General features: G+C 53.6%; 4 protein-coding genes and 1 non-coding gene across 10 annotated transcripts; 2 read left to right on the top strand and 3 right to left on the bottom strand.

The window, feature by feature from the left end:
- Window positions 1–2,747: 2,747 nt before the first annotated feature.
- On the bottom strand, window positions 2,748–28,083 carry NCAN (neurocan). The gene is made up of 15 exons (XM_067032557.1): window positions 27,937–28,083; window positions 23,622–23,701; window positions 22,333–22,740; window positions 19,670–19,844; window positions 19,432–19,559; window positions 18,577–18,870; window positions 17,065–17,664; window positions 15,407–16,867; window positions 11,226–11,342; window positions 10,122–10,235; window positions 8,472–8,630; window positions 7,251–7,333; window positions 6,380–6,524; window positions 5,435–5,617; window positions 2,748–5,182 (listed from the first exon to the last, which is right to left on the bottom strand). The coding sequence occupies exons 2-15, from the start codon at window positions 23,692–23,694 to the stop codon at window positions 5,037–5,039; spliced, it is 4,086 nt and encodes a 1,361-aa protein (XP_066888658.1). The 5' UTR covers window positions 23,695–23,701; window positions 27,937–28,083; the 3' UTR covers window positions 2,748–5,036.
- Window positions 22,174–22,246, bottom strand: TRNAK-UUU (transfer RNA lysine (anticodon UUU)). The gene has a single exon. It is a non-coding gene; the product is annotated as a tRNA-Lys (tRNA).
- Window positions 28,084–33,730: 5,647 nt separating the features above from the next.
- Window positions 33,731–35,831, top strand: NR2C2AP (nuclear receptor 2C2 associated protein). The gene is made up of 5 exons (XM_067032556.1): window positions 33,731–34,149; window positions 34,343–34,433; window positions 34,656–34,761; window positions 34,834–34,901; window positions 35,156–35,831. The coding sequence occupies exons 1-5, from the start codon at window positions 34,112–34,114 to the stop codon at window positions 35,273–35,275; spliced, it is 423 nt and encodes a 140-aa protein (XP_066888657.1). The 5' UTR covers window positions 33,731–34,111; the 3' UTR covers window positions 35,276–35,831.
- RFXANK (regulatory factor X associated ankyrin containing protein) lies at window positions 35,337–40,857 on the bottom strand. Of its 5 annotated transcripts, none has more exons than XM_059060792.2 (10): window positions 40,781–40,857; window positions 40,042–40,181; window positions 39,332–39,525; window positions 38,023–38,106; window positions 37,817–37,882; window positions 37,454–37,554; window positions 37,153–37,278; window positions 36,683–36,749; window positions 36,191–36,271; window positions 35,337–35,555 (listed from the first exon to the last, which is right to left on the bottom strand). In XM_059060792.2, the coding sequence occupies exons 3-10, from the start codon at window positions 39,516–39,518 to the stop codon at window positions 35,485–35,487; spliced, it is 783 nt and encodes a 260-aa protein (XP_058916775.1). In that variant the 5' UTR covers window positions 39,519–39,525; window positions 40,042–40,181; window positions 40,781–40,857; the 3' UTR covers window positions 35,337–35,484. The 5 variants fall into 5 exon arrangements, with proteins under 5 accessions (XP_058916775.1, XP_058916773.1, XP_066888656.1 ...); XM_059060790.2 differs by having other exon boundaries at window positions 38,023–38,103; XM_067032555.1 differs by lacking the exon at window positions 40,781–40,857 and having other exon boundaries at window positions 40,042–40,233.
- On the top strand, window positions 40,376–65,903 carry BORCS8 (BLOC-1 related complex subunit 8). Of its 2 annotated transcripts, none has more exons than XM_059060787.2 (6): window positions 40,376–41,009; window positions 44,297–44,409; window positions 44,887–44,951; window positions 47,506–47,616; window positions 49,077–49,152; window positions 51,060–52,086. In XM_059060787.2, exons 1-5 carry the CDS (start codon window positions 40,973–40,975, stop codon window positions 49,108–49,110), a joined length of 360 nt encoding a protein of 119 aa, XP_058916770.1. In that variant the 5' UTR covers window positions 40,376–40,972; the 3' UTR covers window positions 49,111–49,152; window positions 51,060–52,086. The 2 variants fall into 2 exon arrangements, with proteins under 2 accessions (XP_058916770.1, XP_058916772.1); XM_059060789.2 differs by lacking the exon at window positions 51,060–52,086 and adding an exon at window positions 65,834–65,903 and having other exon boundaries at window positions 40,892–41,009.
- Window positions 65,904–66,198: the final 295 nt, after the last annotated feature.

Raw genomic sequence — 66,198 nt, 5'->3', positions numbered from 1 at the left:
TTCAATGTCAGATGGGACAGAACTCCTAGAGATTCCAACCACTCATCTGAAGCCAGGGTCCAGTGCCTTGGTTAGACTGCTTTGGGCTCCAGCTGTGTCTTATCTTCCTTGACTAGAGGAATAAATGGTAGGGGCATTTTTCTGGAGATGAGTGCATGAGATTTCTTTCATCCCGCCTTTTTCCTGCTGACATCCTTTCTCCCTTCCATGGGTTCCAGCATCCTGATTTTGCCACGGGTATGTTAAGTTTCCCTCCTCTCATTCTGTGAGTCAGAGGGGCTGATTCCACTGGACCATGAGTGCTGTGGCTCATCTTCCTGGGCAACCCTAATTGGTCCAGGGGTGGACATGGACCCAGGCAGACCAATGAGACTGCCTGGGATTTTGACGGACCAGTAGGACCAAGGGAACCCTCTTTCTGCTGGGTCTCTGCACTGTTGGAGTGGAGGTCTTTGAGGGGCCACCTGGAGGAGACCTAAGGATGGCAACCAGGGTAGAGCCACTCCTGAAGCTAGTTATTCAGAAAAATGTCTCACTCCTGTCTTCCAGCAGCCAGTGCACTTCTCAGAGACATCTAAAATTTCTTACATGTCCTTCGAAAGATGTTTTATATTCATTCAATCAAACATGCATGTATTGTTTTCCCCCCACTTCTACACAAATGAAAATATGCAACATATATATTTTACGTTGTAAAACTTCACATAATATGAAATTCACCATTGTAAACATTTTAAAGTCTTCAATTTAGTGGCATTTAGTACATTCCCAGTATTGTTCAACCACCCCTATCATTTTCATCACCCCAAAGAAAATCCCATACTCATTAAGCAATCACTCTCCATTCCTCCCTCCGCACTCCATGCCCTTCCCATCTCTGTGGATTTGCCTAGTCTTGACATTTTGTATAAGTGGAATCCTACAGTATGTGCCCTTTTGTGTCTAGCTTCTTTCACTCAGTATAATATTTATGGCTGAATAATGTTCATATATATGTATATATAATCACATTTTGTTTATTCTTTTATCAGTTAATGGATATTTGGGTTGTTTCCACCTTTTGGCTATTGTGAATAAGGCTGCTATGAACATTTGTGTGCCATATATACTTTATTTTATAAATTTATTTATTTTTGGCTGCATTGGGTCTTCGTTGCTGCGCTCAGGCTTTTCTCTAGTTGTGGTGAGCGGGGGCTACTCTTGTTGCGGTGTGCGGGCTTCTCATGGCGGTGGCTTCTCGTTGTGGAGCGTGGGCTCCAGGTGCACGGGCTTCAGTAGTTGTGGCTTGCGGTCTCTAGAGCGCAGGCTCAGTAGTTGTGGCGCACAGGCTTAGGTGCTCCGTGGCATGCGAGATCTTCCCGGACCAGGGCTCGAACCCGTGTCTCCTGCATGGGCAGGTGGATTCTTAACCACTGCGCCACCAGGGAAGCCCTCATATACACTTTTAAAGCAACTCTTATTTAACAATATATTTGGGGACTGGTTTCCTTCAGCATGTAAAAATCCGCCCCCTTCCCCCACCAGCATTCTTTTGAAGGTTGGCAAAGTAGTCACTGTTTGGATGCACCATAATCTTTATAATCAGTCTCCTAATGGTGGACATTTACATTGTTTCCCATATTTTGCTTTTCCCACATTTTTAGTAATAAGTACCATGGTCATCACATAAGTGCAAGTATAACTGGAGGATGATAGCTAGAATTGTTTGATCAAGGGGTCAAAACTTGCCGTTTTGTTGGTGATCTCCAACTCTTCTTAGAGGTGAGGCCAATTTATAGCCCATCAGTAACAGATGTACTTGCCTATTTCCATACATCCTCAGTAGCATCATGTGTTATCACTTGTTACCTTAGCCAACCTGATAGGTGAAAAATAATATCTCATTGTGGTTGTCACTTGCAATTCACCTGTTATATGAAGCTGACTATCCTCTGCTTTGACTTTAGATGCAGGCACTTGAGTAAATCATAAATCATTCTCAGTTCAGATACATTGTTATCATTGAAATATGCAAGGCCCCTCTCTTGTGAGATTTGTTTATTCCCTTTTATTTATATGTCCTTATTTGTGTATCTTGGTGATCTGAAAATTGTGTATTATTTTGTTGAGCATATGTTGTAGTTTAAGAGCCATCTGTATTTCCTTTTCTTTGAGCTTTTTGTTCATAACCTGTGCCCATTTGGCTATTGGATTATTGGAGGTTTTTTCATATTGATTTGTAGGAGCTCTTTATATATTAAGGCAAAATTCCTTTATCTCTGATTTGAAGAATTGTTTACAAGCTTGGCATTTGCCTTTTGACCTTGCTTATGTTGTTTGTTGCCACTATTGCTTTAGAATAAAGCCCAAACTTCTCATTACAGCCCATATTGCCCTGAGTGATCCATCCTCTGCCTCTCTGACCTCATCTCCCTCTACTGTCTACCTCTGTCACTCCGCTCCAGCCACTATGGACTCTTTGCTGTTTCTCAAATGAACCATGTTCCCTTCTGCAAGAAGATTTTCACTTTTACTCTTCCCTTTGCCTGAAACTCTCTTCCTTTCTTCCCTTCTTTGTCTAGTTAATGCTATTCATCCTTTAGATTCCATTCACCTCCTCTAGGAAGCTTCCCCTGACCACCTCCCAGGGGTCACATCTGTTCTGTCCACCACTATCTCCCCAGCACCCAGCACAGTACACGGCATATAATAGCTGCCCAGTAAGTCCTTGCTGAGTGAATGAATGAAGAAAGGTGTCAGGAGGCAGGTTGAACTGTTAAAAAATTTTATTAAAATGTCCAAGGAATACATTAATGTCCATAGTGTCAGATACCACAGACCCACGGAACACTGCAGCTGACAGCATAACCAACAGAATCCAAAGCTGTTCACGCACACACACACTCACACGCATGCCACACGCGCAGCACACGCAAACACACACGCACATCTCAAAGGGAAAGACCAAAAGACAAACCACCCACCTTAGAAAATATCAGAGCCCCCTCCCACCATGGAGCTGGGGTGGGGGCAGGGCAAGGGGCTGAGGTGGTCAAGGGTAAGGAGCATAAACCAAGACACCCCCAAAAAAGTTGCATCCCCAGAGCCCCCCACTCCAAACAAAGGAAAATTCTTTTGTGACATGGATGACTGAAGATGTGTTATTGTTTTTATATTTCTTAAACCAAGAGGAATTATCAAACCTAGAAGGCAAACCTATATCCCTGGGTTTTCTCAACAATAACCATAACATGGAACAGTGGATAATGTCTATAGCAGGGAACACTAAAGACCGTGGTCAAGGATGCAGGTCTAGTTTACACTTCTCAATCTTTTCCTAAATCTTCCTGCGAGTTAGAGAATGATTATGTTTCAATTCCTTCCCCCCAAAATAGAGAGCAGGGTTTGGAGTCAGCCAGAGGCAGGACCGAATCCTTATTCCTGTCTTGCAAGCCAGTGCCTTTCTCTTATCTGAGCCTCAGTTTTGTCTTGTGTAAAATAGGAAAATAATGGTTCCTAAGTCACTGGGCTGTTGAGAAGATTCATGGAGGCAGTGTGTGTAAGTCCTTAGCATGGTACCTACTCCATAGTTGTCAACTATGATTAGTACTTCCCAGGAGGGATATAGGCTCAGCCAACACATTTCTTTCTCTACTGAACCCTTAGATGGACTGTACATTTGCTTATTTTTCTTTCCTGCAGAGGGCCATTCTCCACTGTGGTTTTTAACACTAATCCACAGATGTTACCCAGACTAGAGATGTTGAGTGGACAAAGGACATGGAGGAAAAGCTGTGGATCTTTCCTGCCAGGGATCAGGAAGCTGAATCCCGACTTCTGGCTCGGGGAAAGTTTTTACAGGTTTCAGATTCTGGGGAGGAAGGCAAGGTGAGTTCTTTACCACTTAAAAAATTAAAAAACTAAGAGAAAAATGCGTGTGTGCGTGTTTCAGTTTTAACACTGCACATCTCTCTACATGACCGCAGGTAGATGTCACTACTTCAAGTTTTAAGCATTTCTAGTCCACCAGGTGATGAATGGAGGAGACAGGAATAGAGTAGGGGTAGGGGTGGGACCCATGGCAGGGGCACTACCAATGTCTGCTTGAGGGATGGATATGGGCACCGAGCTGGAAAACTTGGCACCTCCTTGGCCAGGAAGGAGGTTCTTTGTCTCCCTGAGAGATGGAGGGGGAAGAAATCTGGGTTTGTTGAGCCCTAAACACCCTCTCATCTGTGTGTGTGTGTGTGTGTGTGTGTGTGTGCGTGTGTGCGCGTGTGTGTGTGTGTGTGTGTGTGTATAATTCACCACATGCAGAACCACCAAATCTCAGCACTGGACTAGACCTAGGAGGGCAAGCAATACAGCTTCCCTTCATTGCCCACGAATTTCTCTGACTATTCTGACCCCTAACTCTGAGGGCACGGAGGGATGTTGTTCTAAAAACATTCCTAAAATTCAGTACATAGGAATTCCACACTCAGTTCATCCACCAAGACTAAGGACTGACTTAGGTTGAAGTCCAAGGTGAAGGAAGAGCAGTCATCAAGTTCAAGCAGTGTGTGTCCATGTAATTTTCTACTCCCAAAGCCAGTGACCTTCACTATAGGCTTCAGCCTGCACTTAGGACATCTGACAGTTTACTAAATCTGAATCTCTTGTGGTAAAAGCAATTCCTTAGTGCGAATCCAAACACACATTCTTGCACCCTTATCAAAGCCTTATTTCCCAAACTGGCAGTCAGCCTTGCCAACAAAAGACTAAACCAGTGCAAAGAATGATCTTTGCCAATTGTGCTTCCCTCCACTGAGAGATGCTCCCAGAGTTCAGCCTGACTAGAACTGACTTTTCAGACACATGGCTACACCTGCCAAGAGGACCTTGTATATGTAAGAAAAAGGAGAGAGGAGCTTTTTACAAATGGTTATGTATGGGGGGATGTGGTTTGGGACTCAGGGGCTTCCGGACCCTCTTGTTTCTCTCTGGGCTCTGCCTCCCCAGGTGAAGGCTCCAGGGGAGGTGTGGGAAGGGGATTGTGCTTTCTTTTGCCTGGTTCTTCAGCAGAAATTCCCTTCTTCCTTCTCCCAGTCCTCTGCTGGGTGCTTCTTGTGTTTTCTGCGCTCCTTGCGCGATTTGTGGTGGTGATGCTGGTGGTGGTGTTGGTGGTGGTGATGGTGTCGCCGCATCCGATGGGATCGTCTGGCTGCAGGGAAGTGAGGGACGACAGGGACGTGGCAGAATCTGATGAGTGGTGGGTGGCCTGATGGAACAGGCTTCCTCGGGGGAGGGGGAAATGGAGGGAACACCAGGCAAGCTAGTAACTTCTCACTTATCTGCAAGGCCGTATTATCAGGCAGACATTCAACCAGATCAATGTGTGTAGTCATGAGATGCTTAATTGGAGACTACAAGTAGCTGGAAACTTTTGTTGGGGTGTCTGGGGGAAGCCACTTACGTTTGGTGCAGACAATTTGGGGCCGGTCCCATTTGCCATTGCTCCGGCATCGGATGATGGCCACGTGGTGCTGGGCAAATCCTTCGTCGCACTGGTAGCGTACAGCGGCGTGGACATTATACTTGGCCTTGCGGGCACCGATGGGCAAAGCGTTCTCCACTGCTGGAGGGGGACCACACAGCACTGGGGACAGAGGAACCTCCAGTTAAAGAAGTGGATGGGACTGGGGCTGGACTGGTTTCATCTCTTGTTGAGATGAACCCTCAACAGGTCCCACCTTTTGCCCAGCTGTGACCTCAAAGGGCTAGAAATGAATGTCTTCTGGTTTGGGTGGAGCCCAAACCAGGAGCTGCTGAGGGGCAGGAACCTCCTGGACACATCCCACCCCCTAATTCTTGTGCATGATGGGAAAGAAGGAGATGGGAGGCAAGAATAATCTGAGCAAATGAATGGAAAAAAGGATATGAAAATTGTCAAAGAAACAGAAGCAAGAATGAAGAAAAGTATAAGAGAAAGGTGGACTTGAGGATATACATATACATATATATGTTTCCTTAATATGTAAAGAGCTTTTACAAATCAATAAGACCAATGAACCGATAGAAAATTAGGCAAAGGAAATGAACTGGTAGGTCACAGGAAATCAAATACATATAAACAGCTTATCAACATATGAAGAGCTGGTTATTCTCATCCTCAAAGACATGCAAACTATGATAACAATGAGATACTGTTTTTCAGGACTTAGATGAACAAAGAACAAAAAGTTTGATAACACAGAGTTGGCGAGGGTAGGGGGAAAATGGGTACCCTCACATAGTGCTGAAGAGTGAAAACTGGGCTGGACTGACTCCTACATTTACAAACTTAAATAAAACAACGAACCAGTGATAGGCAGGAGGGAAGGTCGGGGGAGAAGGGGTGGGAGGGAGAGTAGCAGCCTACCTGTGCCCTTCTTACAGACATAGGGGAGGTTGTAGTTGCAGGGAACATCATTCCAGTGCCCGCTCTCATGTGCCACCATCACCACACAGTCCTCCCCACCCGCGAAGAAATTGTCGGGCTGGTTCTCTCTCCAGTTCTCATATTGCTGTAAGAATGAGGAGCAGGGGTTGCTCAGGGGACATGCAGCCTGTCCCAGGCTCTGGCACTGGCACTGTGGGATTCCCTTGGCCAGACCACTCAAACTCTTAGGGACTCAGTGTTTCCATCTCTACAATGAGCACTGTTCTGCCTGCCCTGAGGGTGGCTGCCACTACAGTCCAAGTCAACCCTCTTCTAGCTACGAGGCTGTGGTGCCCTCCTCCCTGGTCCTCCTGTCCCGGCTCACTCCCTGACAGTCTGTTTTCCACATGGGTCACTCATTGTTAGATAAATAGTTGAACAAAAGTTGACCTCAGACTGGAAGTCCAGGAGAGCTTCCCTGAGGAGGCAACAGGAGAGCTGAAGGAAGACTCAAGGATAAGAACAACACAGGCAGGGAACAGAGTTCTAAGCAGAGGGAATAGCTAATGCAAAGGCCCTGAGGCAGGACTGAGCTTGTCCTATCTGAGGAACAGAACAGAGGCCAGGAGGGCTGGGGCTGCTTGATCCAGTTCGAGTGTAGTCAGAGAGTAGGCTGGGGCCAGTTCTCATGGCAGAGGAGAGGAGGTAGATTTCTTTTCTAATTGTGGTGAAAAAGATATAACATAAAATTTACTAAAGTGAAGCCAGAGGGCCAGGTCATTGCAGCTTACCCAGAACTCTCCATTCTACGCAGGGCCCAAGTGAACAGTCTGACTGCAGGGACCCAGGCCCCCAGGCTGCCACCACTCACCAGTCCCGTGTTGTCCGTCCACTGGAAATCCCTCTCCACGATCCTGTCGTTTAGGCCGATCCACGTGTTTTCACGCCCAAAACCTGTGGGGTGTGGGGTGTCGTGAGGGCTGGGTACTTGCACCTCCCCCAGCCTAGGTTGCTGGCTGGAGGCCAGGTGGGAGGTGTGGGAGGGGAGATTCAGCCCCCTCCCCAGCCTGAAGGTGGGCTGGAAGGGGAAGTGGATGAAGATGAGAATGGAGGGGGTGGGTACCCAGAGCCCCTCCCCCAGTTTTGGGTTTGAGCTGGAGGGGAGGACCCCAGCCCCTCTGCCAGCCTGGGGGGCATGGGCTGGAAGCCACATCCCCCCATTCCCTAGCAGGCTGAGGCTCTGGCTGCCCTCATACTTGGGGAGTGGGGTTGGGGCATGGAAAGGGCTGGAATTAGGCTCCTGGCCTTGTCACAATTTGTGGCTTAAACAAAAGGCCAGAGGAAACAATAAAGACAAGTCAGATCTTTGCAGAAATGAGAGAGTAGGGGCTAAGAGAGCCAGCGAGCAAGGCTGGACAGGGCAGGCAGGTGAATCTAAATGAGCCAATCAGTCACTGAGGAGGAAGGAAGCAGCTGGATGCATGTGTGTTTGATTACATAGAGGAAAAAAGCCACTGAACCAGGGAATGAACAAATTAAAGAATTAACAGGGGATGGGATGGGGAAAATGTGAATAAATAAATGGATGAAAAAGAGCAGAAGGAATAATGAGTAAATCAATAAATGTTGGATTTAATTTATGGGACACCCCTCTTTCTCTTAATCTCTGCTCCTCCCTCATTTCATCCCCCGCACCACAGATGCTTCTCCATCACCCTCTGTCCCCTGGCCCTGTTTTAACTGTCATCAGTGCTCTGAGAACCAGCTAAATTTTAGGATAGACTTATTTAATTAGATATTTACTTGTTTGACTATATCCTCTTCAAGAACGTCACTTCCTAAGGACAGGACAATGTGTGTCTCTGTGCCTGGAACAGTGCCTGGCACGTAGCAGGTGCTCAGTAAATAGTAGGAGAATGAGTGAAGTGAATGAATGAACTGACAAGTGAATAAATAGACACTCGAATTAATAAGTGGTCAGGGCTTGCATTAATGAACATAGCTTCAGAAAGGTAGCGTCTTCAGGACCCTGGGGGGAATCCCCTGACAAAGGGACTGGAAAGGCCACCCCTGCCCACCACAGAGTCCCTACTGTTAATGAAGCCGTGTTCTTCGGGTGAGTGGATGCTGGTCAGATGGCCGGCTCGACGGCGGCAATCCCTCTCGGCATCCTCCCATGCCCGCCGATGGGCGAAGTAGCGGTAGCAGTGGCCCTGAAACTTGTGCCAGCCATGGTCACAGCCCTCTGTGTCTGGGAGGTGGAAAGGGAGCATGAAGGGTGCTGGCCTCAAGCCGAGGCCTGCTTGCCAGCCGTGAGCACACCAGCCCACCAGAGAGAGGGCCCAATCCAAGGTCACTGTGGGGTTAAATCAACCCTCTCCCTGGGCCCATCCCCCAGTCCCCACTCTGTCCCCCCACCTTTTCACCTCCCTCCTCCCATATTCACTTCTTTTCTCTGTTGCAGGAAGAGATTCAACTGGAAGATCATTACACCCATCCCCTCTTATCCCAACTCTAATGTCTCATTCTCTGATCTGGCCACATCCTGGGACCTCAGGAAATGGTCTCAGGAAGGCCTAAAATTTCCCTCCTGGGAAAAAACTCAAATAGACATTTCTCCCAAAAAGATATACAAATGGCCAACAAGCACATGAAAAGATGCTCAACAACGTGAATCATTAGGAAAAACAAATCAGAATCACAATGGGATACCACCTCATACCCACTAGGATGGCTATAATTTTTTTTTTTAAAGGAAAACAATAAGTGCTGGCAAGGATATGGAGAAATTGGAACCCTTGTGCATTCCTGGTAGGAATGTAAAATGGTGTAGCCCCTGTGGAAAACAGTCTGGCAGCTCCTCAAAAAGTTAAACATAGGGCTTCCCTGGTGGCGTACTGGTTGAGAATCCGCCTGCCGATGCAGGGGACACGGGTTCGTGCCCCGGTCCGGGAAGATCCCACATGCCGCGGAGCGGCTGGACCCATGAGCCATGGCTGCTGAGCCTGCGCGTCTGGAGCCTGTGCTCCGCAACGGGAGAGGCCACAATAGTGGCCACAACGGAGGCCCGCGTACCACAAAAAAAAAAAAAAAAAAAAGAATGGAAAACAGGTATTGAAACAAAAACGTGTACATGAACATTCATAGCAGCACTATTCACATTAGCCACAAGGGGGAAACAACCCAAAGGTCCATCAAGTGATGAATGGATAAACAAAATGTGGCCCATCCAATGGAATACCATTCAGCCATAAAAAGGAATGAAGCACCGACATGTGCTACAATGTGGATGAACCCTAAAAAACATCATGCTGAGTGAAAGAAGCCAGATACAAAAAGACACAGAGCGTATGACTACATTTATATGAAACATATAAAATAGGCAAATCCATAGAGACAGAAAGTAGATTAGTGGTTGCCAGGGGCTGGAGGGGAGGAATGGGGAGTGATGGCTAATGGGGACAGGATTTCCTTTGGGGCTGATGAGAATGTCTTGGAACTAGCTAGAGGTGGTGGTTGCACAACATTGTGAATGTACTGAATGCCACTGAACTGTACACTCTAAAAAGGTTAATTCTATGTTATGTGAATTTTATCTCAAGAAAATTATTCGCCTCCTGCCTGTCTGACTCACAGCCATGGAACCAGAGGCAGAGACCTGGAGCTCCATGTGTGGGAAGCTTGTGGTCCAGCACCCAACCCTGCTCCTGGTACTGTTTCTGGGGTCTCGGCAGAGACTCACCTTTCTCACAGAGGCTGCCCCCGTAGCTGGGGAGGCAAAGGCAGACGAAGGCATTCACCTCGTCGATGCAGGTGCCTCCATTCTCACAGGGGCTGGAGATGCAGTCATCTATATCTGGAGGGGAAGGTGGGGCTGAGTCAGAGGTCAGCCTCCCCGTGGCTCCCAGTCCCCACGGAGAACCAGGCAGAAGATGCGGTCATGACCCTACCATCTATCCCAGACCTGAGTACAATAGCGGTGGTCTGCACTGATGGCCCAATGACTCTGGAGGTCAAGGGGGTGGAACCTCACACAAGTGATGTGAATTAGAATCAATGAGAGGAGATGCCACTGGGCTGGCTGAAAGCCAGAGTGTGCAGGACGTTCCCCCTGACTCCAGAACAGTGAAGGTGGGTCTGGCAAACAGACCCATAGAATGTCGAAGCTGAAGGGTCTTCAGAGTGTGGAGTACTTACAAGGATTTGTACAGAATCATGAAGTTGTTTGTAGGTACAGGGAGCAATCAGTTGAGCACCTCTTCTCCCAATCCCTGTGTAGATAGTCCCTGAGGCATGTACAATGCCAGGCAAGTCACTTGCCCTCTCTGAGACTCAGTTTCTTTTTTTTTGCAAAGTGGTGATAATAATAGCACCTCCACAGTGGTGGTTGTGAGTAGTCAATGGAAGAGCTCAAGAAATTATATCATTTATGTTATTGTTATAATTTCATAATTTGTCATATTTCTTGTGTTGGGCTTTGGGGCTAGCTTCCAACAGTTCTGGTGGTGGTGCCTATACCCCTGCCCACCCAGGAGAGGGTAGGCGATCCCCTGGGGCCCTTTGCTGGTGGGAGTCTGAGCCTTACCATCCTTTTATCTTCCCCTTCCCCACCCCTGCCTGGTAGTAATGGGAGGCAGCACACCAGAGCCTCAGCCCTGAGGATGAAACCTCAGATGGTTGTTGCTGAGGCTGATTTACTGGAGTCAAGGAGTGAGGGAGGGGAAGGGAGCATCTGAAGCCACCAGCATTTTGTGATCCCTGATCCTCATGGGGATGGCTGCTGGGATAGACCCCAGGGCTCTGAATCAAAAAGTCTGTGTTCAGATCCTGAGTCTGGGATACTCACCGATCTCACAGTTCTCTCCAGCAAAGCCCTGGTCACAGCTACAGCCATACATGGTGCCATTGGCTTTACAGGTGCCCCCATGCAGGCAAGGGTTGTTCTCACAGGGATCCAAGGGGACTGCAGGATGGACAGGAGTACGGGAAGGAGTCAGACCACCAAGTCTGCCTCCCAGGGAATCCAGACCTCAGACCCCTAAAGGCCCTCTTGTTCCACCCCTCTCTGTGGAGTCCCCTCTATAACTTCCCAATAACTAATTGCCAGCTTCCTCTCACATGCCCCTGTGATGAGCTTACTCTTTCCAGGAATTGGTCAAAGCATCTGTGGGGTGCCCTAGCTATGGCAAAGTCCTTCCTTGGACCGAACTAGAATGGGATTCCTGCAGCTTCTCTTAGGAAGTCTTCTCATAGAATATGGTTTAAGTGCCCTCCTTGACTTATCCCCATTTTTCTAGAAATATCCAACTGGTCATTGTACTTCTCATACTTTGGAGCAAAGAAGTGGACATAGGTTCTAGATGGGGTATGAACGGCACTGGGACCAGTGGGAACCATCACTTCCTTCATCCGTGTGGCTCAACCTCTTCTGATGCAACCTCAGTGGTTACAGTGTGGAGAAGTGGTGGATTATAGCAGTAATAACCATAGGCTGTGCAGTCAGAGAGGCTGGTTCAATTCCTGCCTCTGCCACTTACTAGGGAACCCTGGGCAAATTACTTCTGTGAATTTCAGTTGCCTAATGTATAAAATGAAAATACAAATAACTCATCCTGCTCTCCCAGTGCTGACCGTAATGCCATGACTGGCTCTCTGTACATCAGCCTGGGGCCTCATGAGGGGTCTCAACATTGCTTAACACGGACAGGGCATCCATGGGGAGTTGAATGTGAGGCCCTGTCCACCTCTCTCATTCCTCAGCTGGGCTTCCCTGGAGGCAGGAGGGTCACCCCTCCCCATCTCAGGGGCTCAGAGGCCTTGGTGGGTGGTCTCTGGACCACCCTGGAGTCTTGGAGGGGCAGAGCAAGAGCCCCCATGTACCCCAGATGACCCCTATCCCTTGTCAGACAGTGTCAACCCTTCCACTGCAAGATACCAGAAATGAGACCCGGAGGAGGGCAGGGCCTAGCTCAAAGCCACTCAACAGGACAGTACAAGAGCCAAGACTAAGGCCCTCTCTTCAGGCCCTATAACCTAGAATTTGTTTCTGTTTTGTCCTGGTCTGGAGGCCCACAAGAAACTGAGACGATGACAAGCAGTCACGTCCTCCCTGATCTTCTGGACTCCGCCTTCACCCTTAAGAGGTTGTTCTCCCCACAGCAGCCAGGGGGAGCCCATGTAAACCTGAGTCAGGTCATGTTCCTCCTCTGCCTAGACTCCTCCATGGCTCCCCATTGCCCTCACAGGAAAAGCCAAAATCCTTACTTCAGCCCACAGGGCCCGGTGCAATCTTCCCCAATATCTCCCTGCCTGATCCTCCTCTCCCTCCTTCACTTACTCCGCTCCAGCCACACTGACCCTGCTGTTCCTCCTACACACCAAACATGGTCCTGCCTCAGGGCCTTTGTACAAGCTATTCCATCTGCCTGAACTGCTTTCCCCCCAGATCTCTGCATGGCTCCTCTCTCACGTCCTTCAGTCTTGCTCAACTTCATCCTAACCCCGCTTCCAAAACCAAAACCCACCCACTGGCATCCCTCATCCCTTGCTTTACTTTTCTCTTTTGTCTTTATTACTTTCTAACCTCCAATATAATTTATTAGGACCATCATTTCTTATCCATGCCTCCCCCCAGAGCGGTGATGTTCCACATGGCAGCCACACACAGCTCTTTAAGTTTAAATTAATTAAAATGGAATAAAAGTTAAAACGCAGTTCCTTAGTCACACCAGCCACATTTCAAGTGCTCAGTAGCCACCAATGGCTCGTTGCTATTGTATTAGACTGCGTAGCTCGAGAACATTTCCATCACTGGGAAAGTTCTAGAGCATTGTTCTAGAATGTCACCTTCCAGAGGACAAGAGACTTGGTCTCAACATGGTGCCTGGAATAGAGCAAGCACTCAATAGTTGCTTGCTAACTGCATAAAGGTAGCTGCTGGCCTGCCCGCAGTGACTGAAGCCGGTCCCTGGGGCAGTGGCGTGTACCACCACGGATGGCCAGAGAGGCCTGTGGCTATTTCTGTGCCTGGTGCCACCCTGGCACGTGCGGGCACATGCGTGGGGCTGCCAGGCGCCAGGACGTGTAAGCCCCACCAGGTGCCCCGAGCTGCTGACACCTGCCCACAGACTGGCGGTGACTCAGTCGCTTGCTGGTGCTGCATTTATTTTTGGCTTCATTAGCATTTCTGCTGCAAGCAGTAGGTGAGTAGGCGCCCAGGTCTCCCCCAGCACTGGCTGCCTCTCTCCACCCCGGCTGCCCATGGCTTGAGTCTGGAGCCGAAAAACCAACAAAGTCCAAGACAGATCCAGTCGTGGCCCTGGGGGGCTCCTCTCAACACACTTTCCTTAGTACACTTCTTTGTGGTTTCCCTCCCACCTGACCACTCCTTCTCTAGTTCCTTTGGCCTTGGGCAAGCTTAACCCCTCCCCAAGACCTCAGGGCTTTTTGTTTTGTTTGATGTCAATGAAATAAGCATCTTAGAGCCCAGTGATTGAGACAGAGACTGTTGTCAGACAGCCTGGAATCAAACGTTATCCTTGACACTCCCCAGTTGCATGACTCTGCACAAGTCACTTGGCTTCCCTGTGCCTCAGTATCCCCATCTGTAAAGTTAGGATCATACTAGAACTTGTTCCTTAAGGACATTAAAAAGATTAACCAAGATGATTCCAGTAAAGTGCTCAGACCAACCCAAGCACAAAGGCAGTCGCCAATAAGCATAAGCCTTCATTGATGCAAGTGCCCCTGCCCAGGGTCCACCTGCCTCCTGGGCATCTAAGAAAAGAAGACGCAGCCCCAGACACAACCCAGAGATGACAGGGTGGGTGATGAAACCCTGCATTGGCTGTTTCCATCACCACGACGCTCTGCCTTCAAAAAAAGGAGCAAGGGCTTCCCTGGTGGTGCAGTGGTTGAGGGTCCGCCTGCCGATGCAGGGGACGCGGGTTCGTGCCCCGGTCCGGGAAGATCCCACGTGCCGCGGAGCGGCTGGGCCCGTGAGCCATGGCCGCTGAGCCTGTGCATCCGGAGCCTGTGCTCCGCAACAGGAGAGGCCACAACAGTGAGAGGCCCGCGTACCGCAAAAAAAAAAAAGGAGCAAGTGTTACTGATTGATTGTAAAACCAATCGTGTTAATAAGAGTGTTTTGCAACTCTGAAAAAGTGTGCCTTTTAATTAGCTGCTGCTTCTTCGTTTTTTGTTTTTTTTTTTTTTTAACGCTCACTTGACCGAAAGAATAGCTCAATATGGCAGGACCTAAAAAATAAAGGGCTGGAATTTGCAGGCTGAGTTATAGGCAGACCTGGCCCCAGGAGAACAGGGTGATGGCTTTCTCTGGACTCTGCTGGGCATAGAGCAACCAAGGCACATGTGGATTTGGGTGCCAATTGAGGTTTGACCACTGACTAGCTGGTAGTGACATACCTCCCTGAGCCTCAGTTTGCTGTCTACAAAATGGGGGTGATGCCCACCACTCCCACCCCTTCCCAGCACCCACTTTAGCTGTGGCTTGAGGCCCCCCCACGTTTTGCACCACTGAATTCCGGCTGCAATTCAACACTTGTCCAGGAAGGTCCCCCTGCCATGCCTCCTCCCTCCAGCCCCACCCCAGGGGGGTTGCCTGTAACCAGCTCTGTCTTCCCCAGACTGAGGCATCGCTGAAGGCAGGACCCCAGCATCACACAACACTGTCAGCTGAGAGTGGCCATGAACATGATTTGCTGACTGTACTCATCCCCCAAACCAAACTCCGCCCAACACCTCATCATTGCCTCATTACTCGCTGTTCATAAAACACATCAAACACAGCTTCACCTCCTGGCCTTTGCCCAGGCTAGTGCCTCTGCCAGGAATACACTTTCTGTAATTCAACTCGGCCTAATGAGCTCCCGCCTTCAACATCATCCCCTGCTAGAAACCTTCCCAGGCTCCCAAGAACAGTCCTTCCTCCCAGCTCTGGCCTACCCCAGCCCCTGGTTCCTGAGCACAGACACAGTGACCTGATGAGACGACGAGCTTCCAACTCACCCTCCTCTGCACTCCCATTCGCAGGGGTTCCTGGCAGGGCTGGCTCCTCTCCACTTGCTGCCTCCTCCCAGAAGCTCTCCACACCTGGGCTCCCCGCCAGGACCTCCAGCTCAAACTCCTCTGGACCCAGGGAGGCAGGCAGCAGAGTGCTGGGGGAGTCCCACGGCACTATAGGCTCTCCCGAGGAAACCGAAATGGGCTTGTCCTTGCTGGCTGCTGTCGGTGTCCAAGGAGGAAGAGCGGGCTCCCCTGAGGGGCTGCCCTCATGTGGAGGCTCCAAGCCTCTCAGGGTGCCCTGGGTCACCATCTGGCCCTCCGGCTCTGGACGGGGTTGGGAGCTTGAGGAGGCCATTGTGGGCATGGCCAGGACCCCAACCTTGTCCCCCAGATCCAGGGACATGAGGGACATCACCACACTTGTATCCACAGCCGTTTGAGGGCTCAAGGTGGGGCTTTCAGCTCCCTCAACCACGTAGGATCCAGGTTTCCAATTCCCACCAGCACCGCTGGTGTCTAGTGCGGCCATGGAATCCATGGGACCCACTGTGGCTTCTCCATCTGTAGCAGCCGAAGGCTCCAAACGCGGGGTGACCTTGGGCATCAAGGAGACCCCAGGGACCCCCAAGGGTGCAGATGGGGAATGGGGGTCTAGCCCTTCACTGTGCAGTGACGGCCACATGCCCTGTGCCTCGTCCAAGTTGGCCTGCAAGCTGGAAGTGGGGGTCTCTGCTGTGTTGAAGACCCCAGACTCAGACCCCAAGATGCCTCTGGCTCCCATGGGCTCAGTGGCAGTCTCAGTGGGAGTGACGGCCGCCACCACATTCCCATCCACAGAAGCCTGTGGGTTGGATCTGGGGTGCTCAGCTTTGCTGAGCCCAGTAGGTCTGGTCCCCCCAGTTTTTCCGAAGTCTGCTCTGAAGGAGTTAGGACCAGCTCCAGCTTGTGTGTCTGTGGCTGCCTGAAAAGCAGCTGTAGGACTTCCTTCTCCATGGCTGCTGAGTGTCAGGGACGTGGCCTCTCCACCTTGTCCCGTCAGGCCCAAGGAGGAGGGCAGGGAATACACTTCTGGATGGATGGGATCCTGGGGGCTGGCCTCGATCTCTGAGGCAGGGGAGGGTGGGGCAGCAGCCATGGCTTCACTATACCCCTTTACCTCACTGGCATCAGTGGGGAGGGGCGTAGGGTGTGACAGGAGCCACAGTTTGGGGGCACGAAGCATGGCTATGACAGGGAGGTCTGGAGAAATGACTGTGGGAGAAGCCTCCCAGCGGGCAGTGCTGGGGCCCTTCAAGGGGTTGGGAGCCAAGGCAGTGGCCTCCGAGGAGGACCAGGGCAGGTCGGGGGTGGCTGGCCTCACACTGGGGCCCTTGGCTTCCTCTAGTTCCAGGCCAAGGGTGATGGGTGGGACCATGGTTGGGGGCCACAGCCAGGGCTCTGGGGGGCTCCTGCCACCAGGGGAACCTGAAACAATATCAACAGTAATTATAATTATCTCTCAGCAGCTCCTTCGGCTGATTGTCTCCTTGGCTCCAGGCCTGAGGAAGAGGGGTCTTCTGAGGCTTGGTGAGGCCAGGGGACCCAACTGTGACTCGGAGTCTCCTCCCCTGTCCCCCTTACATCCCCAGGCAGGTCCCATCTCCCCCTTGGACCCCACTCACCAGCTCCAGGCACATCCACCTCATTGGTCAGCACAGCCCAGGGGCTTTGGCTCCGGCCACTCCCCAAGGCGTCAGTGGCTCCTGTGGCCAGGGGAGGCTCCACGTAATTCCCAGCAACCTCTGGGGTGGGGGGCTGGACGCTGGCCTGGAGCACCCCCTTCAGCCCTCGCTGGGGTTCCTGTTGCTGGAAGTGGCGCCCATTCAACCCTTTAAAGCGCCCCCTCCTCCTGGGCGTGGGGCTGGCTGGGGTTGCCTCTGTGTGCATGCCCACCGCAGTGCCTGCCTCCACGTTGCTGGGGGCGGGGGACACCGTGCTCAGCCACACCTCCTCAGCCTCCAGAGCAGGCCTTGAGGCTAGTGTGAGGCCCCCAGTGGCAGGACTGGGGGTCTCTAGAGACTCCTGCTTCTCTGCCAAGATCAGAGGCTCTTCTTCCCCACTGGACACCAGAGGCTCCTGGAAGTCTGGGGTGACTACCTCCTCCTCCTCCTCCAGGCTGGTCTCCAGTTCTTGGGCGGGGGGCCCTTCTGCTGACAGAATCTCCCCCTCATCCCCAGACGACGGGGTCTCTGGGTTTCCACGTTGTGATGTAGGGTGATGAGCTGTGGAAGAAAGCAGAAGAGGTTGTGTTAGGCCCAGGGGCTGGCTTGGAAGTTCTGCCTGAAGTCTACCCACATTCCAGCATGCTACAGCAGAGATCGTCTATGTATCTCTGTCTCTCTGCGCCCCTCTGTCTCTCTGAGTTGTTTCTGGGATCCCCCCTGACTGAGAGACGGAGACGCAAAGTTATCATCCTCGCTGTTCAGGCTGGGGTCCACTGTCAAGGTCAGAGTCAACCGGTCACAGTAAAGGGTCAAGAGACAGCTTGGCTGGTGGGTGAAGCTCAGGCAGTGGCCAGCTCTCAGGGGGGCAGGTCAGACCTGGACCATGGCTCCTCCCACGGAAGAGAAAGCGCCTAATGGACATGGCCTTCCTACGAAGAGATCCCAACACCCCCCCACCCCCGCTTACACATACATAAGACTCAGTTCCTTGGACTTGACTTGAGGTTTGCAGCTTCTGAGGGTGTGGCCCCACCCCAAGGGTGAGGGTCATCCCGGGTCCCATCCCTGGGGGTGTGGCCTTGCTCAGGGATCATGGCTAGTTGGCATCACTTCCTCCCCAGCGGGTGCTCATGGGCAAGGCTCCAGGTGAGAACTGTTCCATCCAGGGGTGTGTCTCTCAGAGATCTCAGGAGACATAGCCCACCCACTAAACAGGGCTTCCCCCCAGAGTTTGGTCTTTTCTGGGGCTCGTCCTCCTCTAAGGCGGGGATCCTACGGAAAGCTTGTCTCAGGGGTATGACCTTTCCCTGGGGGCGTGGCTCACGCAAGTTTTCTTGCGTCTCTCCCCTGCCTGACCTCCACCTCTACTAGAAAGCCAAGCTCCCGGGGGCGCGGCCGTTATCAAGGTGCACGCCCTTGGGGCGTGGCCACAGGGGGACGCACACTCAAGGGGCGTGGCCTCACGCGCACCTCGGAAGCAGTAGGCGTCGTAGCGCTCTCCCGGCGCCGGGAAGCGGGTGCGGTTGGCGAAGCTATAGACGGTGCGCACGCCAGGGACTGGGCCCCCACAGCGCCGGCGCGGCGTCTGGATCGGGTAGCGCACGCTGCCGTCGGCCAGCCAGCCCGGGTCGCACTGGTCCAGGCCCTCATGCCAGGCCAGGTGAAGCTGTCCAACCGAGGCCAGCACGGCGCCCTGGCGGCGGCACTGGGCACGCGCGCCGGACAGTGTCAGGCGGCGGGCCAGGCCTACGTAGAAGACCTCGCCTGCGGGAAGGCGCGGGAGAAGGTCAGAGGGGCCCCAAGAACCCTCCCACGGAGCCCGGCAAGGGGGTCCCACCCCAAATAGCCCTGATCTGGCTGGATCTGGGTTGCGGCAGCCGCAGCTGCGTGCCCCCATCGCCAGAACATCACTGTCGTTACCTCTCATGCAGTGCTAAGAGGGGGCTTCACTTTCTTTTTCAAGTGAGGTAACTCAGGCCTCAGGTAACTTAAGGAGTTGAGCTTCAGAGAGAGGGAGGGCCTTGGTGAGGGGGGTTCAGTGAGGAGGGAAGTAGGAAGAGGGAGGGGGGGCAGGAAGTGGGAGAGACTCAGAGAAGGGGACAAGGCCTCAGAGAGGGAAGAGGCTCAGAGAGAGGGAAGGGGCACAGAGAAGGAGAGGGGCTCAAGGAGAGGAGGAAGGCTCAGGAAACCGGTGGGCTCAGATCTTGGCTGCAGGTTTAGAGAGGGATGAAACTTAGGAGAGCTAGGAAGGACTTAGAGAAGGATGGGGGTTAGGGAGGGTAATGGGGCTCAGGGAAGGGGGTGTTCTGCCAGCCCCAGACTTACCCCCCAGCTCACGGGCAAAGCAATACACATCGTAGAGTTCCCGTGGGTCTCGCCTCCCATAGTTCCTCACCCCTGGAAGGCTGCTACGGTCACCATAGCAACCAGGACGGGACTGGGTGATAGGATACCTGACAAGACAAGGTGGGGGTCCCTCTCAGATGTGTGCTCCTGGGGCCCCCAAGGACCATCTTTCTCCAGGGGCTAGCTCTCCATCTCCCTACCCTGTGTACCCCCTCACCGAACAGTGCGGTCAGAGAGCCACCCGGCATCACAGTTGTCAAAGCCATCCTCGAAGGCAGCCTGCAGGTGCCGCGGGGCTGCAATGGTGGCCGAGTTGAGACGGCAGGCCTCCTGGGCCTCAGCGAAGGTCAGCGAGTAGCGATCCTGGGCTGCTCGGTAGTGGAACACAACACCTATGGGGAAACATCCAGGATGATTTATGCTGTAATCTTCAAGAACAGACCTTGCTCTTGCAGAATGCCTCCCCACCACCCAGTCTGATAATAACAGACCTGCTGCCCTACACTGCCCTGTACCAAGTCTGTTCACTCAGCAACAGGCATAGTGCTAGGGTGATGATGGGGAGTGAGACTGATATGCCTCCATTTTACAGATGAGGAAATGATAGCAATGGCCATAAAGGGCTAGAATTTGTTAAATATTTGCTATGTAAAAAGCATTTATAAGCATTATCTCATTGAAATCTTACAGCAACCCTATGATTATCCCTATTTCCAGAGGAGCAAACTAAGGCTCAGAAAGGTTGAGGGACAGGTCTAAGGCCACATAACCTGTATAAGGGAGAGCCAGAAGTTATATCCAGAAAGATCTGACTCCAAAGATAGCACTCTTCATGCCTAGGGTTAGGCTCTGGAGGTGACAGGAGGCATGGAGAAGAGTGAGAGAGAGATTCTGCCTTTTAGGAATTAAGTACATGCATACATAGGGGAAGCAAAGGCAGCAGTGGGTGATCAAATGTGGTGGTTTTTAAAAATTTTTTATTTATTTTGGCTGCATTGGGTCTTCGTTGCTGCGCACGGGCTTTCTCTAGTCGTGGCGAGTGGGGGCTACTCTTCGTTGCGGTGCGTGGGCTTCTCATTGCAGTGGCTTCTGTTGTTGTGGAGCATGGGCTCTAGGTGCACAGGCTTCAGTAGTTATGGCACGTGGGGTCTAGAGCACAGGCTCAGTAGTTGTAGCACACAGGCTTAGTTGCTCCGCGGCATGTGGGATCTTCCCAGACCAGGGCTCAAACCCGTGTCCCCTGCATTGGCAGGCAGATTCTTAACCACTGCGCCACCAGGGAAGCCCCCAAATGTGGCTCTTGCCCAGCTTAGAAATGGAGTCACGGAAGGCTTCCTGGAGGAGGTGATATGTAAGCCAGGACATGAAGCATCAATAAGCTCACTGTGACTCAAATTCTGATTTAGGGATGAGAGAAATGGCTGAGCAAAACAAAGGTGTTAAACATTTTGCTCCATTTTATCAAACTGAGAGCTCCCAGAAGGCAGCAGCTGTGTCTCACTCATGGCTATGTCTCCAGCACCAGGCTGGCGTGTGGTAGCTGCTCAATAAATGTTTGGCTGAATGAACGAACTAACCAAACCCAGAGATGGAATTCTCTTCTTTCACCACTTATCAGTTTTCTTTGAGGTTTATCAGTTTTGAGAACAAGGCCTTGGAAAGGGGATGATTGGTTGACCCCATAAAATATGCAGTGAGACACTGTTGGCTGGGGAAAGACTGTGCTCCAGAACAGAGGGTGCAGGGACTTTGCTCCTGGCCAGCATAGGTTAAGGGAAATTGACTTCCCAGTAAGAGTCCACAGGATATTCTCCACACAACAATCCATTCATTGGGCTTCCCTGGTGGCACAGTGGTTAAGAATCCACTTGCCAATGCAGGGGACACGGGTTCAAGCCCTGGTGCAGGAAGATCCCACATGCCTTGGAGCAACTAAGCCCATGCGCCACAACTACTGAGCCTGTGTTCTGGAGCCTGCGAGCCACAACTACTGAGCCCACAGGCACAACTACTGGAGCCCATGATCTGCAACAAGAGAGGCCACCGCAATGAGAAGCCTGCACACCAAACTAAGAGTAGCCCGCACTCGCTGCAACTAGAGAGAGCCCACGCGCAGCAATGAAGACCCAAAACGCAGCCAAAAAACCCCACAAATCCATTCATTGATTCATTCGTCAAATATCAATTGATCATCTTCTGTGTGTCATGCCCTGTCCTAGGACTTTGATTTAATAATTAAAAAAAAAAATTTTTTTGCCTTGTTCATCTTGATTGGTTAGGAAAACAGAAACTACACTATTTCAACAGAAACAATTTAATATAGGAATTGGTTACATTGGTGACTTATTTACTTAATCTATATTTTCGATCCACTTTTTAAAAAGAACTTCACTTTTTAAAAACATTTATTTTAAAAGGAAATTTGTATTCCGATTTTAAATAGAAAGCCAATATCCTTTGCCTTATGCGAAAGTAGGTAACCGTGAAATGGACTTAAAACAAGGTTATGAAATCCTATGAAATGCTGTGGTCTATAAGAGACTGAGCCAGAGGCTGCTCTCTCTTAGCTAAAAGAGAAAGAAAGAGATGTTAAAGAGAGAGGCGTACCCATGGAGACTTTCTTCCTCACTTTATCAGAAGAACTGAAAGCAAATCACTGTTCAGGGAGTGATTTCTTTTCTTTCCTTTTTTTTTTTTTTTTTTTTGCTTGTGGGATCTTAGCTCCTTGACCAGGGATCAAACCTGGGCCCTCGGCAGTAAAAGTGCAGAGTCCTAACCACTGGACAACCAGGGAATTCCCCAGGGAGTAATTTCTAAGGTGACATTCAGTGGATGGGCTTCCCCATCCCAGCCTTGGCCCCTCCCCTTCCCCCAACTGACCCGTCACTTCCAGGGGCACCAGGTCCTGCTCATCCTCGATGCCCCTCACCACCTGGCAGCGGTACAGCCCGGAGTCGCTGGCCCTCAGTGGCCCCAGTAGCAACGTGGCGTTGACCCGGTGCCGCGGGTAGGCAGGTAGTGACACGCGTCCCTGCCAGCCCTTGGCCACTCGAACCACGTTGTCCTTGGCCACTAGGATGGGCAAGTCCTGCCGTTGGCCTGATGCAGTCCGCACCTTGGTCCACTTGATCCGAGGGGCTTCTCTGGCTGCACCTGGCCGTGGCCTCAAGGTGAAGAGACAGGGCAGGGCCACCAGCTCTGCCAGCGCAGCCCGCACCGACCCAGACCCCACCTTCTGCATGTGGAGCCCCTTCTCAGCAGTGGCAGCAGCAGTGGCGTCCTGTGTGCCTGGGGTGGAGGAGGTGGAGAGAGGGCCTGACTGAGAGGCAAGGACCCTCTGACTGAGGCCAGAGAGGTTAGGTTGCCTACACAACATCACAATGCCGTACACAGATCTGTGATCTGCAACCCATCTGTGAGCAGAAGAGGGGTAATAGGGTCGAATCCCTTCATAGTTCTGCTTCCCCTCAAAGTCCAGACCCTGGAGGCCAGGGATTTAACTCTCAGTGTCACTGACTCACTATATGTCCATGGGCAAGTCACTATTCTGCTCTGAGCCATGGTTTCCCCAAAAGTTAAGCGAGAGACAGCCATTGGAAGAGAAACGGTGTTTGTGGAATACCTTCTATATAACAGGCACTTTATAAATAGCAATCAGCTCATTTGATTTTCATAACCATCTGCAGAGGTAGCCATGTCTCATCCTCTTTTGGGGGAGTTGAGGAAATTGAGGCTCAGAGACATCATTATAATTGCGTAAGGCCACAGAGCAAATCAGGAGGCGTTTCTAAAGTCTGGGCTTTTGACCGCTACTGGGGAGATGCCAGGGAGAGGCACACAGACCTTTATTTCTATTGTCCCACCTATGGCAGGCATCACTAATCAATCTTCATACTATTCTCTCTCCCTCGTTTTTTTCTCTCTCTCTTCAGCTCATCTCAGCAAAACAGTGAGAGGCGGGAACCTCTAGCCTCCGCTGGCAATGACTAAAAATAACCTCTCAGGTGTCTTGTTCGCTTTTGACTGTTCAAAGACTTTTTTCATCTATTCTCATTTTATTCTCCAGACCAAGCCAGAGAACCAGCAGGAGAAGGCTCTCAAGTTAAAAAGCTGCCCCATCTTGTCAATTCTCCAGACCCCAACCTCTCCCACCGCACAAGCCAACTCACCCTGTTCCCCAGCCACAAAGAGCAGCATCTGGAGAATCAGGAGGCCTGAGACCCAGACAGACATGGCCCCCATTCTGGACCTGAAACAAGATGGAGAGGAAGGAAGGGGTGAGTACAACCGTCCTAGACAGTCGGCAAGAAAGGACCAATTCCTCCCACTCTACAGATCTGGAAACTGGGGCTCAGAGAGGCCAGTGTGTCACTCAAGGTCACACAGTCAGCAAGCCAGGGCTGTGCCAGAATCCGAACCCAGGACCAACTGACGTCAGAATCCGAGCAGTGAAGTCCTATGGTCAGAGCATGGGTGCTGGAGGGAATCAAACCTGGGGTTGTCTTTTGCCTGTTCCTTGCTGGGTGACCTTGAGCAAGTAGCTTAGCTTCTCTGTGCTTCAATTTCTTTGCAGGTCAGATGGGGATAACATGAGGTAGTTGGAAGGGATAGGTGAGTCAATATAGTCAATACATATAAAATGCTTAGAACTGCCTGGAATGAAGGAGTAAATTTCAGCTGCTATTATTGACTTTAACATAGCCAAGATCAAAGTCCCATTTTTCAAGTCAGCCTCCCAAATCAAATTGGGGGCTCCTAGAGAGCAGCAGCCAGTCCTAGTCTGCCTGGGGTCCCCAGTTCTGGCAGCAGACTGGACTCCAAGCCAGCCTGTAATCTGGGTTTGCTGACTGACACGATTCTCAGCTTCAATTCCAGGATTTGGTTGTCGCCAAGATTCTATTCCTGGTTTCTGGGATTTTTGAAGAGCTGCCAAGTCCCAGCTGGAGGAAGGGACCTCGCCCTCGCCCACCCCATCCTCCTCCTGAATTCATACTGACTGGAAAAGATGCCTTCTAGGTCCACAGAGAAACTCCAGTTGTGGGTCTAGACTCCTATAGGGGTTGTGGCACATGAGCATAAAGTGGACAAATATTGAGCACTACTTGTAAGCAAGGCCCATTCCAAACACTGGGATACAGCAGTGCCCTCCCAAACCTCACATTCTTCCAGACTAGAAACCCTGGGGTGGTGGTGCGTCCTACCCCTCTGGAACCCCCTTCCCCTTCCCCCGCTGGGGGGGCTCAGAAGGTGGGGGCAGATGGGAAGTTAGAACATCACCTACAAACCCAGCCCTTGCACCCTCCTCCTGATAAAAGAATAGCCAGTGTGGATGGAGTCCAGAATAGGGTCCTGAGGGGGACAGCTGGCCCCACCATAGGGAGGCAGGCCAGGGACCTGTCCGTGGTGCTGAACTCTTCGGCAGCACTACCCACCCCCTTGGTCTCCTTCTTGCCTTCTTAGGGCAGCATCTCGGGGTCCAGAGAGGGTGAGCGGTTTGCCTGGGGCTGCACAGCAGGGCAGAGGCCAGCTTCTGGGACGGTGCCCCTAACTACCGACCTGTAAACCTCAGCAACCTCTGCCTCCATCCCGGGCTGTCCTCATTTCTCCCCCTTGGAACCCTGAGCAGGGCGGGGTCCCCTGTTGGCTGTCCAAGGCCTGGATGGGTATTAGAGGCTGGGGCAGGACTCTGGGCTGCACCTACCCCAAGAGAGTTTTAGGAGGGGGCGAGTTCAGAGAATTCTCATGCACGTGCACACACACACATACTCTGTATGGTTAAGAGCTCAGACTATATCCACATGGCTTGGCTTCAAACCCTGCCTCTCTACTCCCTACATGTTGCAGGATCCTAGACAGCTGCTTCATCACTCCGTGCCTCAGTTTTCCCACCTGTAAAATAGGGATCAACCAGCACATACTTCAGAGTGTTATTGTGAGAATGAAATGAGCTAAGACGTGTGAAGTCCAAGAAATGTTCACTTAAACAACAGCTGCTTATACACAAAGCCTTGTGTACACACTCAAATATGCAATGGTGGTCCAACAAGGTGACACACAAAGGCTCAGTTGCACTACCCCCCAGGCCCTCCCCCACACACCCCATCCCCTCCAGTTGCACCTCACACACCCACACCCCTTCTCTTAAAATACCTCTTCCCCAGGGCCACTAGAGGTGAGCATTTACACAGCTGTCTGGGGCTTGTCCCCTCATTAATAATGCATGAGCCTCATACATATGCAAATAGGGGCCTGTGGGGCTTTGTGGGAGGGGTGGCCCAGGAGGGGGGAGAGAGAGAGAGAGAAAGAGAGAGAGTGTGTGTGTGAGAGAGAGAGTGTGTGTGTGTGTGTGTGTGTGCGCGCGTGTGTCTCTCCCTCCCTCACATCCACCTCCTGTCTCAGAAGCCACTGAGTGAGGGTGAGTTTGCCAGTAGGCATTTTTGTGTGTTTGTGCCTGCGTGTGCATCCAGGCAAGGATATCCATGAGGTTGCTCCCTGTGGTGTGTGAACATGTACGAGGGTCCACAGCAGCAATATGCACTGGGTGGGGCGTAGGGAACCCAGTGTGGTCTCTGGATGTGTGGGTTCAAGTACCCCTCAGCAGGGGCTATGAGCACACGTGTGTATGTGTTACTGGCCTTGGAGTCAGAGCATATTTGTGTGCATGGGCTCGAGCATGGAACTCCTTGGAGAAGAAAGGAAACCGGGCTCAGTAAATCATCTCAGGTTGTCCCTTGGAGACCTGAACCCCTGTCAATGTCTCTCCCATAAGCTCCCCAACTCTGTACACAGACCAGATCTCACACTCACCCACTCAGGGTCCACACTGCCAATCACATGGGGAGGACCCTTGCTGCCCACACGGGACACATACACAGCCACACACTCTAGGCTCAGAGCCTAGGAGACACACACACTCAAAGATTCACAGTGACATTAACAAAGAGAGACAATATGGGCACTTACAAGCCAGGCAGCACGTCTTCTGCACAAAGACACACACCCACAGTCTCAGGCTCCCCACATAAACCCCTCGATGAGGCCACTCTGTCAGACACAGTTCCTCACACACACTCACTCACGTAGCTGCCAGCCCCTGGCACAGACCAGGCTGGATAAATTGTGGCTTTGGTGACTGGTGGGCACACATCATTTTGCAACCTGGTGAAGTGGCCCCCAGCACAAGTTTCCTGACAAAGACACAACCTTGGTCACATTAGAGTCACAGAGGGCCCCGGGTTCCCCCATAAGCACACACCTTCTCCCAGTATGGGGTACACACACACACACACACACACACACACACACACACACACACACACAAAGTCCCTACCTCCTGGGGGACGCCTTCCGTTTGGAAATGTCCACAAGCCAACGAGGCTGCTGGGGTCTGGGGTCCCATGGTCTGCCCAGCCCTCCCTCCTGGCCCTTGCCCCACATCCCCCGCTAGGGCCCAGCGCCAACCCTCTCCTCAGCCTGGCTGTCTCCCATTAATGCTGCTGAGAGGAACAAAGAGGAACAGGAATGGGGACTGCTCCTGCCCAGGCTGGGCCTGGGGTCCCAGCCCCCTCCTTCCCAGCGCCTGTGCCCCCAAGCCAAGCCAGGACTTCCACATGCATCCATGTGGCCAGATGGAACGGAAGGGGTGAGGCAAGGATCTGTGTCTAGCTGTGAGGATGTGGCCAGATGTGGAAGTACTGGGGTGGCTCCCCTCTAGAGACTGGGTGCTCTTTACGGGTCCTTGGGATCCATAACTGGGGGCTTTAAGAGGCTCTCAACTAGCATTCACCTCGGAGACACAATGTGCTCCCTGGGAGAAGGGACAGCTCCCCAACTCCAAGTTCCGGGGAACAACAGGGACCACCTTGGGATGGAGCCCCCAGAGCCTCCTCCCCGAGTCAAGATGTGGTGACAAGACTTGAGCCAAAAAGACAGGGAGACTGCAGGGCACCCCTTCCCTATCGGGATTCACTCTCAGTGCAGACCCCGTCCATTGGGCTCAGGCTGGTCTGGGAGCCCCCTCCCCACTGCAGTCCACCCTGGAATCCTGCATTCATCTGCAAATTGGGAATCCCCACTTAAAATCTTGGGGTGTCTCAGCTCAGACACGGGGTGCCCTGTTCCAGAGTCCCCCACACAACGTGTGGATGTCCCCCTCTTCTCTCTGAACTCGGGTGCCCCTTCCCTAGCCTTGGTTCCCAGTGCCTCCCCAATTCTAAGACCCACCCCCAGCCCGGCCCCTTCCCCATCGCGGGGTCGTCTCCGAATTCCCCAGACAACCTTGCCCCCAAATCCGAATCCCCTTAACATTCCCAAGCCCTCTCCCAGTGTGGGTTCCCTCCCCAACCCCGGGGCTTCCCTCCCCCTCTAAACCCCCTCACCATTCTGGGGGCTTCTCTCTGATCCCCCCTCCCCAATCTCGGGCTCTGTTTCTATTTTCAAGGACTTCTCCCTCAACGCGGCCCCCTCCCCACGACGGACCCCCACCTGGCTCCTAGCTCGGACGCATCCCGCGGCGGTCAACCGGCACAAAGGACGCTCTGGCTGCTCTCAATCCGCGCCGGGTCCACCCTTGAGCCCTGTGCTCCGCTCGCCCCAGCGCCGCCTCAGCGCTTATAAAGGGGCTGCGGGGCTGCTCTGCGCATGCGCTCCTGGCAGCCAGCCGCCTCCAACTGCGCGAGGGAGGGCGCTCCCTCTGCCTAAAAGCCCCTCCCTAGTCCTACGACCACTCACCCCACCCTGGGGAAGACTGTTCCTGACTTCCTCCCATTCACTTCGCCCCAGGTGCCACGTTAAGTGTCCCCAGACGCCCCGCAGTGGGGCCTGCTCCATCTTACAGATGGGGAAACTGAGACCCCAGGGAGACGAAGTCTCTCCCAAGGTCACGCAGAGGGGAAGCACTGAGCTGGGATTCCAACCCTGGTCTGCCTGACTCGGCAGGTTCACACTTGAAGCAGTTTTGTCTACAGTTACTGTTTTACGCCATGTATAGAGAGGAAGCTGAGGCTCAGAGAGGACAGAAAGCTCCCTGGTTGGTTCACACAGCTGGTAAGAGACTTGCAGAGTCAGAGCCCAGGTGTGTCACACCCAGAGCTGTTTCTGCCAGCGCCAGCTAGAACTATCATTCATTCATTCATTCATTCCCTTACCTAGTCAACTTTTATGGAGCACCTGCCGTGGACCGGGTACTGTTGTTACAGAAATACTTTGGCCTTGAGCAGGCGGCATGTGCGTGTCTTTGCAGGGAGACCCCTGATCTTAAAAGGTCTACAGTGGACTATTATTCAGCCATAAAAAGGAATGAAGTACTAATATATGTTACAACATAGATGAATTTTTATTTTTATTATTATTATTTTTTTCCTTTTTGTGATATGCGGGCCTCTCACTGTTGTGGCCTCTCCCATTGCGGAGCACAGGCTCCGGACGCTCAGGCTCAGCGGCCATGGCTCACGGGCCCAGCCGCTCCGCGGCATGTGGGATCTTCCCGGACCGGAGCACAAACCCGTGTCCCCTGCATCGGCAGGCGGACTCTCAACCACTGCGCCACCAGGGAAGCCCATAGATGAATTTTTAAAACATTATGCTGAGTGAAAGAAGCCAGACACAAAAAATCACAGTATGAGTCCATTTATATGAAGTGTTCAGAACAGACAAATACAGAGGCAGAGAGTAGATAAGTGATCACCAGGGCCTTGAGGGAGGGGGAATGGGGAGCGATTGCAAATGGGTACAGGGTTTCCTTTTAGGGTGATGGAAATGTTCTAGAACTAGATAGTGGTGATGGCTGCACAATAATGTGAGTGTAGTTAATATTGTACACTTTCAAATGGTAAATTTTATGTTCCGTGTATTTTACCACAGTGAAAAATGGAAATGAAGGAGAACAAAAACTTAAAGAAATCAGCCCTCTACCCAGCTGGACTTCCTTCCCAGGGTCTTAGTTTCTCAGCACTGAGAATGGGCTGTGCTGGTCGGAGGGTCTGTGCACTCCACCAGTGTCCTGCATCTGTGTGTATGTGTGTGTGTTTGCATCTCTGAGGGTGGGTTTCAGTCTGGTGGGGGGACAGACAAACAGGGAACTAGATGATTTCGGCAAGATTACCAAAAAGGGGGTGAGAATGAGTGAAGAATGAGGACCCCAGGGGAGCAAGGTTGCCCTGGAAGGTCTGTAAGTGTCAGACTGCTGTTCCAAGGGGTGGGCTAGTGGTGGCCCTAGGGGCCAAAGTGACACAATGGGGAACTATGCTCAGTGTCCAACTTCTCATCACAGATGAGGGATGGAGGTCGGGGATCACACTGATATAAGTGTCTGCAGGTGACAGGCGGTGGGGACAGGGGTCTGGGTGACATGGGTGGGAGCTGCAGCTTGGCCTCACAAGTCCACACTTCAAAACCCCTCTCTGGGGAGTTCCCTGGGCGTCTAGTGATTAGGATTCGGCACTTTCACTGCTGTGGCCAGGATTCAATCCCTGGTTGGGGAACTGAGATCCTGCAAGCCATGCGGCATGGAAAAAACAAACAAACAAAAACCCCCAAAAAACCAAAACCCTCTCTGCAGCTCCTAACAGTGGTGTAACTCTGGGCCAGCCATTTCGTCTTTCTGTGCCTCAGTTTCCCTGTCGAAAACAGGGATAATTAAGAGTAACCACCTTACAGGGTTGCTGGGAGAATGAAATGGGAAGCAAACACACAAGCTGGGGGCTGCTATTGTGCTGCTGCCCATTTTCCAGCTGGGAAAACTGAGGCTCAGGGAGACAGAACATGTGCTTGAGGTTGCAGAGTATGGGTAGGGGCCAAGTGGGAGCCCAGGTCCGTGGCTTCAGAACCAAGTTGATGCCCATCCTGACTCCCCCAGCCCTTTCACTCCCCCACCCCCTGGCTCCCCTGGCTGGTGCCAGGGCTGAGCTTAGAGGGGCTGGCCTGGGGCCCGGGAGCAGGCTGTTGCTGGGGGCTTGAATGAGGCAACCTTGCCTGGGAATCTGCTGGGCTCAAAGAGCTATTTATAGGCCTGCACTGGGAATGGGCCAACCACCCCCCTTCCTCCAGCCCTGAGTGCTCTGTCTGTCTACACTGGGGCCTGGGCCAGGGGCTGCTGCGAGTGGGGGGAGGGAGCAGGGGAGGGTGCTTGTGAGCCAGAACAGGAGCAAGGAGGCAAGACCCTCCAGGACATCTGGGCATCAGGGGTGGACAGTGTCCCCCGGAGTGCTTTTCACACACCCAAGGTGACATACTGACAGGGCACATGCAACCATATTCACTCCTGTCACATACAATGTTACCAATAACCACTGATACAGAGTCACATGCCAGAGACACAGTGACAGCATAGGCAGCTCGTATACCACCGTACCCAGCCAGGCCACATATAAGTCACACTGGCCATACACAAGTCATGTCTGCTGCACAGCCAAACTCACAGATGTGAGCCCAGCTGCACCTAGTCCCTTCACACTCAAACACACCCATTGCTGTGCACACCCACTGAAACTTAGCCTTCCTGGCAGCCACAAACAGCCCACATTTGCCCCATGTTGTTTACACACTACTCTGTTTACAGCCGTGGCATTACCTACAGACAGCCAGCACCCAACCATGATCACCTGACACCAAGTCACCAACATGGAGACAGTCCCCCGGGGCCATGCTCACAGCACAGCCACTCGGCCAGTTGTGGCCCTAGGTGTTCTCAAGTGAACTCAGCTCAATCCCTTCATGCTTGGCCGACCCCTCTCATGCCTATTGTCATCTCCACTTCCCCAGGCTTCCAGGTTCTCAGGCTTGCCCCCTGCGAGGACCAACAAGTCCAGTTGGAAACAAGTGAGCATCCGTTTACTCTGAGCTGGGCCCTGTGGTACTCATGCAGGCCCCGGTGGATAAATCAGACCCGGACCTGCCCCATAGAGGGGCTGCCAGCCCAGGGGACTCCATCACCCCCACCCCCACAGACCCTCCAGGCTGGGGTCTTGGGGGCAACCATTACACTAATTCCCCAGGGGGAACTGAGGCCTGAAGCAATCTGAGGGCTTTTCCCCGCCCTACTCCGGGATGAGAAACTCATGGGAAGTGGGACCTGTTTTCTGCCATGAGTGTGGCTGCCTCCCCAGGGAGAGTCCCTGCTGACCCATACTTGCTGTGTGACTTCAGCAAATCCCTGACCCTCTCTGAGCCTCCAAGTCCTCTCCTGAAAAATGCAGAACTCAGCTCAGTGGATAGAGTGAGCTCTGGAGAGAGCTCCAGAGTCAGACTGGGGTTTGTATCCCGGTTCCCCTTGGTGACCTTAGCCAAATGGCTTCTTTGCTTCAGTTTCCCTCAGCCAACCAGAGTTACAGCTCCTGGCTCTTCTAGACCTCCCTCTGCCCCATCCCCCGGGGTGAGGGAGGAGGGAGTGCCTAGTGTCTTCTCACTAAGGCAAATGAATGGACCACTTTTGGCTGCCCTGCTGGGAGCTTAGAGTTGCTAATTCCCTGGAGAAACAGGAGTCTCTTTCATGACCAGGCACCGGTGGGGTGAGGAGGCGGGAAGAGGGTACGAAGCTGGCTTTATCCCACTGGGCAAGATGGCTCCATGCCAAGACCAGGAGTGGCAAGGGGGGCCCTGGGGCCATGCATATCCTCCCTGGGGAACCTTGGCTGCCAAGTGGCTGAGTGGCCGTATCTCAGCTGTAAAATGGGAGTGACAGAGACCAGCACAGCAGATTTAATGATCCTGTGGATGGAGACAAACGTGGCTTCAAGTTAAACACGGGGTAGGCTTTCAATAAATGTCAGCCACTGTTGTTATGTGTCAGCCTGAAGAGCCCACTGAATTCTCCAGCAGTCCTATAGATTTCCTTCCATTTCACAGATGAGGAAACTGAGGCTCAGAGAGGTCAACATATTTGTCCAAGATCACACAGCCAATGAGTGAGTGGCCCAACCAGGATTTGAACAGGATCTGGGCCCTCCAGGGTCCATGCTCTTCCTAAATTCCTCTAGGGGTAGGGAGGTGTTTTTTGACACCCCAGCCCTGGCCCTGAGACCAGCAGAGCCAGGTCTGGATGGCACCAGGCCATGACTGAATGCAGAAAGTCCTGGCAGGCAGGAGCTGACAGGGCGGCCCTTCCGCTGGTGTCCCAGTTTCCCAGCCAGCCTCCACTCCTGGTGTGGACTTGGGCAGACACTAGTAGGACGCCAGGAGGACCATTCCCCTAGCCCTTGAAGAAAGGGACTGGATCCCAGACCATTCAGTTAAAGCCAGGAACTGCAGCCTCCTGCCAGTGGCTGCTCTGTCTCAGAACCCTCCATTCATGCAGATTGGATGGGTGTGCTGCCCCTTCTCAAACACCTTCTGTGACTGCTGTAGGCCCAGCAGGATCTGGCTCCACATATTTTATTCAAATTCATGGTCTTTCATCCAACTAGGCCTTTGCTTATGCTGTTCACCCTGTCTGCCCCCACCGCCCCCCAATTTTTCTCACCCTGGTGAATTCCTGCCCATCCATTAAAGTGCAGGACAATATCCCCTCTCCCAGGAAGCCCTCCCTCCAGGCAGACCCCCTGCTTCCCTAGCCCTATCTCTCCCCCTGGCTCAGCCCTGGCCCCATGGGGCTGGGAGTGTTTGTGTCTATTTCTGTCTTCCCCAGATTGGGAGATCTTCAGATATGGGGCTGGAACTGAGGCCTCTCACAGTCCTCAGAATCACTCAGCACAGGGTTGGGCAGTAGGGAGTGGCAGTTTAGTGAATCAGAGAACCAAACCTTTAGCCGTGTGTCTGAGGCCTTGTATAATCCAGTTTGGCAAACTCTTCTTCATTCTTCAAAACCCACCTCACATTACCCCTCCTCCAAGAAGCCTGTCCCAGGCAGCATTTACTAAGAAGACAGATTTGGAAACCGGGCCTCCTGTGCCCCAGTGGGGACACGCGAGGCTGATAAAGACTCCCAGTACAGTACTCGCACTATCGTAGCCTCTTCCTCAACTCTTCCTTTGGCCTCTGGGAGTCAGTGAGGGGGAACCCGCCTGGGGTTCCCAGGCGGCAACTGCAATCAGGGAATGAATTCGGCCGACTTCAGACTTCATTCTGCAGGTAGGAAGACATCAATATAAGAAGGCTCTCGGACATCAAAACTAGAGCTCTATAACCCCGGGCACCAAAGGACAGCTCCCCGCACACAGTAGGCACACCATTATCCAGCTCCGAGGGATAGGCAATCACTGGACAAGGGCCTTTTAAGAGGCAGGCGCTGAGGGGGCGGGGCTCAAACTAAACCGCGCCCCGGGAGCGGGGGCTGGGCGCGCCTGAGGCACTCTGCGCCTGCGCGGCGTTCACGCGGTTCCGGGTACTAATGTTGGTTTCCCAAGCTGTTTGCAGAGAAACTGAGGCACCGAGAGGGAGCGACTGCTCCCGAAACCCACAGGAAACCCGTTTTCCTTCCTTGGACCCACTGTGAAAGGCTTGGCCTCGGGTCATCGGCAGTGTCCCCGAAACTCCAAATTTTTCTGGCAAGGGGGTGGTCAAGGCGACATTTAGGACTGGAGTGACGGAGCAGTGGCTGTTCTTGTGCCGTGCTACACAGGTGAGGACGTGAAGACTGAGCGTGAACAAGGTCGCGCTTTGGCGGCCGGGATTTGAACCCGGACTGAGCCCAGCTCTGAGTCCTGCGAGGCCTTGTGGAACCGAGATGACCCACTCTTTGGTTTGTCCAGAGACAGTGAGCAGGTGAGAGCCCCGGGCGGGGGTGGAGTGTGAATGGCGGTGGGCAGTAGCGGACGGGGCCGTTGGCCTGGGATAGTCCCTCCCTAGAGGACAGAAATGGGGGAACTGGTGGCGAGGGAGGGGTGGGCCCGGTAGTGGGTGGGCCCTCGCCGCAGGGCTCAGCACCTCTCCACACGCCGATTCTGGTTGCCTCTAGGGTGAGTTCGGTGCTGAATCGTAACACTCGGCAGTTTGGAAAGAAGCACCTGTTCGACCAGGACGAGGAGACCTGCTGGAACTCGGACCAGGTGAGGCGCCCTCTCCCTGGATCCTCCACCCCTAGTGTGAATCAGAATCAGGGGTCTAGGGCGCCCTGAGAATTTGGGTGCACCCCAGCTGGGCAGTTAGGTTGGCCAGGGAGGGAACCCGTGCTCACTGTGTTCCCCACCCACCATGGACTCTGAATGAGAGAGGCACAGCAGGGCTTTTGAGTCTGGAGTGACCATGGACCTCTATTTCTCTGCTTCCAGGGCCCTTCCCAGTGGGTAATACTGGAGTTTCCCCAGCGCATCTGTGTCTCTCAGCTGCAGATCCAGTTCCAGGGGGGCTTTTCCAGTCGCCAGGGCCGCCTAGAAGGTACTGGAAGGCCCTGGAAGATGGGGGATTAGAGGGGGTACGCTGGCCTCACTGCTCCTTTCTCTGCTGCAGGTTCTCAGGGGAGTGAGGCTCTTAGCAAGATTGTGGACTTTTATCCTGAGGACAACAACTCGCTTCAGATATCCTGACCCAGCCTCTGGGTGGGGTGGTCTGTGCATCTGAAAGCCGTGGGCCCTGGCGTGTGACCTTGAGCAACTGGCCTCTGGGTCTCCACTGCTTCACCTGTAAAATGGGCTGATGATAATCTGTTCTGTGTGAGAGTTTCAGAGGGACCCACAGTGTGCTGGGTCACCCAGCACATTTGTAGTACCTGAGCTGGGGCTGGTGGGTGGGAAAAGATAAGGCATCTGTTTTCCTTGACTGCCCTGCTTACACTTTCCCTGTGCCATCTGCTGAGGTGGACCGGCTGAAAGTGACATTTGAGGACACCACTGATTTCTTTGGCCGAGTGGTCATCTACCACCTGCGGGTGCTAGGGGAGAAGAAGGTGTGAGGCCACTGGGTGGCTGCCTCCTCCGGGAAGTCCTCCGGGAAGCACAGTGAAGTCCTTCAAGTTCTGCACAGAAGGTTTATTGGTTCCTCTTGGAAAGGGCCCCCTCCCACCATCTGTCCAGGAGCTGCCTTTGAAGCCAGTTCGGGGTTCCCCCAGATCTGGGTCGACCATTTTGTTCCCTGAGTGTCTGAGTCCCTGGCAGACGGCGTTCACTCAGGGGTGGTGGGCACCAGGTTGCTCTGGAAGAGTTTAAGGATGTGGTTCTCGATCACCTGTTGCACTGGAAACAGAAGAGGGAAAAGGTGGGCCATGAACTGAACAGCGGCTGCAGAGGCACAGGCCACCCTGTACCTTCCCCTCAGGGTAAGAACAGGGGCCTCGGCCCTGGGACCTGGATGGAGGACCCATTTCATACACAGGCAAATCCAAGCCCTTGCCAGAGTACAGCTGGGAAGACAGAGGCCCCCCTCATAGGAACCTCTATTTCCCCTATGTTTGTAAAAATGCATTTTTGTAGGCTTTTCAGAATTATAAAAATATTCCTTACCAAACAAAATTGTCAAATTGAAACTTTTATGAAAAGATGAGAAGGACTGTGAGGAATTACTTGTCTCAAATGGAATAAAACTCCTTCAAGGAAGGAGTGGGATATTTCCCACACACACCCCCACATGACCCCAGGGGGTCAGTTCTGTTAGGATCCCCCCATTTTCTGAAGTGGGGAGTCAAACTGGGGTCTGCCTACAGCCCCTACTCACACCCACCTCTTGCTGTGGAGGGGGCTGGGCTCCATGGCCATGTGAACTGTGGCCCTCCTGGTATCCTCACCCTGCCAGGGCCTCCTTTGGGCCTCTCAGTGCCTACATGTCCCCCCATTATGGCCCCTGTCACTAGCCCCATGTGCCTCGGGCTGACCTTTCCTATATCCCAGGGCCACGGCGAGGTCCATTGGGGTGTAGCCGGAGTCTGCCTCAGTGGTGAGATCAGCTCCTCGGGCTGCAAAGCAGAGCACACACTACAGGGAGGGCTGGGCCTGGGGACCAGGAGCCCGGGTGGGGCACGGAGACTCGGGAGGTCCAGTGACTACCCACTATGCAGGCACAGGTCTGCTGGTTGCTGTGTGGTCTTGGACAAGAGCCTGACCTCTCTGATGAATGTGGCCAATAGCATCTCCACCTCCAGGGTCTCTGAGGCACGCAGGGTGTGGGTTCTCAACCTAGTCGGCCAGACCCCTGTGCTATTCCTGCCACCTCCTGTCCCCACATCAATCCTCTGGGCAAAGCAGGCAGCAGCCACCCATCCCAAGAGCTGTTCAAGCAGAGCTCAGACCCTTCCCTGGCCCTCAGGATTCCTGCAGAGCCAGGTGGGGCTCTAGGGCCCCTCAGGCTAGCCTCTACTCCTACTCACCCAGCAAGGCCTCCACGCACTTCACATGGTTCCCATGCACGGCATACAGAAGTGGTGTCCCTCCATTCTGTCAGGGACAGGGGTAGGGGTCAAGCAACACTATCTTTTCCAGATTCTCACGACACCCCACACCCACCAATTTAATATGGTTCCTCCTTCTGCTTGTCACTTGGCCCATCTAGCTTCTCCTTTAGGTCTCAGCTTAGATGCCCCTTCTTCCAGGAAGCCCATCCTGACTTACCTTGGCTCTACAGGCAGCCTCTGGGCTCTTGCAGCTAGCTGTCTGTGTATCTGCCAACATAGTGTTATTCACTATACCTGAGCTGTTTATGTGTCGTCGGCTAACCCCGCCCCCCGCAAAAAACCTGGGAGCTGTATGACGCTTGGGGATGGGTCTGTCTTGCGTTCTTAGCGCCCAGAGCCAGCTTGGTACCCTGTGAGGTGCACAGGGCCAGTGGGTGGCGCCTTACCCAGTCATAAATGTTGATGTCCACATCGCGCTCCAGCAGCAGCCCTACAATGTCTGTGTAGCCACCTGTGCTGGCCAGTGACAGGGCGCTCTCCCGCTCCTTTGCCAGGATGTGGGGGTCGGCACCCTGGAGGGAACAGAGGGGGACAGTGACAGAAGGGGGGCAAAAGGGTGGGTGCATCCCCTGCAATCTTGGGGTCCCCATGTTAGCTCCATCTTACAGACACAGCACCAGCAGACTCAGCTGAGACCCTGGCCCGCCCTCGAATCCCCAGGAAGCCCCCAGCTGGGCTGGGACGCACCCACTCAAGCAAGAAGCGGACGGTCTCGATCTCTCCAAAGGCGGAGGCCCAGATGAGGGGGGTGAAGCCTCGCTCGTCCGGCTTGTTGATGAGGTTGTCTCCTGGCAGGAGGGGGGTGGTACCACTGGGATGCACCCCTGCCCACTCTCCCCAATGCTGCGGAATTGGGGGCAGGGCAGGCAGCTGGGGTCAGATGTGGGGCGGGGAAGCATACATGTGGATGCACGCACGGACATGCTCAGACACACGTACAGACATAGGTACACATGTGGAGACTCAGGTCATGTCAGCAGCCACATGCACACACCAGCATGTGAGGTCACACAGGCACGGACACACCGGCACACGAGCGTGGGCACACACCTTTCCTCAGATGCTCCTTCAGTTGGCTTAGCTCCCCCTGGGCCGCGAGCTGGTGGATGGACAGGGCTGGGGGGCAGAGAGAGGTAGAGTCCTCACCTGTCCCATCTGAGCTCCATGCCCCAGTTTATTCCTTGTCCAAAGTTGCTCCTCTTAGCCCCTTCCAGCCCACTACTTCTCTCCCCCGTGGGGACCGGGGTCCCACTCACAGTCCAAGGTGGCCGGCAGGGCTGATACCTCATTCCCCCGCTGCCGGTTGGTGAGGGTCGTGGAGTGCTTTAGGGAGCTGCCTGCTGGGAGAGAAAGGGCCTCAGTTTCCCCTCATTCCCCAGTATGTCTTGGGCTTCAGACCAGACCCTTGGGGCTTGGAACTACCAGAGACAGTGCCTGGCTCCACTATTCACTCACTCCATCCTCCCAGATACCCAGGGTGTGGATTTCTCCTCCGCCTCTGGCAAGGTTCTGCATAAACGAGACAGTCCCTGCCCTCAAGGGGCCCATGGAAAAATTTGGGAGTCAGACAGAAATGGAGAAATAGAATGAGAGCTTAAGTTGAAATACGTGTTCAGGAGAAATGAAAAGCAGGTGGAAGGGGGTGGAAAGAAGGGAGGGCAGAGGGTGAGTCCCTTTTAAAGAAAATGGTCAGGGAGGGTCACTCCAAGGAGATAACACCAACCGAGAGCTTGGCCAGTTGAAGAAATCTGGGGAGAGGTGTGGGAAGAGCATTTCACACAGGGAATGGTAGGGACAAAGGCCCCAGGGCAACTGAGTTAGACATGTTCAAGGATTCAAGTCAAAAGAAACCCTTGGGTCCTTGATAAGTCAAACAGAATTATCATCTGACCCAGCAATTCCACTCCTAGGTATCTACCCCAAACAGTTGAAATCATGTGTTCAGACAACAACTTGTACACGCATGTTCACAACAGCACTATTCAGTCACTAAAAGGGGAACAACCCAAATGTCCATCAATGCATCAATGAATAAACTAAATGTGGTCCAGCCATACTGTGGAATATCATTCAGCTATAAAAGGGATGAAGCACTGACACACCATACAATGTGGATGAACCTTCAAAACATCTTGCTGAGTGAAAGGAGCCAGAACGGGAAGGGCCACATGTTGTATGAACCCATTTATATGAAATGTCCAGAGCAGGCAAATCCATAGATACAGAAAGCAGATTTTTGCTTCCCAAGGGCTGGAGAAGGGGAATGGGGAGTGACTGCTAATGGGTCTGGGGGGTGATGGAAATGTTCTAGGACTACATAGAGGTGGAAGTTATACACCATTGTGAATGTACTTACTGCCACTGAATTGTAAGAAATTCTGGTTAAAATGGTAACTTTTATGTTACGTGAATTTTACCACAATTAAAAAAAATAATAATAAGCAACCCCTCACAGGGTGGAGATGGAAGACACATCCAAGGACACAAAGACAGAAGTCCCATCTTGGGCCTGACATTCCACCATTCTTGCATCGCAGAAGCAGGAGTCCAGGGTAAGTATCCTACCTTGAGGTGAGGAGGTACAAGCATCTGGTTCAGGATTCCCAGGCTCCGGGGTGCAGGGGAAGAGACTAAGGACCACAGTGTCTGAGCCATCAGGGGCCTCACCCCTGGGGTCTTCGGGGTCCCCAAATTCTGGGGTAGAAGGCTGCTGGGTCAGGCTGAGATCCTCTGCAGGCTGGGTGGGCTCCATGGGGAAGCTGGTGGAAAGGCCAAACAGGGAGAGATGGCAATAATTATTGACAACTCATTAAATAGGCACTGACTGCACACCCGGCCTCACACAGTGAGGGTGGGTAAACTAAAACTCAGCCAGGAAATTAAAACCAGAGTCCAACTGCTTCTCAGGCCCACTCCTCCCAAACACCAGAGCACATACAACATGCATTGCTTAAAAGCCCTGGCTCTGGGGCCAGCCATCTGGGTTTGAATCCCTCCACTTATAGGCTGTGAAAACTTGGGCACATTACTTAATTTCTCTAAGCCTCAGTGTCTTCATTAATAAAATGGGGGAAAGGAGGACTAAAAAAAATCATGTCTCTAAATATCTAAGCAGGAGGCCTGATACACGGGCAGATCTTAAACGTCCGCTGTGGTTTTTTTTTTTTTTTTTTTTTTGAGGAGGGGGAATCCCTAGAATGAGTGAGGGCTCAACAAAGATGTGATTGGTTGCATCCCACCCGCCCCTCCCAAGTCAATCAAGGAGGTCCACTCACCTCCAACGAGCCGCCTCTGTCACTCCACGCCGCAAGCCCGGGTCCCCCCAAACTTGGGGGCCCAACTCACAAACTTTTCTCTTCCAATTGATGTAATGGGTAGCAAAATGGAGCCTGGACCCTCTGCGCCCTGGCTTCTTCTGCCGGGACAGAGAGCAACTTGATACGCGATAGCTACCCACACCGCAGAGTGCCTCCACTGCGCCTGCGCGCCCCCGCCTCCCCGAAAGTGCGGAGGGGTTGAAGCTGTAGGAGCTGTTTCTGGCCCTTTAAGGCTTGGGGGAGGGGCGTGGCTTCCGCTAGGGCAAGAGCTGTGCAATTGCGCCTGCGCTTCCTCTTCCCCGCCGCTCGGGAGGGATCCTGGGAGGGATGGGCGGGGCCTCAGAGGGCTCTCAAGAGTTCCCTGACCTTGTCCTCACTCATCCCCAAAATCACCCACAGGTTTTCCCGGACGGAGCCAGTTGGCTCCACCTTCGGACAGACGGCGACCCCGTCCATAACAGTGTCTCCTGTGCGGTCCTGGGGGCTCAGGAGTATGTGCAGGAATTTGGTGGCAGCAGAGGGGTACAAGAAGGGAGTTTATACGGCCACGTATACGGCCCGAAGTGGGCAGTGTGTGGAGTATTCCCCCCAATTTGCCCCCGGAAAAGGGGTTCGGTAAAGGACGGCGCCGTTCCCCCTCCCACGCCTGAGCGTCCCTCCTGGAGCTTCAAGGGGTTTCTGGTCCCTCGTCACCCACCTGACGATTGCCTCTTTCCCCAGTCTCTAACTCACGGCCCTTCTCCTGTCTGGGTAGACTAAAGATCGAGGAGGGCAGGCCAATGAGTGTCGGAACTGGAGAAATGCGTGCCCCAGTTTCCCGGGGACGGTTTAGGCAGCTGTCTCCACCCCAGACTTCCGTTTCCTGTCTCGAAATAGGGCTGCAGCCACTATGGAGGAACCCGAGATGCAGCTCAAAGGGAAGAAAGGTGGTGTGGGGCCCCGGGCGGGGCGGAGGGGTCAGGAACTCGTAAAAGGGCGACCTGAGTGGGGGCGGGAGAAGGCCAAGGCGCGGAGGGAGCGTTTGGGAACTGTGATTGAACTGCCACGAAATCGCGGCTCGGCCGCTGACTAGTTTTGAAACCTTTAGAAAGTCTCTGTTCCTCGATTTTGTCATCTGTAGAATGGGGAGTGTAATAGACTCACTCCCTCCCTCCCCCCATAAAATTGTTGTGATAATTCAGTAACTTGATAAAATTTTTTAAAATTAATTTATTTATTTATTTTTGGCTGTGTTGTGTCTTGGTTGCTGTGCGGGCTTTCCCTAGTTGCGGTGAGTGGGGGCTACTCTTACTTGCGGTGCGGAGGCTTCTCACTGCGGTGGGTTTTCTTGTTGCGGAGCACGGGCTCTGGGTGCGCGGGCTTCAGTAGTTGTGGCACACAGGCTCAGTAGTTGTGGCTCACGGGCTCAGTAGTTGTGGCTCACGGGCTCTAGAGCGCAGGCTCAGTAGTTGTAAAACCCGTGCTTAGTTGCCCCGCGGCATGTGAGATCTCCCCGGACCAGGGCTGGAACCCTTTTTCCCTGCATTGGCAGGCTGATTCTTAACCACTGCACCACCAGGGAAGCCCCAGCCCCCAATAATCTGATATTTGTAAAGAATTGGAAGAACTCTTGGGGCGTGGCAGTTGCTGTGCGTATTGTTTCCTTTGTATTTGTGCATTTGCATATATTTACATCGACTTATCAAATATATGTAAATTACATAGTTACAAATTACAAAATGCCACAAGTTATTTTTAAAGTATAAATGTCTTTGTTACTTTATTATATATGTTATTACTAGTTTTTTCTTTTTCTTTTTTTTTTTTTTTTTTACAAATTTATTTGTTTATAGTTTGTTATTTCTTGGCTGCGCTAGGCGGTTTGCGACATCTCAGTTCCCCCACCAGGGATTGAACCCTGGGCCACAGCAGTGAAAGCCCGGAATCCTAAGCCCTAGGCCACCAGGCAACTCCCACTAGTTAATTATTTAGAAGTCACAAGTACATGTAATTCCATATCCTTCATAATAGCACTGTGAGGTGTGTAAGCTACTGTGCTCATTTTCAAAACAAGGAGGCCTAAGAAGGTAAGAGGACACACAGTTTGGAGGTGGCAGGCTGGGCTCTGCCTGAGTCAGGACACCATGGTGAGCTGGACAAACCCAAACTGGACAGACTCATATTCATCCTCCCTTGACTCCCAGACACACGTGGGTTCTCTCCCTCACCAACTACACTGCCCTGCGCAATAGCATGGGGTCCATCTCTGTAACAAACCTTGAGATGGGTACCTTTATCATTCCATTTTGCATATGAGGAAACAGGCTCAGAGAAGCCCACGCCCTCACAAATCAAGTTTTAGGTAAACATGTAACCTAATAAAGAATGAGAATTTTTACACCTGAAACTAACACAACATTGTAAATCAACTATACTCCAATATAAAATTTAAGAAAAAGATAGAGTGAGATTTTAAGTGTAAGGGAAATAAAGTGCTGAGGCTGAGAGTGAAGCTGAAGGGACATCTGATTAAGCTTGGTGTTAGGGAAAGCCTTGCCCAGGAGGTGACATTTGAGCTGAGACATGAGGGATTAAGAGAAATGAGGGATGGGGCGGAGGGAGGCAGTGTCAGTGGTGGGATCAACAGGTATGAAGACCCTGAGGTGGCAAAGTGTTCAGAGCTGTGCTGTAATACAGTAGCTACTGGTCACAGTACTTATGCACATTTAAATTAATTAAAATTAGATAAAATTTAAAATTCAGTTTCTGAGTCACATCAGTCACATTTCAAGTGCTCAGTAGCCATATGTGACTAGTGGCTACCATATTGGGCAGTATAGATTATAGAAACTTTCCATCATCGCAGAAAGTTCTTTTCGACAGTGCTGAGAGTGTCCAAGGACCAGCTAGGAGGCCATTGTGCCTGGGGCAGTGGCCAAGGAGGGCAGAGGGGGGTAACAGCAGGTAGAACATACAGGGCCTTAAGGGCCATGTTAAGGAAGGCAGATTTAAATTCTGGCTGATGGGAGTGTTTCAACCAAGGGAAAGACATATCTGATATGTTTATTAGGAGCTCATGCCATCTGTTTTGTGGGGATTGGATTGTTGGCAGGAGTGGTAGTGGGGAGACCAGGGAGCAGCTGAGTTTGGCATCCAGGTGGGAGACAGCTATGTCTGGACCAGCGAGGGCAGTACAGTGTTAAGAATGGGTGAGTTCTGGGCTTTGTTTTGCAACAGAACAAGCAGGGTCTGCTCATTGATGGGGTAGGAAGGGCAGGGACAGCAAGCTGGCTGCTGTTTGTTGAAGCAGACCCTGGGATGAGGATTTGTGTGTAGTCAGCTTACCAAGAGAACCCCACAGAGGAGAGGGGGGAAACAGGACAGGTCCGGGGAGGAAGCTGAGCAAGGAGTGACCTCAGGTAAAATCCTGCAGAAAGAAGCCACAGTCTGTTCGCACAGGGGAGCTCACGGGGATGGGTCACACCTCTGAGTTGTTCCAACACACAGTGCAGGACATGGGCTTTCCTACCCCTCGGTGGTCAGTCATGGCTGAGAGCCATCCACCCATGTAAACTTCCAGGCACTTTTGGGTCCGGTAGCCAGTGGGCATCCGAAGAAGAATCTTGGATTTTGTCACTGGGGTAAAAGGAATGTGAGTAGATCCGAGCAGGTGGCAGCAGTGTCCACTGTAAGTGGGTCTGGGAAGGGAAAGATCATGAATTCACTAGATACATTAATGTCATCAAGATTGAGGCCCTGTGCTCTAGAGCCTGCGAGCCACAATTACTGAGCCCACGTGCCACAACTACTGAAGCCCGCGCACCTAGAGCCCATGCTCCACAGCAAGAGAAGCCACCGCAATGAGAAGCCCCCGCACCACAACGAAGAGTAGCACCTGCTCGCCACAACTAGAGAAAGCCCACGTGCAGCAACGAAGACCCAACGCAGCCATAAATACATACATACATACATACATTTATTAAAAAAAAAAAAAAAAAGATTAAGGCCCTTTTGTGACTCCCAGATGGAGTTGTTCGGCCCTGCTGTGACCATCTCCTGCAACCCATCACTGGGGCCACAGGTGACCCAGCCACTGGGAGGGACACTGGATACTCCTCTCTACTCTGGCTGGACTCACGGGTTGAGCAACCAGGAGTCTGATGCTTTGTCTCCTTGACTCCCTGTCCACCCTACCCTCCCGTCCCACTTCGCCGAATGTCGATCCTGGACCCAGTAACAGACAAGTTCACTGAGAGTGTCTACGTCCTGGCCAACGAGCCATCCGTGGCCCTGTACCGGCTGCAGGAGCATGTGCGCCGCTCTCTGCCTGAGCTGGCCCAGCATAAGGTGAGCCGTCCCCGCCCCAGCCACCGACCTCTCCCAGGGTCTGCACCTTGTGAGCTGGGGCCTACTCTGTGGAGCGGGAGCTGTTGGTGCAGGAGTCAAGGCTGGGACACCAGCGAGGAGGCACATGGCCACCAGCCCAGATTGGGGCTGGGTGGACAGATCTGGGGCAGATTTGGAAGAAGGGGACAGCAGGGTCTGCATTAGTTACGACCTGTGTGGTGAGAAGGAGGCAGCCGTATGAGGGAAGGATATGCCAGGCAGAGAGCACAGCCTCCTCAAAGGCCCTGAGCCATAGTCGCCACGTGTCCACAGAAAGCCCAGACTGATGAGGGGTGGGAGTGGCAGGAGGAAGGATCAGGGGCTGGAGGGGGCTGCTGTCTACAGCCATGGTGATTGGTGTTCGGGTGCTCCATCCCAGAGAGCTGGGAGGATGGAGGTAGCAGCCACCCCTGCTAACAGCCCCCAACCCCCCCACAGGCTGACATGCAGCGGTGGGAGGAGCAGAGCCAGGGAGCCATCTACACGGTGGAGTACGCCTGCAGGTGAGCGCCACAGCCTCCGCACTGCCACGGTTGCCCTTTTATGCCCCGGGTGTTCAGGGGCATCTCAGGCGGCTGCCCGTGAGCCTTGCCCTGCCGAACGCACCTGAGTGGAGGCATGCCGATCTGGACTCACCTGGCCACAGGGCAAAATTCCAGCCCAGACCTGTGCTTCTCGATATTTGATTGATGCCCGTGTGTCTCAGGCAGGCTTCTTCCCGGCCCTCAGCCCCTCCCCATCTGTCACAGGAGGGGCTGATAAGGACTCCAGGAGGTGCCTCAAGGGGCCAATGTTTCCCACCCACAGTCAGGACCACAGACTGGCTGATGGGGTGGATGGCAGCTGCGGGGGAGGGCCAAAACATGAATATGACTGTTTCTTTTTAAATTTTTATTTCTTTCGAATTTTTTATCTTGTGGTAAGATGCAAATTCATCATCTTAACCATTTTTAAGTGTACAGTTCAGTGGTATTAAATACACTCATAATGGTATGCAACTATCCCACCATCCACCTCCAGAATTCTTTTCACCTTGCAGAACTGCAACTCTGTCCCCATTAAACACTAACTCCCTATTCCCTGCCCCCCATTCCTGGCACCCACCATTCTGCTTTCTGTCTAAGAATCTGACTTTTCTAGGGACCTCACATAAGTGGAATCATACAGTATCTGTCTTTCTGAGACCATCTTCTTTCACTTACCTTAATGTCTTCAAGGTTCATCCACATTGTAGCATGTGTCAGAATTTCCTTCCATTTTTAGGGCTGAATAATATTCCATCATGGATGGACCACATTTTGTTTATCCATTCATCTGTTGATGGACATTTGGGTTGCTTCCATGTTTTGGCTACTATGAATAAAGCTTCTGTGACCGTGGGTATACATTTATTATTTTTGTTTGCTTACCTTTCTCTAAATACCAGATTTTTTAACCCCAAGTGAAAGATGTACCTGAGAATAAAAAGCAGTAGTTGGTGTTTCTTCCCATTATTGTAGCTTTGCCAGCCTTGCCTCCTGTGCTCCTGTTGGTTCTGTTCCCCATGACTGTATTTCATGCCCTGGCTTGTTCCGTTTGCTTTAGGAGTTGGCGACTTTAATTAGGAGTGCTGTTTGCCCCTGGCTTGGGCTGTGGGTTGTTTTGGTGGAGGCTGGATGCTCCCCAGCAGCTCTCTGTCCGTGGCACTGTGTGGTTTGCCTGCCTGTTTCTGTTGTGTGGTCGAAGGTTCCTTGACAGGAAGTCGTGCCGCTGGGAGTTCCGCCTTCACCAGCCTTGGCCCTTCTGCTGGGACGGGAGGGTGACCCAGACAGATGGCATCTTCCTGAGGATGGTGGTCACAGACAACTTCCTTAGCTCCAGGAAGAGTAGAAAAGAAATGGGAGTTTTTCTCGCAGCTGCTGAATAGTTCCCAGACAGCCAAGAGTTCATCAGAAAGGTCCAGGTTCAAAGAAGAACAAATCAAAGTCTGTACTTTCTCCCAGTTCCTCTAGCCGTGCTATCCAGTGCAGGAGCCCGGATCCCAGGTGGCTATTTACACTTAAATTTTAATGAAATCAAATGAAAGATTCAGCTCCTCAGTGTCATGAACCATATTTCAAATGCTTAGCAGCCCTGGGCTAGGCAGGGGGCCAGTCTACTCCGAGCTCTGAGCACTTCTCTTTAGTGAGATGTGAATTTCTCTAATGCTGAAAGACTGTTTCCTTCACGGACATGAAAGTGCCCTTTTAGTTGTCGAAATACTTTATGCAGTGTTAATGGTTGGTGTAAAACCGAAAGACATTAAAATGGTATATTGGTTGGGGTGAACTGTTCGGTAGTGAGCTTATGTTAGATAGCTTTTATCAAGGTGGACGGGCACTAGGAAAGCTGACTACATTTGGTGGTGTCAGATGAGCAAGTTAACAGAGCGGGCAACAGCCAGTGCTCCCGCCATTTGATCTCATAGCCATAAGCAGGTCCCTGACTGATAATAAATGGGAGTGATTTCTTTGTCTTTAATAGAAGGACTTTAAAACGACCCTCTTATTTTTACTGCAGGTGTCGTTGCACAGGCAACTGTCTGGCGTTAGCAAGGCCCCGCGTGGCTTGGTGAATATGTTCCTGTAGTGCTGTTGGAAGGGACATTTTCATTAGACATCCGTCAATGTGGCTTCAACACCAGAGCTTAGCACAGCTTGGCAGTGGTGCCTCTCTAATGGCGATGAGTCTAAACTCACCTCTAGAGCTTTTCACAGTCCAGTTGACAAGCTTCCTTCAGAGGCAGGAATAGGTTACCTAAGAGGAAAGCAAGATATTTTTGAGGTCACTTTTGCATGCTTATAACTCCTTCAAAGCATTAGATGGTCTAGCAGCCGTTAAGTGAAAGTTGCGTGTTGCCATCCAGTGCTCTGTTGCATAGGGAAATCTAAACTTTAAGCCCACAGTGAGCCCTCAGGGAGGCCCATGGAATCCTCCAGGTGCCTGATGAGTGCCGGCCCACACAGGCATCCGTTGAGCTCTGGTTGGGGGGGCGAAGAGAGCGTGGTGCCACTGACTGGGTCCATCCTCCCATTTCAGCGCCGTGAAGAACCTTGTCGACAGCAGCGTCTACTTCCGCAGCGTGGAGGGCCTCCTCAAACAGGCCATCAGCATCCGAGACCACATGAACGCCACAGCCCAGGGCCACAGGTAGTTCCCGGGACCGCCCGCCCCTGCTGCTCTCAGCCTCCTTGCTGTAAGGACCTTCGCTGCGCAGCCAGGAACTGCCGCTTCTCGCTCCTTAGACAACTCCCTCTCTTCATCTCACGGTGGCCGGTGACTTCCTTTCATCCTTTGGAGTCTGTAGAGGGAGAGTTCAGTCACTCGGCACCCAGCTCCTGAGCTCTGCTGTGTGCCTGGCCCTGGGCTGGGTGCTGGGGACACGGTAGTGACCAAGACAGGTGTGCTCGTGTCCTCATGGGGAGACATACAGCAGCGAGGTAAACACGGAACACACAAGAACATTTCAGACACATGTGAAGGAGGAAAAGGGCTGTGGGGGCCTCTCTGGGGAGGCGGCAGAGGTGTGAGCAGAGGCTTGAACAACCTGCAGACAGAGATGACCCAGGGTTGGTGCTCCAGGCACTTCAGTGGCAGGGCAAAGGCCCAGCGCCTGGTGAGCTGGGTGTGTTGGAGGAACATCTGAGGCGGGTGTGGCTGCAGTGGGTGAGCGAAAGGGAGATGGGGTCAGGGGGTAGGCAGGGGCCTTGAGGGCAGCTGGGAGGGTGCCCGGAGTTGAAAGAGGCTTTGAGCCAATACTTACAGTTCTTACATACCGGGGAGAGAGTTTTTGGAGAAGTAGCTCTTTTTGTTTTGGTTGTCATTATAACTTAATAAACACACATGTAAACACATACACACGTGCTATAAGCCATCACTCAACCTTGAGATGTGTCTGGCTCCTGCAGTGTGGGGTTCTGGCATGCCTGTCCCCGACCAGGCACTTAGAAAGGAAAAAAAAACTGTGTTGCTGCCTGTGATAATTGAGACAAAAGAACTGTCAAAACCAAAAAAGCCTTAAAAACAAAAAACAAACAACAACAAACCAAAAAAGCCTTGCAAATGTGTAAGAAGGGATGTGCAGCAACCTGCCCTCTGAGGGTAGCGTGAGAGGGGTTCATGATGGTTCACTTGCACTAAATAACCATCTGGCTCTGGCTGCTCTGCCCCGGGTGGGTGACAGCCATTGGGACTGGAGTTTACTGCATCAAGGCTTGCACAGTGCCGTACACACAGTAGGGCCTCAAAAACCATAGCTTTCACTTTTAACTCGGTTTCCCAGCTGCTTCCAAAAGGCCTGCTTCTGCCTGCTGTTGCAAAAATGCAACGTGCCTCTGAAAGACACCAGTAGTAGCTTGCATAGTAGCTACTCACCTGCTATTGCGTCTCTTTGCAAGCCCCGGGGGTTTGAAGCTCCCAGTCCTACGTGAGACCCAGGCACGACCTCTGAAGTGGGTGGCTGGTCCCATTTTTACAGAGGATGCCCTGAAGGCTCAGGCCAGGGGTTTTGGGGGACTGGAGTGTGACCCCAATGCACAATCCAGCCTAGCCGAGCAGGCCTCATGGCCTCTGACCTCAGCCTCATGGACGCTGCACATGTTTTGTTCCAGCCCCGAGGAACCACCTCTGCCCTCTTCAGCCTGATCCTGGAAGAGACTTGGAGGTGCTTTGGCCCCTCTGACTCAGGTCAGTGCCAAGTGGGGCCATAAGCCTCTCCGTGCTCCTTGCTCTGAACTAACCTACGCTCTCGGCATCCAAGAACGGACCTCCTTGACTAACCACTCGAATTTTCTCCCTGGGCTTGTAGGATGGTTTCATCCGTGGGAGGCTAGAGGGTAGGGGCACCTTGTGCCCTCTGCTGCTCAGGGCTGTTGTCAGCCCATCTCCCTTGTGCTTTCTCTGTCATCTTCCTGCCCCTTATCCAGGCCACAGGCCCTGTCCTGATCCCAAGGACCCCTGCCCCCCAAGACAGGGGAGCCCCATTTTCTATACCCTTCCACATGCCAGCTGCTTGCTTTACCCAAACGCATTGTCTCAGGCAGAGCCCAGCAGGACTGTTATCCACCCAGCTCTGGAATCTTCATTCTACTGCTGACCTGCTGTGTGACCCTGAGCAAGTCCCTCCCCACTCTGGTCTCTGCTTTTCTCTTCTGTCAGAGTGCTTCATTAGGCGCAGCTGCATACAGTGATGTGTATTGTAGCAGTCAGCTACTGCTGCATGACAAACTATCCCAAAACTTAGTGGCTTATGACACCAATCATTTGCCTGCTTACGGTCATATAGTTTGGGTTGGACTCAGCCGGGCAGTTTTGCTGGGCTCACCTGGGTGCTACTTGTACCTCTTGTGGGAGCTTGATGGGGCCAGATAGTCAGAAGTAGCCTCACATCTGGCCCTTGACCAGTGCTGTCTGCTGCTGGTGGGGAGGGGGGTGTCTGGTCCTCCACGTGGCCTCTCCAGCAGGACAGCCCAAGATTCTCCTGGTGGTTGGGTGCCCAGGTGTTCATCCAGCCTTCCCTTGCTTCAGTTATGGCTGTCCCATTGGTCAAGGCCAGTCACATGACCAGGACCAGATGGGAGAGGACTGCAGGAGGGCTTCAGTACTGGGAGGTGTGGTTGACTGTCTGAGGAGAGCGTGGCACCAAGAAAGGCTTAGTGTCTTGTTATTCTGTGCTCATGCAGGGCAGACACAGGCAAGATTGGAGGTACCCAAGGGGCTGACTGAGCCGGCAGCTTGTGTAGCTCTCACAGTCCCCGCTCATTTACTGTGATTGTGCTCTGTGCTGTGGAGGTCTTCTCAGAGGGTCAAGGGAGGCATGGGAGGGGACAGGGCCCCCACAGCTCCTAGAGCAGCAGCCCCGAGAGCCAAGAGGCAGCAGAGTTCATGGGTGTGCAGTCAGAGTTCTTATCGGGCACTTGCTATGTGATGGGCTTAGCTCTGGGCATAGGGGTGGTGAGGAATCCCACAGACTGTGGGGTCGCTTGGGGGACATCTGGGAGGGCCTGGAGCAAGAGGGGTTGCCAAGGGGGTCAGCAACCCACCCCATTTCCCCACCCAGTGTTGCCCACCAGCCCTGGACCCACACCCCACCATCTCCCCCATCCTATCTTCTGAGCCCTGGTGCCTCCCACCCTCAAGCCTCAAAGATGCTGCCCTCTCCACCCGTCCAGTCAGTGTGTTTCTCCTGCTCCTGCCTGGAGCCTCCAGGCAGGCCATGAACATCCTGGGTCATCTGCTGTCCCTTTACTGCTACTGCTGCGCCCCCTCAGAACAAACTGCTCTGTGGCTCCTCCTGATCCCACCTACAGACCCTGCTCTGCTCCTCCCCAGAATTGCCGCCCCACTCCCTACCTCAGAGCCTCCACTCCCACTTCTCCCCAGACTGCCCCCCACAAGGGTTGTAGGTGACCTTCACAGGGTCAAGTCTTGGCCTCCCCTGCTTCCCCAGGCCCCGGGCTCTACACACAGCCTCATTTTACAGAAGAGGAAACTGAGGCTCAGAGAGGCGAGAGGCAGGGTCACCGCCTGTGACCGGAAATGCCAGGATTCACACCCAGACCCTCTAACTCTCAGTGCTTCACCTCTTCCCTCAGCCTCGCCCAGGATTTTCCTCAGACGCCACCTCATCAGGGCTACCCTGCAGCCCTAGGGGTCTCTCAGACCTCGCCTTGACTCACCTCTTGCCCCCAAGCCCGACCAAAACTTGCACCCTTGGACACAGCCTTGTGGGACTTGGCAGGGACAGAAGACCAAGTAAGTGTGGCCGGCGCATTCCTCTTGCTCTTGCCTGGAGCCTCTGGGCCCGCCATGAATGTTCTGAGACGAGGCTTTGCTGCCTCTGGATTCTTACCCGCCCCCACTGGCCATGGACACGGCCATGGCCCCTCGGACCAATAACTGCCACCATGACAGTCCTGATCATGCACCTGCTGTGTGCCCAGATCTGTGCTCGGGGCTTCACAAGGGTCATCTTTCATCCTCAGACAGCCCTGTAAGGCAGATGTCACCCAAATGCAGATGGGAAAAGAGAGGATCTGAGAAGTGGCATTATTTGTGTGAGATCACACAGAGAAGAGTAGACCCCGGCCTAGTTTGGTCCCAGTCCTGCCTCTGACATGCCGTGTGACATGGGTCTGGCACCGACCCTCCCTGGTGCTACCTTTCTCCATCTCAACAAGGAAGGCTGGACTGGACCTTCTCTACAGGCTGAGGCGGGCATTCGTGTACCTTCCTGCCTGGACTGCATTCTGCCTCGAGCAGAAATGCCCACCTCAGGCTCAGGCCATAAGGAGAAGCCACCCTAACTCCAGGGGTGGATGTGGGACCCTGGCCTGGCTAGTCAGAGCCCCCCCATCTCCCAGGTCACAGTGATTGGTTTGAGATGGGCATGCGATCCAATGAGAGGTCTTCCCTGAGGATTTTGCTAGAAAAGTGCAAAAAGTACCATCTTTCTGGGGTTGGTGAGCTGGGCAGATGGACCAGGGGACCTGAGAACATTGCCTGGGGCCCTGGATCCAGCTGTACCGGACACTAGAAAATCTCAATTCTTCAGTTTCATGAGTCCCTAAAATTACTGTATTTGCCAAAATTTCTTTGAATCTGTTTCTGCTGACTTGAGAAGAGCCTATGCTGATCTGATCCCTGCGAATTCCAAGCCTGGGAGATCATGGCCCATGGTTTGTACCCCTCCGAGGCCAGCTGTGTGCCAACAAAGTACCCAGCAAACTGTATAAGGAAGAGCAGAACGGAGTTGTCGAGGGTAGAGCCAGGGTGGGTCCCAGGCTCACTGCTCTGGGAGGATCCCCCAGCTTGGCCCAGAGAAGTGGTTGGGAGAGAGGGGTGGCAAAGGCCAAGGGCACCCTAGGGGACACAGAGAGGGTCCTGGTGGGGTATCAGGGCTGTGGAGGGGCCTGAGGGCCTGGGAGGAGGTTCAGGAACACAGAAGGTATTAATAATTGCCTCCCGGGCTTCCCCGGTGGCGCAGTGGTTGAGAGTCCGCCTGCCGATGCAGGGGACACGGGTTCGTGCCCCAGTCCGGGAAGATCCCACATGCCGCGGAGCGGCTGGGCCCGTGAGCCATGGCCGCTGAGCCTGCGCGTCCGGAGCCTGTGCTCCGCAACGGAAGAGTCCACGACAGTGAGAGGCCCGCGTACCGCAAAAAATAATAATAATAATAATTGCCTCCCACCACCAAGAAGCATGGTCAGCCCTCTCTCACCTCTCCTAGGGTGTTCTGGGGGCCTGTGTGCCACCATCCTGCCTTCTCCCTGCCCCAGCTCAGTTGAGGGGGAGGGAAGAGCCTCAGGTTCACACTATTTTAGGCCCTGCCTGGTGTGTAGCCCCCACAGAGTCACTCTCCATCTCTTCGCCCACTCTGAAGGCACCTCTCGTCCATCTCTCCTTCTACCATGCAGCCATGTATCCATCACACATTGACCGTTCTCTCTGAGCTAGGCCCTGCCTGCCCAGGGGATGCCCTGGTGAGCCAGCCAGACCAACCCTGGCTCCAGGGCTCAGACCCGATGGACAGACGGGCAGCTAAGTGAGGTAATTGCATGTATCCCAGAGGCAGCCTTGGATGGCTCAGATGCTGTGAGCTAGTAGGGGGCAGTCATGAGGTGCCCTAGACCTTCCGAGGGCTCCCTGTCACCCACGACCCCTGAACACGACCTTATCCAGCGACTAATAGTACTCTCAAAGAGGTCTGTGCAGGACTGTGGGTTGTTAGATGCCCCACCACCCCAAATCCTGGGCTCACGGAGGTGCTGGTTATTTGCTCTTCCTTTGCGTAGCCGGCTCGCCTTTCATGCCTGGCAAACGTCCGTCCCCTTCCGGCCGCAAGGGGGCGCAAGAGGCAAAGCCTTGGCCGGGCACTCCGCCTCCAAGCTGTTCTTAGCCCTTGACTCAAGACCCTGTCCCCAGTCTTGGCCGATCCTGAAGGGTGCATCGTGACCCTCCGCCCTTTTTCACTTCATACGTTCTTGCTTCCATATTCTAGAAAGCGAACTAAGGCTCCGCAAGGCCAGATTACCCAGCAACACCTCGCATCTGCCTCCACGCCCTGGCCGACTTACCCCCTCCCCGCGCGCCCCCCCCCCCCCCCCGCGGAGTGAAGGGTGTGGGCATGCCCAGACCTGTCTCACTAAGACTTGCTCTCAGAAATAGGTGGGTAGCCAGGAGAGCGACAGGGAACTCTCCGTGCCACGGGGCATTCAAGTAGGGAGCCTAGCACCCACGGGTGGGGGTAACCTGGAAGGCCTCCCTGGGTTGTGTTGGAACTGTTCCCCCCCACCACCAGTCTCCTTCAAAATTGTGGATGGAGTAAAAGGAGGCCCAGGAGGGCGGTGACTTGTCTCCAGTTGGTCCACAGTGGTCAGGATGGGAATCAGACTTGAGTTTTGGCTTTTTGTTCTTAGCCCCTGGTCCAAGTCCTAGTTTTTATTTCAGGCCTGCTCTGTACTCTGAGGGTCCTGCCCCTGGGAAGCCCCTTCCTGGCCCCTGCCTCATCCCCCAGCAAGGCCTCTGGACGCCCCAACATTGGTCCGCATGCCCCTACACTACTCAGACCCTCTCCAGGACTCCAGTTCTTCAAGAAACCCATGGAAACACACCTTTTGTGCTACCACAACACACAGCCCAGGCTCCGGGAGACAGAGCTGGACACAGACATTTCTAAACCACGGGGTCAGCGCTGAGGTGGAAGGAGGGATGGGGGTGTCAGAACGCCAGATGGGAGGGGGGATAGGTAAGGCTTTTGGAGGAGTGGGGGCATTGGAGGCTGACCTTGAAATGCTTCTCCCCCCGCCAGAGGAGAGACTACTATTGTCCCCACTTTTCACATGAGCAAACAGGTTCAGAGGGGTGAAGTGACTGGCCTGAGGTCACACAGTGAGTGGGAGTCAGAGCTGTGATGGGAACCCAGGGTCCTCAAACCCTGAAGCCCTACCCACTGTCCTTGCCATGGAGGATCCTTCAAAGGCTTCCCCTGCTGACATTCTGGGAGAAAATTTGGAGAGGGAGACTTGGGGGGAGCAGCTTCTACACCTCCTCACCTTCCCATCCCTGTCTCCACCTTCCCCGTCTTCCAGGCCCCTTTCCCAGATCTTCCGCTCTGGCCTTTTCCATTCCCTTCTCCCCGCAAATCTCCGTTTCAACCCACCAACCTCTTACTCCAGCACCTAAGAGTGTCCCCTCATCTGAGAAGACTGAGGTTGAGACTCTTGATTGGCCCATTGGGGGGTGTGGGTCCACACAGGGTAACACAGCCAGCGATGGGGGAGGGTATAGGACAGGAACAGGGGTAAAGGCAGAAAGAAGGAGCCATTATAGGAAATGGTGTGAATGATAGAAGATGGTATGGACCGGAATGGGAAGGGTGTTTGGGAACCTGAGTGGTGGAAGGGGACAACGTGGCAGGGGCAGGAACACAGGAGCAAGCCCCAGTGGTGAGGGGGCAAGAGGTGTGGCCCATAGTGGGCAGCCCCAGCTGGCTCAGCCCAGGCTGCTCCCAGAGCTGCTCCAGCTGCCTCCCTCACATAACCAGAGCCTGCTTGTTGCATCAGAGGCAGTCGGGCGGTCTTGGGTAAACAGAGCGGCTCTCGAGGGCCCCAGGGCTCTCCAGCCACCACCACACTCCCCAAGCCTTGTTCTGTGCCTTTGAGCCCAGGCAGAAGCCCCCAACCTGGCCTAGGCCTTGATGTGTTCTTGGGACACCTGAGTGTCTGGTGTTGGGCACTGAAGGGCAGCAAAGACGGGGTGGGAGAGGCAGGAACCCTGATCCCCACATTTATGACACAGTGTGAACTCTAGTTGTTTTGGTCCAAAGAGAAATCTGTGCCCAGGCTGGGGGTCCAAACTGTCCATGTCTCAGATGGGGAAACAGAGGTGTGGGGAGAGGCACAAGCCTCCCAGGGTCTCTGTTCCCTTTCTCAGTGTCCCCCACATACTAATATCTCCACATTTCCCCCCCTGAGTCCAGGGGTCCAGTCACCTCCTGTTGTCTTCTTAGAAGGTGGACACCAGGCAGCCATTGCAACCCACCTGCTCTCCCCTTTCATCTGCCCCAGTGGACCCCCTCCCCCTATCTCCAAGCCTCTCTTTGGGTGCCCAGCTCAATCTACTTCCACTCACTGCTCTGGCTTCATCTTCTCCCACCAAAGAATGTTCTGCACTCTTTCTCTGAACCTTTGCAAGTCCTGTTCCCTCTTCTTCTACCAGTGGCAAACTCCTACTCATGCTTCAAGGCCCAGTATAAATGCTCCACCCCTCTTTGGGGGAAAGCCCTCCCTGACCCCTCTGGCCCAGTTCTGATCCCACAGGGATAGGGAGTATGTGGTAGCTCTGCCTCCTCCACACTGGGGGTTTCTCCAGGATTGCCTAGTCTAAAGTCATCTTCATCCTGTAATTGTTTCTACCTTGATTCACTCATTAATCCTGCTCTGATCCCCCTCTGGGCCTGGACCTGTGCTGGGTGGTGCTGGGATCCCAGGGAGGGGCTCCAGTACTGGAAGCTGACCTTTGAAGTGGAGGAGGGCGGCCAGCCACTGAGGGGTCTATTACCCTCCTGTCGAAGCACGTGGGTCACTCATTCAGCTGCAGGAGGCACACAGCTGGGCGAGGTCCCTCAGCGACCCCAGAGCTCCTTTCTGCAGTCCCTCCATTTGGGTAAGAGTAAGGGTCAGGGTTGGCTTCGAGAAGGTCTCGGTCGGTGCCTGGGGCCTCAGGGTCCCCGGTCGGAGTTACATTTCACTCAGGTTGGAGTTAGTCCAGAGTAGGAGATAGCGGGGGGTTACAGACAGGGTCCGAATTAGGGTCAGGCTCAGCAGGTCAGGGTCGCCCACTGACATCGGGGGAAGCCTGGCAGGTCTGATCCAGCTCTCTCCCGGGCCCCCCTCCCTCATTATACCATTCCCCCACCTCAGAGTCTTCCCGCGTCTGAGTCCCGGGCCCCAGAACTCACGGGATCCGGCCACGCCCAAGTGCCCGCCCGTCCCAGCCTGCGGCCACGCCCTCTATGCAAATTTACACCCCCGCCCAATCAACTCCCGGGGGCGGGACCGTCCGCTCTGGAGGCCCCTGCGACTGCGGGGCGCTCGGGGTTCTGAGCCGCTTCCTCCAGGTCGGTGCGGGAGCGTCCAAAGGGTCTAGGTGTAGCAGGTGCGTGTTGCGTCGGGCCGAGGTTTGTGCGGTGTCCTTTGAATGGCATCTGTGGGCTGGGTTGAGTTTGAAAGTGCGAATGTCCTACTGTACGAGGGAGAGTTGTGTCTAAGAGGTGTGCAGTCCTAGGATTGTGAGCTTGAGAGGTTATGTGTCCTGGGTTTGTGTGTCCAAAGGGTATGTGTCCAAGGGGCGTGAGTCTGAAGGTTGTGTTCGAGGGGGTGTTCAAGGGTTGTGGTTCTGAGAGGTTGTGTGTCCAAAAGGGTAAGTGTCCCAGGGGTTGCATGTCCAGGAGTTATGTCTGAAGGAGTGTGTGTCATGTCTGAGGGGTTGTGTGTCCAAAGGGCATGTGTCTGAGGGTTGTGTCAGTTGGGGAATTGTGAGTCCAAAGTTGTGGTGCCATGAGCCCCTGGTATGCGACTGTGAGTTACAGTGGTCCACTTTCCTGGGTCACATCCCTTTGTGCGTCCTGGAGGCCCCTGTGCACAACCACGACCCCATGCCTTCCTGCTGTTGGTGTGCCCTTGGGTGTCGCGGCCCCAGACCTGCAAGTGGCATGACATCCACGTGTGCCTGTGACCGCCATGACCCTCACCCACCCCATGGGGTTTGCACCTCATGCAGTGAACATGGGGCCTCAGCTGGGCCCACAGGATGCCTTTGTGGCTGAGGGCAGGATGATGGGCACAGAGCCCTGAGTGGGGCACCACAGCTGCCTGGGCCACTTCCTCCCCGTGCCTCAGTGTCGCATCTGGGCCATGGGTATAGGAACGATAGTCACAGCCCTCCGAGGTTGTCAGCACATGACAAGCCGTGGCTGCGTTACTTTCACGGTCGTGGTCCCCACCCTCTCTGCCTCTCTCAGGGTCCAGGGCAACAGACGTTGCCAACTGGGGTCCCTGGCTATTCCCAGTCCCCAAGCTGCAGACCCAAGAAGTCAGAAATAGCTGAGGCCTTCTGCCTGACAGGCTGAGAATCCTCACTGGGGAAGGTCAGGACCTCTGGATCTTTGGCGTCGGGGATGAGAACTTTCAGACTCTTGGGGTGAAGGAAATGGGGTTTAAAAAAGTATTTAGACTTGGAAGGACAAGTGTATGGGGTTTGATTTCAAAGGTCAAAGGAGCTTTGGGAGAAGTCAGCCTTGCTCCCTCCTGTCCCCATATCTGCCTTCCACTACCTGTCTGAGTCCAGGAGTGAATCTTGGCCTCCAGGGAATGGAACTTTGGGACATTTAGAGTCCTGGGGTCTCACCTGCGAGAGCTGGGAACTCGCTATCTGGTCTGAAGCTGCCACTTTGCAGGAGGGAAGACTGAGGCCAGGTGGAAACACCCAGGCCCCTCAGAGAAAGGACGGGCTCAAGGCTGCCCCTCAGCCCCTAGGAGAACCAAAGCCAGGAGTGAGGGGCCCCAGCTTCCTCTCTGCTCTCTGTGTGACCTCAGACAAATCGCTACCCCTTTCTGACCCTGTGACCTGAGCAATTTGAGCCCGGTCTTACTTCCCATCTCCAACTAACGATTGATTTCATCATTATCCAACCAGGCAGACATCTAGAAAATGCAAATTAGAGGAGAAAGGGAATTAAAATCATTTGTCACCCCAACTCAGACGCAATGAGTTTAGACATGTTGGGGGTCTGACCTTCTGGAATATTAGAGGCACATATACACCTGGAGACAGATGTCATTTTTCAGAGAGTATTTATCACACTCCTGGGATCCCATGTGGGGCTGGAGAGGTCATCCCAGCCCAGGCCCATGAATCCAAGTGGGGTGTACACAGAGGTTGGGTCCCATTTCTCAGCCTCCAAAGGTCCTCACTGAGCCTGCATCTTGGCGGGGGGGCTTGTGAGGCTGCCCTCTGGCCCCAGGGAACTCAGGAATGAGTGTCTCAGATCCCACTGATGCCCAGGCCCACTTCCCAGACTGGGTCGGCGGGGGTGAGTTTGGGGCACGGCCGGGCAACCCTGTGGTATAAGCCCACGCTTGAGCGAGGATCTGGGGTCCCACCGTGTGGCCCTGGGAAGGAGCCTGCTTCCTCCTGTGTAAAACAGGGCAGCCGTCTCCGCTTCACTGGGCTATCTGAGTCAAGCTGGTCCTGTGTGTAAATGAGGTGGAGCATGGGCCCGGGCAGACAGCAGGCACTCAGCAACAGGAGGTACCATCCGAACTATAACCGAGTGGACGTGCCTGTGATCCCCATCCAGGTCCACCCTCACCCCACCCTCTACCAGGGGCCAAGCAAGCCTCAGGCCTGTCAGCTTCCCTGTCCTGATCTCCTCCAGGTTCAGGTTCACCAGAGGTTGAGGTGGGATCCTCGGAAGGGAACAATCCAGGCAAATTGTGATAATGAGTCACTGCTGTGGGCACAGGCCTGCCTCTGTCCAGTTTCCACAATCAGAGCCCCGACCCTCTCCCACTGGACGCTGTTCTGGCCTCCTGCTCCCAAAGGACTTCTCCCCACAGCAGCCACGGAGTCTGCTGAAAATCCTGAATTGCACCACAGCCACCCCCCACCCCCGTTCATACACCCTCCATGACTCTCCATTGCTCTACAGCCCACTCTTTCACCCTGATCCTCAAGACCCCTTGCAGCCTCCCTGCCCTCTTCTGTCTCCAGATGCCCCTTGCTCACCCATACGTGGCAATACCAGCCATGCCTGCACTTGGAACCCATCCAGCACATTCCCACCTCAGGGCCTTTGCACCTGCCATTCCTTCCACCAGGCAGTCTCTCACCCACACCCCATTCATGGCTGGTGTCCTCTAGTCCTTGGGGTCCCCTTTTCAAAAAGTCCCTTCTAGGGGGCTTCCCTGGTGGCGCAGTAGTTGGGAGTCCGCCTGCCGATGCAGGGAACGCGGGTTCATGCCCCGGTCTGGGAGGATCCCGCATGCCGCGGAGCGGCTGGGCTTGTGAGCCATGGTCGCTGGGCCTCCGAGACGGGAGAGGCCATAGCAGTGAGAGGCCCACGTACCACAAAAAAAAAAAAAAAAAAAAAAAAAAAAAAAAAAAAGTCCCTTCTGGCCCATCTTTCCAAAGCAGCTCCCTCCCCTGCCACCTCCCCCACTGCCTCCCCCTATAGCTGTGGTCCCCAACCTTTTTGGCACCAGGGACCGGTTTCATGGAAGACAATTTTTCCACAGACTGGGGGCAAGGGGGATGGTTCAGGTGATAATGTGAGAGACGGGGAGCAGCAGATGAAGCTTCACTTGCTCGCCCTCCACTCCCCTCCTGCCGTGCAGCCAGGTTCCTAACAGGCTGTGGACAGGATAGCGGTGCACGGCCCGGGAGTTGGGGACCCCTGCCCTGTAGAATTTCATTGGTGAGGGCTCTGTCCCTGACAGTTTACGTGTCTGTTGTCTCCCCCACCAGACTGGGCAATGGGAAAGTCCAGACGGGTCTGTCCACTCCCTGCCCTCGTGTCCCTGGCACCTTGGTCAGCTCCCAGACATTTCTTGGGGAAGAAAGTGGGGATGGGGGATGCCTCAAAGGCCCCATCTTGGGTTCCCCACTGTCTGCGTCTTGGGTCTGCTGGGCTATGGGCTGAGTCTCTTCTGCTCAGCTCTGACAGATGTGCTAATTTCCCAAGCAGGGAGGCCTGGGCTTCTTGGGATGAATTTCTGGGGCCCTACAGGGAGATCTTTCTTTGGAACAAAGAGACAGAAGCCGGGCTTCCCTGGTGGCGCAGTGGTTGAGAGTCCGCCTGCCAATGCGGGGGATGCAGGTTCGTGCCCCGGTCCGGGAATATCCCACGTGCCGCGGAGCGGCTGGGCCCGTGAGCCAGGGCCGCTGAGCCTGCGTGTCCGGAGCCTGTGCTCCTCAGCGGGAGAGGCCACAACAGTGAGAGGCCCGCGTACTACCAAAAAAAAAGAGAGAAGGCTTGGGTCGTTCCTGCAGCTGCCACTGCAGCTTAGGGGACATCGTTGGGGGCCTTCGGTGGCCGAGGGCTCTGACCTGTGTGAGATAGCAGAGTTGGGTTCTGAATGTACCGTCTCTCTCGGCCCCAGGGGTAGGAGTCCCAAGCCCCATGGGAGGTGGGATGGGGCACGTCTCCATTTGCAGTGGCCGTGACAGAGAAAATGGCCTTCCTGGCAGGACCTTCAGTGGACAGTGAGGGCAGCCAGGTCCTGCATGACCCCGGGACATAGTTTCCTCCCAAGGTGGGCCCCGGAACCTTCAGAGGGTCAGCCCCTTGGCCTGAGAGAAACATGAGCACCATCCAGTGGGCTGCCATGCTGAGGGCTGTTTAGAGAGGGGTGGGGGAGCAGGGGCCCCCTCAAACTGGCGTCCTGTGGGCCAGATAGGACCTCAAATTTGTTTTATGAACCATGAGGTATTTAAAAGAAAACGGAACCCGTTGCTGATGTTTCTTCCGTTTGTTAAGCAGTTGTTTGCTCATTCATTCAAGGAAGGGTGATTGCGGACCTACTGTGTGCCAGGCATTGGGAAGGCTCCATCCTTGCCCTCGTGGAACGGACATCTTAGTGGGGCAACAGGATCATCAAAGAAAGTAACAAAGAAGCACCAAAAATATCTGGTAGGACTAAGTGACACAGGGAAAGAGAAATCTGGTCTGGGGAAATTAGCACCTCTGGAAAGAGAGATTTCTGCCCAGGCTTGAAGGACGTGTAGCAGCGTCTCAGACCTGGGTGAGTCTGAGAAGGGCATTCCAGGGAGAGGGCACAGCGGGGGCAAAAGCCTGGCAATGGGAAAGTGGCAGGTCTGTCTGGGGCTGGTGTTTCAGGTGCCTGGAAAGGGACGGAAGGTGAGCTGGGAATCTGCTGGTAGATGAGGCCTGTCTAAAGTAGAGGGACAGGTGGGTGAGTGCCTGAGACGCCCCCAGGGCCCATTGTACAAATGGGGAAACTGAGGCTTGGAGCATGTCAGGCAATGAGTGTACAGTGGAGCCAGTAGAGTGGATACCCCCATCTGGCTGTGCCCATAGCCACAGCCAGGCCATCATACCTCTCAGCACATGGAGCAGGCCTGGGGAGGGGTCTGTGGAGGTGGGTCCGAAGGTCCCCCACTGGGCCTCCATTTCCCCATGAATGTGCCAGAGGGATCTATAAACAAAGGGACCCCCCCAAAGGGCCTTCTCCAGCTGGAACATTCTGGGTTTCTAGGATTCAGAGCCACACGTGGGTAACACACCCCACCCTCAGACCCCCAAAGTCCCCAGGAATACGCTGAAGATCCCCTCAACCCCCTGCCACCTGCACCAGCATAGCTTGTGTTCCCCATGCAGTGTCCGTATGTGCGATCCCTGAGATCTTCACACCCCACCCTCAGAACCCCCAGACCCGAACCCACATCTCTCCCCTGGGGTTGCCCCCACCCTGCCTCAGGAAGCCAGAGGGTGGGCGATACCCCTGCAGGGGATAGAGGCCCTATCTGTGTCTGGGGGCCTGCTTATAATGGGGGGCTGGCATGGATTTGGGGGGCCGACATGTGTTTGGGGAGCTCTGTGTGTGTGTCTAGGAGGGTTGCATGTTGTTGGGGGTCGTGTGTTTGGGGGTGTCTGCCTATATTGGGGGGGTTGTGTACATTCGAGGGATCGGCAGGTGTTGGGGGACTCTGTGTATATCTGAGGGGTCTGCGTGTGGTTGGGCGTCTGTGTGTGCAGAGGCCTCTGTGTGTGTTTTGGGGATGTGTGTGTTTGGCAAGCTGTGTGGGTTTGGGAGGGGTCTGCATGTATGGTGGACTGCATGTGTTTTGGGGACTTATGTATGTGGGTGTTTGGGGGTGATGCATGTGTTTGGGGGGGGTCTCCCTGCGAGGGGAATCTCCCAACCCCCCCATCTGTACGTAGGAGGAAAGAGCTTTCTCCCTGATCCCCTGTCCCCAGCACCCTTCCTGGGTCTGCCCGGGGACCTCACTCTGAGCTGGGCACCCCAGGGCTGAGGAGAGGTGACCCCAAGGCCTTCTGGGAGGGGTCCGGCCCAGTGATGGCAAAAGCTGCCTGCATAGAGAAAGAGGGCGATATTATCTCCAGAGCATCTGCTTCAGAGAGCCCCCCAACTCAGGGAGGTGTCGCCGACTCTCCCCATCTTCTGGGGTAGGAAGCTGAGGCCCAGAGAAGTTGGGTTCCACAGTAGTCACTGCCAGAGCCCGCCTTCTCCCCAGGGCAGGTGAGGGACTCCAGGGGCCATTGTGGGCTGAGCCAGCCCTTAGGTCACCCACAGTGCACCCCCCCCACCTGGGCCACCATCTCCCCAGGCTCCCAGGGGAGGAGGCGGCCCAGGGCCCCGGCTCGGGGAGGGGGTGGGTCGCCAGCAGCTGGGGTGGGAGCCGCTGGAGCCCTCAAGAGAGGGGAGGGGGGGGTCCCGACTTTCCAAGGGGCTCTTCCTGTCGCCTGTAATGAGGCACTTGGGGAGCAGGTGATGAAACCACCGCCAGGGTTGCGTGAGGCGGGGCCACCGGCCTGATTTGCTGCAGGGCCCAGGAGCAGCGCCCCCTCCCCGCTTCGCTGCGTCCTGCGGGCCCTCATCTCCCCCAGGCCACCCACCTGCCTCTCACTTCTCCTTTCCTCCTCTCCTTTCCTCGCCGGCCTGGGTCCCCCACCAAGCTGAGGCCTCTGAGCTCAAGGGTCGGGCAGAGTGACTTTGCCACTTGTCCCTCCATTAAAGCCCCACTGGGAGCCAAGAAGGGGAACTTGACGGTTCCTGATCTTTGATCTCAAACCTCACTGCAAAGCCTTTGAGATCAGGAATCTGTGACCCATTTTGTGGGGGAGGAAGTAGGGGTCTGATGTCGCCCAGCGTGTCACAGTAAGTGTCACCGTGGTCTTGCAAGATGGCATGCCGACTCAGCATCCCCAGTTCCAAGGCCCTTCTTGCTTCCGGCTTCTGGGAGGCCAGAAGGCAAGGTTGATAGATCCCCCCACTGGCCCCTCCTCCCCAGATGGTGGGAAAAGGATTCTCGCTCCCATTTACAGGTGAGAAAGCTGAGTCCTTCCACAGGGAGAGGCCAGCAGTGAAGGGTCAGTGGGAGGGTGGGATTCCTTCCAGACCTCCATCACCAGGGGGCTCAGAGACCTCATAGAGGGAGATGACAGTCATGGCCTGAAGGACTGCAGCGGTGTTTGGTGATGGACTTAGTGACCACAGGTATCACCTTAGAGAGTTTTTGATGCTCCAGGCACTCAGGAAATCTTCCTTTGTACCCCCAGTTCCCCCCTCCAGAACAACACTCAGGCCTGAGACCCCAGGCCCCCTCCCAACCCCAGGCATATGCCACCAGCACGTCCTGTCCCCTTGGTCGCCAAACAATCCATCCTCTCTGCCTACCTGCAGCCCCCGTCCCAGTTCAGGCCCCACATCTCCCACCGAGACACCTGCCCCAGCCTCTCCCGGCCACCTCACTCCTGCACAGACAGATGCTGATTCTCAAGGCAGCCACGACTAGGGACGAGGTTTGTTTGGGGGTTTGTTTTTGTTTTTGTTTTTTTGGCCGTGCCACACAGCATGTGAGATCTTAGTTCCCAGGCCAGGGATCGAACCCGTGCCCCCTATAATGGAAGAGCGGAGTCTTAACCACGGGACGGCCAAGGAAGTCCACAGGGACGAGGTTTTTTAAAAAATCTTTTGGTTGAGATAAATCACATAGAGAAAAATGCAAAAATCACTGGAGTAGGGCTAAAAAATTTGCACAAACTGAACACACCTATGTATCCAGGTCCTGGCCCGGGGAACAGGACACCCCAGCCCCCGTACTCCCGCCGTCCTGTCACAGTGCCTGCTGCAGGTGGCCACTGTGCTCATATCCATCACTGTAGGTGAGTTTTGCCTGTTCTGGAACTTCATATAAATGGAATCACATGGTGTGTCCTCTCTATGGTGCCCAGTATTGCTGAACTGGCACATGGTCTGGGAGATTCACCTGTGTGGTGAAATGCACACCTGTGGAGGTGGAATGCATCCTTTTTCTGTGCTGTATAGTAGTCTTGCATAGAATCTACCAAAAATCATTTACCAGTTCTCCCATTGAGGGCATTTGAGTTGTTTCCAATTTGGGGCTATGACAAATGAGGCTGCTGAGAACATTCTTGTCTGTGTCCTTTGGTAAAACATGGACACCTTTCTCTTAGGTGAATATTGAAGAGAAGCATCACTGGGTCAAAGGGTAGATGCATGTTCAACTTTAATAGGTGCCAGACAGTTTTCCAGAGTGGCTCTACCTCTTTCTCTTTCCACCAGCAATGCACGGAAGTACAAGGGGATTATTTAAACTGTAAAATCATATGCTGACCCTCCCCTGCCTCCAAACTCTCTGTGGCTCCCTAATACCCTCAGAGTAAAACCCACACTCGTCACTGTGGCCCCCAAGCACCTGTGTGATCCAAGCGCCACAACTCTCCCCACCACCAGTCCCCTCCCCTCTCTCCCTTGCTCGCACTGTCCAGCCATAGAGACTTCTTTGCTTTTTTCAAAATACCAAACTCATGATCACTCTGAGCCTTTGCCCTTGCAGTTCCCCCTGCCAGGAACACTCTTGCACCAGATCTGCCCACAACTGACTCTTCCTTTGCTTGGCTGTGTCTTTCTTGGGCTTTGGGTCTCGGTTCAGATGTCACCTCTTCAGAGAGATCTTCCTTGAAATCCCTGGCTTCTAACATTGCCCCTTGCGTGGTCAATACTTCTCTCTTTTTAGACTTGGGTTCTGACCTACAAGAGCTTCATAAAATGACTTGGGCAGTTCCCATTGTTTTCAAAGGTCTGAGGTAGTTGAAAGAACATTTCACTTTCCTGTCCTTTAAGATTTGATAAAATAGCCATAAAACTGTCGGGGCCTGTTGTCCTTTTAATGGTAGGTCTCAAGTCACTTTTCTAATCTTCTGTGGTCATTGGTCTACTTAAGCTTTCTACTTCTTTTGAGGTCAGTTTATCACAATGGTTGGCACTTGATAAATGCCAAGTATGAGGGGGTGGGAGGTATTGGACTCTTGACTTCAAATGCCCACTCCCCTGCCCATCTGCTCAGGTCCCCATCCAGCCCTTCCACTGAGGCCCAACTACATGCTTCCTCCTTTGAGATGCCCTCTTGGATTTCTCCTGACTCTTCTTCCCTTTCCTGGGTCGATGAGTCCACCTGTGCCTCTCTGCTGGGCAGATGCCACAAGCTCTCTGCTTTCTAGCTGGACATTGGTAGGGGTGGGGGGGATATGCGCACAGAAGAGTACTCCCCTAACCGCAGCCTCCCCCCTCATGCCCTGCAGATTCAGCACGCACCGCCACCTCCCCCAGCAGTTCCGGTCACGCCAACATCTGGAGAAGAGGCCGCCAGGTCTGTCTGCTGCTTGGGGTGGGGATTTGCATGTGAGTACAAATATATATGCACACTCTGGGCCTTCCACCTCCGCATTCCTTGGCTGGCCCTTCACACCTGGGCCTGAGGCAGGTCAACGCTGAGTGGCTGGATTTGCATGCCCGTGTATTTCTGGGTAGGGAGTCAGCTGGGGGAGTCTGAGAGGAAGTTGTTGAGGGAAGCTGGGGGGAGTTCAGACGTGTCCCTCTTGACCTGCTCCCTTCACCAAATCTTCCCAGTCACCCCTCTGACTTGTCCTGAGGGTCTTCCAGTCTC

Source organism: Kogia breviceps, chromosome 4 (assembly GCF_026419965.1).
Source record: "Kogia breviceps isolate mKogBre1 chromosome 4, mKogBre1 haplotype 1, whole genome shotgun sequence".
NCBI lineage: Eukaryota > Metazoa > Chordata > Mammalia > Artiodactyla > Physeteridae > Kogia > Kogia breviceps.
This window is presented reverse-complemented; position numbering and strand designations above follow the sequence as displayed.

What these genes read in the sequence shown, in the direction of transcription:
- BORCS8 (XM_059060789.2), top strand. Translation starts at nt 40,973, where the DNA reads ATGGAGGAACCCGAGATGCAGCTCAAAGGGAAGAAAG. An exon ending in GCAGCTCAAAGGGAAGAAAG is followed by an intron (nt 41,010 to 44,296) that starts GTGGTGTGGGGC and finishes TCCTGGACCCAG; the next exon opens with TAACAGACAAGTTCACTGAG. An exon ending in ACGGTGGAGTACGCCTGCAG is followed by an intron (nt 44,952 to 47,505) that starts GTGAGCGCCACA and finishes CTCCCATTTCAG; the next exon opens with CGCCGTGAAGAACCTTGTCG.
- NCAN (XM_067032557.1), bottom strand. Translation starts at nt 23,694, where the DNA reads ATGGGGGCCATGTCTGTCTGGGTCTCAGGCCTCCTGATTCTCCAGATG. An exon ending in CTTTGTGGCTGGGGAACAGG is followed by an intron (nt 22,741 to 23,621) that starts GTGAGTTGGCTT and finishes CCTCCACCCCAG; the next exon opens with GCACACAGGACGCCACTGCT. An exon ending in TGTCTGTAAGAAGGGCACAG is followed by an intron (nt 5,618 to 6,379) that starts GTAGGCTGCTAC and finishes CTCTGTCCCCAG; the next exon opens with TGCTGTGTGGTCCCCCTCCA.
- RFXANK (XM_059060792.2), bottom strand. Translation starts at nt 39,518, where the DNA reads ATGGAGCCCACCCAGCCTGCAGAGGATCTCAGCCTGACCCAGCAGCCT. An exon ending in TCCGCTTCTTGCTTGAGTGG is followed by an intron (nt 37,279 to 37,453) that starts GTGCGTCCCAGC and finishes TGTTCCCTCCAG; the next exon opens with GGTGCCGACCCCCACATCCT. An exon ending in ACATCAACATTTATGACTGG is followed by an intron (nt 36,750 to 37,152) that starts GTAAGGCGCCAC and finishes TGTCCCTGACAG; the next exon opens with AATGGAGGGACACCACTTCT.
- NR2C2AP (XM_067032556.1), top strand. Translation starts at nt 34,112, where the DNA reads ATGACCCACTCTTTGGTTTGTCCAGAGACAGTGAGCAG. An exon ending in TGTCCAGAGACAGTGAGCAG is followed by an intron (nt 34,150 to 34,342) that starts GTGAGAGCCCCG and finishes GGTTGCCTCTAG; the next exon opens with GGTGAGTTCGGTGCTGAATC. An exon ending in AGGACAACAACTCGCTTCAG is followed by an intron (nt 34,902 to 35,155) that starts ATATCCTGACCC and finishes TGCCCTGCTTAC; the next exon opens with ACTTTCCCTGTGCCATCTGC.